Here is a 72,089-nt window from a genome sequence, read left to right on the forward strand (position 1 = left end):
AAACGTATTAAGTGCCGCACGCATCCAAGACACAAGTCCACAGTATGCGGAATGCTTAGAAAGTCGTGCGCTTTCGGCTTGCGTCAAAAAACGCAATTTTTCAACCGTAAAATCCCTTTTAGCTAGTTATCGCACCCAAGTTTTTCCCTGGTCTCACTTAATTTCACGGTACTAAGCGATTAAATTTATTTATTTTTGTCATGGAGGCTTTTGCATGCGAACATATTCACACGCAGACAATACTTCCGGTGTCGTCCACAAGTTCGTGCCTAGATTTATATTTTTAAAACCAAATTGAAAGAAGCTGGTTCGTATATATATATAACAAAATTGGGTAAGGTGAAAAAATTTTCAATTTTAAGCAGCCCAAGAGATGTTAGATTTCGTTGGCAACAGTGATCTGATTGTGTTGGCTAAACAGTGTTTTTGAAATGTACATAACTGTTAATAGGTATAGTCCGTTCATTTAGAGAAATGTACACAATGACAGATCGATGTGCGCGGACTGTGTATATGTGCGTAACTGTTAGAAGTTATTTACAGCGTCAGAGGCCTACAGTTGGGCTTTGGCCGGTAAACAACCGCTCATATTCCGGCCATCGACTACCACCGATATTGAATGTGCGCATCACCCACGCTGTACCTTTCTCTCAGTGAACGGACTATATACGCTACCGAGGAGTCTACTATAGTAGAATTATGATTTGGGCTATAGGATCGTGCTCTAATTAATGAACTTTTTCTGCAGATTAAGATACTGCTCTGATCTTTAGTCTTCTTGACTGGTTAAGTTATCCTATCAGTTTCTTATGTCACAATTTATCTAAAAACAAATATTGACATAAGGAATTGCTTTCAGGTGTGCTTTACTTTTTTGGTCTTCGTAAAAAAATTGTTATAAATAGTATAGTGTACCTGGCATTTTTTTTTTTGCTAAATTTTATGTGTTTCGAACGGATTTTTAATTAGAAAAGCATTCCCTCTGAATCGACTCAGTTACTTAGCATTGTAACATGAAAACATTACAATTTCCTTTAACGGCCTTTAAAAGACGATTGTAGAGGTGAAGCATGAAAAAGGAGCAAGACAATAAAACATGAAATAGAACAAGTACTAATTAAAGTTGTAACGTTGAAATAAAAAAGAAGTGAACGAGTTATTCTTCGGCGTAGCAGTGCACACGTTCAGCTGATACCGCGCCTTTTTTTCTCATGTTTAAAAGCTTTTAAATAACGCCATTCTCTTCTACGCTTCACATTACGTGCATGTACACTATATATACAATGTTACATGTACTTACCCGTATAATAATGCAAAGAAATAGGCGGTAATTTTCCATAAGCTTGTAAAACACCCCCTATATGAATTACAAACGATAATAATTTATACCTGCGTACATATTTTACGTTTCTACAGCATTTAATCGCCATTTTGATGTTCCAAACGTTATCTACATGTATCTATGCAACTTGTGACTTAAGCTAGTTCTTTTAAGACAAGTTGTACATTTATAGGACGAGTAGTACAATAATGGACTGTTTAGTCCACAGACAAGCTTCTATTTTCATCTAAAAACTTGTTACCTATTGGTTTTTACCGGTAAGATTAGAAAGTATTCTTATGGAATACTTTTTAATAGAAAATTCATTTAATTTTTATCTAGCTACTACAAATTATCTGAAATTAACGAGGAAAAATTGTTGCTGCTTTCACACCCTATTCTCTGACCATTAAGCTACGAAAGGTAACAGCAGCAACAACAACGAGACGTACTTTTAGTACATTGTTCGATGAATCTATAACCCAATTAGTAGTCATAGCATTGGTCCGTAAAGCCAAAGGTCCCAGGTTCGATTCCCAGCGAGGGTATGACAGCACCAACAACTTTTTCTCATTAATTTAAAGCAATTTGTGGTGGACAAGAATTAAACGCGTTTTCACATTAATATGAAAGTATTCTTATCTTGTGCATAAAGTTATTGTTAGTGCAATTTTCGAAACAGTGTCTTACAAGTTCAATATCTGCCACTGTCATTATAAAAACACTCGACGATCGCAACTTTAGTATTACCTAATAATGGCCCACGACGTCATAACCAGATATATATTTTACAGCGATAACGTATAAAAAACAATTTATGGTCCAATTTAGAGACACTCCGGGCAATATTTTCAACACTCTTTCCTTGCGTTAAAATGAGCGTTAATTTAATTAATAAATTCGAGGTTAAAAGGAGCAGAAATTGCTTTCTGTCATATATTATGGCATCTCGGTGACATTGTAGCCTCAGACATAATATCGTCTACATAGCATCTTTTCTATCGATCCCTCCTGAGATTAAATGTCTTTTAGTGGTAATGCCGTCTTTTACGTCTAACGTTTATGGCAGTTCCAATAAAGTTTGATGTAAGGGCATAAACTGGACGTAGAACCCAAACGACTAGACTCTCGGCAGATTTGATTATCAAAAAAAAAAAAAAAAGAAAAAAATTGACGAACAATACCAATCGTAGGAAAATAAGTACGTAAATATACCAGTATCGACCTCTAAATGTTATCACAAAATGCTTGTTGCTATCACTGAAGAACCGTTATGAATGAATGTACAAACTTTCAATCTAATTAAACTTCAATTTCCGTTGTGGCTACCCTGTATGTCAATCCCTATTTTTGGGTCGTTCGGCCGGACTTCAAACAAACTAATAATTAATCCTGAACGAACGAGGTTTTATTAAAATGTAAACAAAATATGTATTCAATTATCGTCGCTACTGCCCTGCGTTAAATAAACAGGGGCGGATCGTTTCATACAAATGTGAACGAAAGTAGTTCAACCCAGCAACCACAAACAGAAACTGAAAACACGATTTAATGAATAAAAATATGATAATATTAAAATCAAAATTCTGTATGAGGACGCTACATCCCTAAATCATACATGTAAATTTCATGCAAATACTGTGTAGAACTTTACGAAACCAAAAATCACTAGATGGCTGAACGTAGGTACTTTATGGATCGGGTTGGGTAGGGTTAGACTCAGTATCTCGATGACATCACGAATATGATCAAATTTAAGAGAAAGTAGAAATATGCTCATATGTAGTTATAGTACTAAATATATGCTACTATAAAATGCCGGCAAGAAGTTAGGTTAAATGTAAAATTTAGAAGGTCGAAGTCATCTTGAAAGGTAAGAAGATTTGGGAAAAGTCCTATAAAGGGTCGTCCATCCGTCGTTTAGACGGGGGAAGGAGGGTCGACGAAGTGTGACATTGCATGGGAGGGGTCCTAAATTTCGTAACGTCTTGTTTAAACGATCGTGTGACATCTGTGGTCTACGTTTTGCATCATGCACAAAGCCACTAACCAACACAAGAGGCAACAAAAAGTTTTGCCCATTGCAAAAATTCGTCCTCAAAGAATTGCTGCTAGATGTACCAGAGAAATTCTTTGTTTGGATGATGTGGATGATGCTATATGCTTGGATGAAAAAGATGTTGACACATCCAATGTTTCTCGCATTAATAACGCAAGCGAGAAGGAAGTGACTACTATGCCTGTTGATGAGATGATTAAGTTTTTATCGTCCATTAATATAATTAATAACTTAGTTTCGTTAATTTTTTCAAATGTTTGATTTGGTGTTGATTATATTAAAAAATAATTTAAATGGGAATAAAATTAATTTCGGAACTGCTGTTTTAATTTAATAATTTCTAGATTTAAAATTGCAAAATATGTGACTACTACACTAGGGAGGGCAGGGGTCTCACGAATGTCACCAACTGTGACAAGGACATGTGAAAAAATTTGAAATGATTGTATTATTTATTTTTTATCATTGCAAATTTCTTCTCAGCTTCAAGCTTCCAATACCATCTGAAGTTCCACAAATTATTCTAATTTCGATACCTACATTACCATATCTTCAGCAGTGATTCTACTGTGTCAGGACGTACTTATATTCATTTACTAACCATTTTATTTTTGTAAAGATCCTAATTGTATAATGGAATGAATGGTCTGTTGTAAGAGGATAATATTTTGTCGTGAGTCACTTCAGACCGATTTCGAGATCCATAAACTCCACAAATCATATTCCAACGAAAACAAAAACCAAAACAGCAAATGTGGGGCCTATTTGGAACGAACCAGTCGCCGTTTCGCCGAAACATGGCAAAAATCCAGATTCGATTTAACACTCGATTTGTTCACTTTAATTTACGATGATATTATAGCCTGCAATTTTGAAACAAAATGATAACGTCTGGTTCTTTGTACCGTTCTACTTGAATCCAGTCAACCGCAAAATTTTCCAACATCCTACCACTTAAATTTTTTACAACACAGAATAATGCAGAAAGATCTACAGAAATGTCAATCATCAGCTTTGACGTAAGCAGACATTCAATAATTTTAGACTCTTACACCCTCCCACACAAGCACAAATAGACAAGTTGTGACCCCCCCCCCCGAATAAAATAATTCGAAGTTGTGTGAATTCTGTCGAAACTGCCAGACACGGATCGCGATTTCGATCCTTTTGGATCTCGTCAGCGCGTCGCAGGCAGCTCCGACAGAACACAGACCAACCTTTACCTGCTGTCTTAACAGCGCGTTTTAGAAAATACCACAAATGGCGTGGTGAACGCCATCTGTAGTACGATGCTACACTTTAGGATTACGCATGCTCCAACAAGGTCCATTTAAAAATATGGATATCTACTTGCTGAAATGAATCCCGGCGTAGCCCACCTTCGAATTATTTTATTCGATTATGGTAACGTGCCTATCACGTTGAGGTGAGCTACGCCGGGATTCGTTTCAGCAAGTAGATATCCATATTTTTAAATGGAGCATGCGTAATCCTAAAGTGTAGCATCGTACTACAGATGGCGTTCACCACGCCATTTGTGGTATATTCTTGTGACCCCCCCCCCCCCAAATATTAATTAGTTTGTTATCTTTCTATTTCATTTATCTATTTCACTTAAAATTCATCTTTTGACTCGATCTTTTAATAATTTCTCCTCAAAGCACACCTAGCAGTATAAATTTGTAGTACTGTACCACCCCTATTCGTAATGGTCATTGATAAATTGTCATCCATATTAGAATAATGATTTATTTATAACATCCCCCGCTATCACTGTCAACAAATGAGACAAAACGTTGAACTACCCCTTCAATCTGCTTATGCAATACTTCATACACCATGGCGATATTCCAACAAATGTGTTCATTATGGTGTTTGCTAATAATAATAAATTAGATGCAATCAACAGAGTTCGGAATTGAACAATCCAGAAACAAAAACAGGATCGTCTTGATCTGAAAACCACCACCAACCGACTACTCCATTGTTCTCATTGTCTCAACACCGGGATTCGATGGGAGACTTGCCAACCGGCTTTTGCAAATCGATAGCGTAATTACAACTTCCTTGATATTCGCGGTTTTCCAAGCCAGGTAGTTCGGTCGACAGGGCCAAGTAGGATCCCATTGCGGTGTGGCAATAAGGAGACCGGTGTGAGGAGGGAAGCAGCCACCGTATCTATCGATAGAGAAAGCGACTCATATAACAGTTCGGGAATGAGAGCGAGGGCGGGGGGGGGAAGGGGAAGTAGTAGAAGTGTCTCACCGGTGGGCGGTAGCAATCGTGCAGAAGATATCTGGACTCGAATGCAAAGATCGGAATTTACATATTGGCGCCCGATTCTATCAGTGCAATGCATCTTTATCAGCTGTGCGTTTCCCACTTGGTATCTTCCCGCCGACGGATGATTAAAGTGGAAATTGTATTGCTTTCGGCAAGAGCTCATCTTCTCCGCGAAATTACTTTCGTTGGGAACTGTCGACCTGGATGCCGTGCCGCCGAGATCGATCTTTGCTCTCGCCGACACTGCGATACAACAACTAGAAAGGAGACAATCGCACACAAACCTCTAACATATCACGATCAAATACCCACTAAAGAACACGTTCCCTTTAAAATCAATCAAATAATCTCTACTGTAGGTATGAAACAAACGTTTCCTTGGAACTTATGTGGACATCGAAAGTGGGTCGAATTAATTAGAAACCATCAAACTGATGCATACTACTGTACAACCGGAATTAATTTTTTGTAGATCAAACAGTAAACAATTTTCAGGAAGACCATTATAAAATTCGAAAATAACAAATCCGGAAGCTAGCCTTCAAATTCCGTCAAGTTTACTGCCTACTTTTTACAAACTTCGGATTTAAAAAGTGATTCACGTTATATAATTGGTGAGGTGATTCTGGGTGATTTAAGCAATATCATATCAATGACTTGCACGTGGAAAGCCGATTTAAGAGAACGTTGCAAACACATTATTGCAACTTTGTTGTATTGCAGCAGGTAGGTTCTTAACCTCAAAATACTTATATCGTATCATTAGAATTGTGTTAAATCAATTACACAGGAATAAATAATTTCTCACTTTATAATTTTAGTATGATTCTCGTTTCAAATATGAAGGTTGTGGCTGATGGTAAATACTTGCTGAAATATAATCATGTGCATTAAAATGACGTGAACAAATTTTTATTCCGGAATTCGCTTCTTTGATACCTACTGCTTTCATCCAAGCTTCTATTAGTTTACTTTTTTCTCTAATTTTCCGAATATATTTTTTACATTTATAAAACGGTGAGTTTTTATTGGAACGTAGTTAATGTAGGTGAAGAGTGAAGATCTATGTCTGAAGTGCTAATGCAGCTTTTCACTGAACATATTAACTTTTTATTTGATTTAACATCATCAAAAAAATTTTTACTTTTTTAACGTGTTTTATTATTTTAATAAACAATTTTACAATTTGCGTGCACAGTTCCTATGTAAATTTTTCCCTTATTCGAGTTATAAATTTTGCCACCAGATGGTGTATGTCTATTTGACGGATCCCATTAAATATAAACAAGTATTCCTATAAGTAACATACATAGTTAGGTGCAGATTTTCGAGATTGATTTTTCATTAGAATATATATATATAATCTGATACTGTTAGGGATGTTTTGTAATTAGTAAAGTTTTGAGTTAGTGCAGGTACCTACAATAAAGTTTTCATTTCCCAAAATTTAAACTTTGGTCAGCTTATACGTAAATCCCTGAACGCATTTGATACTTCATCACGTCGAACGAACCAAATAGAAAGGGATTTAATTAAACCTCGGCTTCGGCAGCCACGTACACATATGATATCGTCCGTAAGCGTTTCAGGAATTGGGACCTTTGTCCCTAGTGAACGTGAAAGTCAGGTAGCGGAAACGAAAAGGAAACTTCGATATTTCTCTTCAATAACTTCGGCACTTATGATAAAACATTTAACGTTACGTTCTACAAATACAAAAATGAAATCCATAAAAGTATAGCAAACCGTAGACGTCACTAAGTTAAATAAACAAAAACAAAATGAGATCGGCCAAATGTGAAATCGATTACCATAAATAACACTGATAATATCAGGTATACATAAATAGAATCCGACGTCAAATTATAGTTTTGTAAAAAACATTAGTAAATAGAATAATATTAAATAGGTTCACCCTTAAACCACAAACACAAAGTCTTGCGTCAATAATGCCCACATTCAATTTGGGCGAAATATCATCATCATCATCATCATAATGACGCCGTCAGTCTTAAGACTGACTGGACACGCACTTTTACTGCTTCCAGTCCTTAGCTAATCTTCGCATCTCCCTAAAACTAGGACATCCCACATCCTTAACTATTTGCCAACAGTAATCTAATCTAGATCTACCTCTACTCCTCTTAACTCCTGTTTCTTGTACTGTCTTTAATGATGTTGATCGCGTCTTCGATATAAAGATTAAAAAGTAGCGGTGACAGTGTGCATGACTCCCTTATTCCTAAGATTTACTTCTCTACGCTGCTGCTCAAGCCCTATAACTCTGTTGCTCTTTATGCAAACTAAATATCACTCTTCTAGCTCTGTAACTCATCCCTACATTTTTAAGTATGTATATTTAACATTTTGTCCCATTTAGCATTAGCAATAGCTTTTTCTAAATTCCATTTCCTTTTTCTATCGTTTTCTCTGTTGTTACCCGTAAAGCCAGAATGACTTCCAGTTTTCTTCTATTTCTTCTAAACCCAAATTGATCTTCCCCTAATAGTTCTTCCACCTTTTTTCCATCCTTCTCTGTAGAATTCTAGTATGTAAGTAAGTATGTGGTATATAGAAGTGAATCTTTTTGATATTACAACGCTGTAGCTTTGAAGAAACCATCTAACTAGAGGCGAAACGTGGGTGCTGATTTCACAACCAAAAATATTTAACAATACCTTTTTCTGGTTCAGGATTGTCGTGCTTATTCATTACCATCACGCAGAGTTGTGGATAATTTTTCTAGCTTGATCCCAAGAAAATTTTCTAAAAACGATGAGAAAGGTGCGTCGTGAATATTCGGAGAGGGTTTATTCTTGTTCGTTCAACAATCGGGTTGATTTGGAAAAAATGGAGAACATCATTATGGACCCTCTCGATTCGAAGGCATTACCTGAACAGGCAGCAATCAAGTGAAGTTATACTACACTACTATGTGCTTCGGAGCGAGCATCAGTCCTTGATAGGCTGCCAGTAATTATTCCGGAAAAATATTCCAGGAACATTTCCGTTCCGTTCGTTCATCGATCCCCTAACAACCCCATTTGCGGCGTGCGCGCAATTACCCCCTCCCGGACTTCCTTAAGTGCTCTCTCTTAAGAGGCAATCCATATCGAGTGATTATCACGGGTGAATTTCGAGCCATCAAGGTCCCCCTATTATTCTTTCTTGCGTCCTATTCTTTTTTATTCGTCAACGTTCTTCACCTTTCATTTCTTAATACATACGTAAGGGCACACATATTTTCCGAGAAGATGCACTATTGGCAACAATTCACTCGATATAAGGGGCAAGTTGTAAAATGTCAAGGACTTCTGCTTCGGCAACATGCATGTATGAGTCAATGAGGGCAACGTCTAACGACAAGTGTCAGGTATCGATCTTCAAGGAACTTGAGCGAAACAATGAACTAAACGGGTAAACAGCAGCATTATATTCTTTAATGATTCATTCCACTAATCCATACAACGGAAACTGAGGCGACGTAAAATAATAATCTTGGAGAGCTAATCCGCCTTTAATTTATCATTGGAGGATTTGGAACCCGAAAAAGTATTCAAGTGGGAAAAATGCTATATAGAGTATTATTACATTAAAACAAAACTTACAACAAAATTTTGGAACATAAGGGAAAATGGAACCGATTCTTTTCACTTCCACCCTTGCACTACTATTACTCCTCCCTACTTCCAAACATTCCTTAATATTGTGGAAGATCTCCACCCTCCCGCACCCCTTTCCCTTTTCGGCCGACGGTCTGCTCATGTAGACATTCACCGATATTTTCTCGTTGGATTATCACCCGCCTTATAACTTTTGGACTGTTTCCTAATGTTCAAACAAAATCAAAAACAGGGTTAGCAACCCGAACTTCCGAATCGGCTCCTTGGAGAAAATAGAAGAGGGACCTTAATTCGCACCCCCTCGACTACACCATCCGTTCTCCCGTTTTTTCGTGAGTTGGCGTCAGGGGCGGCGGAAATAAAATGCCGCCCGAATAGAAAATCGATCGCAGATAATGCAGGAGAGCAGCTGCTGCCACGGAGAGTGATGTGAGGGCAGGGAACGGGACGTGAAGACGGAAGGGGATCGAGTGTGTATGGAGGAGTGAATGGTGAGTGCATAATTCTCGTTCTCCACGACAACCATCCTATCGTCTGCTGGACTTTTATAACGACGATAGACAAAAGAACTTATCCAGCAATGTTTGTAGGAATGATAAGGATCGATGATAACAGAATGCTAATTATAATACCGCATGCAACGGTTTCGTTGGTGTAGATTTCAGGCTATTTCCAATTACCCAAATGTAACCAACCACTTAAGTTGACACTTCTATCTTTCGATAAATTAATCTCGTTGCTATGACGATAATAGTGTATCTTTTGCATTGGCATGTCAAGGCTTTGACCGTGGAGTATTTTGTGTAAGTATTTAAATGGACAAGTTGACCATCAAATCTCTTCAGTAAATAGAGACAGCATGTGAACTGTAGAACATTGCTACTTATTGTGGGGTTCAAACAAAGAAGTTCAAAATTCTGTCGAAATAGCCAGGAAAGTGTTTCCTCAAAACTATAAAACGTATGAATTCGGACATTTCTAATCGTTCTTGAGGTACTTAACTACCCATCTGTTTACTTCTCACTGTATCCTCCTGACGGTTAAGAAGTTTTATTAATAATCGCTTTTAATTCCGTGAAAACAATTGAATGTTGGAATTTGAAGCTCTTGGGTTGTTCTCGTACTGCTTATTGTATTAATTTGTTACTAATTTGAAAGCTCCAGTACTAAAATGTATTTACTAATCTCTTCATTTCGCATTATTATTTTACGCTTATAATGCAGAAACGGGCAAGCGAAGAAGGTGGTGTTTAAACGGCAGCCGACTGTAAGCTGTTCGTTATGAAACAAATTATTTTCCATTATTCAAATGACAGTGTACGTCGTCGTGTTTCGATGCTCTTGTTGTTGAGAGAGGGTTGAGACGGTGCTTGGAAGCACTCAGCTCTTTCTAATAAAATTCGCGCGGGCATGTACAATCCCAACGGCGTATACACATTATCGATCACCCCCTTCTCGCCCATCCCCTTCGCGTCCTGCTTCATCACTTCGTCCTCCTGTTTCTCATTCTGTTGCCGTTGCTAACGCTGCACTCTTACACAATGTTTCTTTTCGCTCGTTCACACTAACCTAAATTTATCCATTATTTCAACTTCATTTCTAACGAAACCCACGAAAAAAATTCTTTACATTTACGGGATTGTTGACATTAGTTGCCAGAAAACAACCGAGTCTAATCAAGATGATGGAAATAATGGAACGAATCTTAAAAATCGATCACCGAAATTTATTCATATACATACATCTATCTGCCATGAAGGGTTGGTTAGAGATATATTACAAGCAGAAACAGGAGCTTTACTTTCTGTATCGATGTGACCTTCAGTTTGATCGGTGCAATGTAAAAAAGAACAGCACTAGGCCAGAAGAGGAAGGAGACAACTCTAGGCCAAACAGGTGAGGAGCGTATAATTCGTACAGTACTGCACGGAAAATTGACCATTTTATCCACTACAATTGCATTACTCAAATGTGCTGTTATTGGTACCAATTACTACTGAAAATATCAACGAGATGTTTATTTATATTTGAAGATATATTAAATGCTTTAACGTTTGTTTTCGACTCGCACTACTATTCATGATTGAACAAAACTTTTTTCTCTGTACCTACGATTTTGCCAGCGCGCATCCAAGATATTGGAAGGGAAGAAAAAGTAAATGAAGTATAGACCTAGATTTGCAAATAGTTAAAGATACAGTTTGCTTCAGTTTTCGAGCAATGCGAAGGTTAGTTGAAGATGGGAAGAAGTAGAGGTTATTGGATAGAAGGTATAACTTAACTGTTGTGGTTTCCATTTTATCAAAACGTTTTGATTAAGTAAAATAAAAAAGCGATAGTGCCGTATAGAATTAACTGGAGCTGAATGAAACAGGGATTGTTCGTTAAAAGTGATGCTCTCCTGAATCCGAGCAAAGTGTTTTAACAGAATGTGTCTCTCGAAAGTTTCCTTATTAACCGGCCTCCATCCACCCTTTCCATGTTGGCACAAGAACAAATACGTCGGGTCCGTCTAAAACTTGTTTGAAAACTTTTAAGGTGCTTTTGCTTAATTGAATTAATTTAAAAGAAGTTTGCCTGGCAGACGGGCTGATAATTTAAGCTGGATGAAAGTTGTCCCAAAGTCTTTGCTTCGCTGACAAGATGGCTTCAGTTTCGTATTACAAGTTTAGATTAAGGTCCTGAATGTACGGTGTCGTTTCACTGTATAATAACACGATGGTCTCTCTTTAAACAAATTACATTCCCATCAGGAGCACAAAGTGAAAGAGTAACTGCGCTAACTGAAACTCTAGGTCATTCGTAGATAACTAAAACTTCAAAGGAAACCATTCAAACTGTAAATAGAATCTCTAGGAAATACCCGATTTCATTTTTCAATAAAATTGGTTAATTTTAGAGAAAAATGGGCTGATCATAAATCATACCACAGTTTTACACAATAATGAACTTTAATTTGTTTGTTAGCCAAAGACTATGGGCGGAAGAACTATTAAGGGAAGATCAATTTGGGTTTAGAAGAAATACAGGAACATGAGAGGTCATTCCAGATTTACGTGTAACAATGGAGAAAACGATAGAAAAAGGAAAGAGGGCGTATATAGGATTTGTAGATATAGAAGAAACTTTTGACAATGTTAATGGGACAAGATGTTAAATATACATAAAGATGTAGGGATGAAGTATAGAAATAGAAAAGTGGTACTAGGTTTGTATAAAGAGCAACAGGCAGTTATAGGGCTGGAGCAGAAACGTAGAGAAATAAACATTAGGAAGGAAGTCAGGCAAGGATGCACACTGTCACCTATACTTTTTAATTTATATATCGAAGACGCAATCAACATCATTAAAAACAATAAGATAAAGATAGGTATACAAGGGCGAAAGATTAGTATGCTTAGATTATAGATGATATAACAGTATAAGCATCTAGCAAGGAGGACTTAGAGATAACTTTCAATAAAATAAAAGCGGTATTGACAAAACAGTAGTGATGCGTGTCCACCCAGTCTTAGGACCTACGACCTTATGATGATGATGAAGCCGTTTACCAAAACCACCAGATGCGAATTACGGTTAGGACTTATTATCAGTACCATCGACAAACAGTTCTCTTTAGTCGCCGAAGGAGGGAACCTTCTCACCGAAAAGTATTGTACTTCGAACGCTTGATGCCATGTTTTGGCATTGAACTATTTAGAGTTTTCTTCAGTCAGTTTGGTTTAAGTTGGATAGATATAAAAACTTTTCGCTCAATAATGTACAACACATTGTTATTAAACTATTTCTATTTCTAATGGGATTCTAAATTAAAGAATTAATATGTCGACCAATATTATTAGTATTCAGGAACACATACTGGCGTTCACTTAGTGACGACCTGATGAAAGAAGTTTTTTTAAGAAAGCGCCATTTAGTCCCCCTGCTTTATAGATGATAAATTATATAGGTGACACTTTGAAGGTTCGCAAAATTTGCAATAACGCTTGTAGACTAAGGGAAGTTCTGGGAGTTCGTGAGGAAACGGGCGCTACCAGGTTTACGGAGTTTTGCTACACTCCTAATTTTCATGCAAAGCTGTGATGAACACAGCAGAAGTAATAAAAAAATATAAGCAACAGAAAACAACAAAATATGTATCGCGATAACTTATTAGTAATATATATAAGTATAGGTAGTTTAGAATGATATGGACCACCAGATACATTTTGAAAACATTGACTCGGTTGTTATTCTATTGATTCTAACCATGTGACTTGGTGTAGAACTAGGGATGGAGATGGAGATAGAGTTCCAGATAAGCTACAATGCTAATGTTTTTAGGAGCTAGGGATGTAGAAATCACTGCGTAACTCAAAACCAAGATTCATGGTATTCTAAATTACTTCAACCATAGATAGATAAAGTTAAGCAATGCTAAATTACTACATCACTTTTACAATTGTCAAGCCGAATGTACGACGTATTCTATAATTCACGAAAGATTGCGTATAGGTCAATTATTCATTGACATACGCCACGTATTCTCTTTCATATTACAACAGGATGTACTGGAGGATATGTTACAAGTATATCTAGTTCGTCATGACCTACGTTCACTCTACTTAACGGCTGAGAAAACAATGTAACCTACAATTTTCGGATGTAGCCTATATCGTACTTGATAAACACATGTGAACTTCAGTCAATATCGATCGGATTGTTTCGTACAGACTAAGTTAATTACGCACACGCAATCTTTAATCAGGGGTAACGGATTAGTTCCTTATAAAACATCGTAGATTTAGTTTGGCAATAACAGAGAGTTACTTCTGTAGGGTCTAGCCAACATTATGAAATATTACAGCTATCAGCTTGTATTTGCAGGTGGCGATATTCTATAACTTACACGATATAATCCACATGATAAAGTACGAAAGTCTCGACAATATTTCGCCTATTCGGACGGATTGTTCTCGGATTTTAAAAAAGTTCCCGTCGAAAAATATATTTTCTAAAATATAACCATCCGGGAAAGTTCCAAGTCTAACGTGACAACTTTTGCACGGCAAGCACTGAGCAAGGGCGGAAAATTTGAATAAGAAGTTTCGTTTTCTCCGTACAAACGTGAACATAATAAAAATTCGGTACTTTCTTTCTTTTCACGTCTGTACGTGATCAGCACACGGAGAAGCGACCAAAGTTATCTGGGTCTTCTCTCCTTATTCTTCTGCTCGTCAACGATGCGATGGGGGACGCCCCCTCCCCGCACCTACGGATCCCCAAGACCCTCATCCCGATGATGGTAGTAGTAGCAGTAGTCATCCATCCCCCTTTTCGACTTGTTTCAAAAGTAAATCAATATCGCCTGGCTATTTGTGTGTCATCCAAAACTTTTTGTGCACATGCCAAGTTCTTAGCATAAAACAAACATAACATTCTAGTCGTCTTGGTCGAAGTCGCAGTCAGCGGTAGACCGACAAATATCGAGGTTTCTAACCTAACTTGCCGCAAAGAGAAGACCGTGGCACCTTCCGCTCTTCAAGTCGTAACTTATATACAAGGAAAATACGTGCCAACATGTAACGACAAATACTACCGAAAGAAAATATAATGTGAACGGAACGTTTACGTTATTATTATCGTATCGTTTTACAGAGAAATAAATTGCTGCCTTTTAAAAAACGATAAATTTATCCTACGGACTCGACGGAAGAGGGACTTACTAGCCAAAAAGTCGATGAATTGGAACTAATGCAAGTTTGCCATTTTCGAACACGATTACCCCAGAGCAACAGGGATGGGTCTTACGATCTAGGGCAGTCATTACAAGTTTGAATAATCAACAAAACCAAGTGAAAAACAACGTGTTCTATTTTAAATGGTTTTATGTAATACGAAGATCAGTACCCTAGACAAAAATTTTCAGTCTCTCTCCTTACTCTCACAGTCTTTCACAGTCTCTCAGTTATTCCCTAGGTGTTTTTATGGATCTCTCAGTCTCTGTATGAGAGACTGAAACGATAAAATTGTTAATTCAGAGATTCGAGTCTCTCACAGAGAGGCTGAATGAATAAAACTGAGAAATTGAGAGACTCGAGTCTCTCTTAGAAAGACTGGTATCTCTGAAATATGTTGAACTTGGAAAACTGGATACGAAATGAGAATCTCTCTATGAGCGACTCGAGTCTCTCGTTCAGAGAGTTAGTTGTTTTGACAGTCTCTCAACAGTCTCTCTCAGCGGAACCAAAGAGACTCGAGTCTCGCTTTCAGAGACTCTGAGAGACTGAACATTTTTATATCGGGTAGATACAAAAATATATTGTCCAACTCTCTTTATAATATTTACATCTCTACGATGTTGTTTAAATTTTATTACCACCTGTTGCTCTTTATTTAAACTATTTTAAACATCTTCATCTATCTTCTTAAACTCTTAATTTAATCCCTTCGATCCCTAAATCTCATCCGCATAACCTTAACTATTATTTTAAACATCTCCCATTTAACTTTGTCAATAGCCTTTCCTAAATCCCTTACTAATAATAGAGTAAGTCTTGGGTCTTGTGCGTCAACTTTGTTTCTGGATGTTTAACAATAAACAAAAACTTTAAAACAAAACTTAATAAATCTTAATCTCAGAATAAATTTTTATTTCGGCCAATTACCATTCTATTGTTGAGTTCGTAATAAGATCTTCAAATCCTTCGAGTGTAAATTTTTAATGGGTACTTACATAGGAAGGCATATCGCAGGTACGCGTCGTATTCGTGAAAGCATATTGTAGATAACAATACAGACTGGCAAGCCATTGAAAGCAAAACTATGCAGTCAAGAAAACCTTAACGTTTCTGTTTTCCGTCTGGCCCTTAAAACCGGAACGTAGAGATCGAGAAGAAGTAGGTTTTAAATTTATTTTATCTCGTCTAGAAAAGCTCCACGGGATTTAAAATTCAATTAGTTCCTAATGGCTGTTCCGTTTAGACAACTGTTTATCGCATGTTAATTTAATTAGTAGCTATTCGTTCAATTAAAGTTAGAGAGCTTCAGTGTTTCGTTCAAAGTTTTCCCGAACTTGGGGTTGCTTACTGCAGATAACCCTTACAGGTCTCCATGTACCTACCTACATAAAGGTATGTTTGTAAGTAAAGTAGACGCATGTATTGAATAGAGGTGCTTAAAAGTTTATTACATCAGTTAAAAATTCAGACAAAACTCTGCGGTTTCAAACGTCTTAAATATACCGGCGCAGCGGTTATGACTTTATGACAAAATCCAATTTCACTCCGACTCTTAAAACAGGCGCAATAATGGTAAAGTCCAACGGTTATATTGAAAATATAAAACTATTTTATATACACTTAGAGTTTTAGTAATGCATTCCATTTACAACGGCTTCTATCAAGTGGATTTTTGAGAATTTAATTTGTACTCCAGAATAATTATTTTAACGTTAACGTTAGGTTAACTGTAATAAAGAAAACATCAGAACTGTGCAATGAAACGAAATTATGCTGCAACATCTTATCATCATCATAAGGTCGTCAACAAGGTTCATCTTCCTTTGGAATTTATGCTTTATGCTAACGAAAATTTTACGCTGATGGTCATCAGAATCATCATCATCATCACAAAAACATCAGTTCTAAGACTTTCCTATCCTGAGTTAATCTTCGCATTTCCCTAAAACATCCCACATCTTTAACTATTTGCGAAGAGTAATCTTATATAGGACCACCTCAACTCATGTTTCTGCCTCTAATATGTCTCTGACTAGACACTTCATACCTAAAAAGGTGTCCTACTAACCTACTTTGCCTATTTCTTATTGACTTCCATAGAGTCCTCTGTTCACCTATTCTTTCTAATACCTCTTCATTTCTAACCTTCTCTATCCACGGTATCCTCATCATTCGNCTCTAATATGTCTCTGACTAGACACTTCATACCTAAAAAGGTGTCCTACTAACCTACTTTGCCTATTTCTTATTGACTTCCATAGAGTCCTCTGTTCACCTATTCTTTCTAATACCTCTTCATTTCTAACCTTCTCTATCCACGGTATCCTCATCATTCGCCTGTAACACCACATTTCGAACGCTTCTAACTTTTTCTTTTCCGCCGCGCCCCCCGTCCATGTTTCGCACCCGTACAGCGTCGTACTCCAAACACACACCTTTAACAATCTTTTCGAATTTCTAAATTAACCGTTCGCGAATATGAAGTGACTTCTTTTTATTAAAGGTGACTCGACATTGCGCTACCCTTTGCTGCAACGTCTACACAAAAATTCATTTAATAACCTTAATAATTGCTCAAAGGGAGCATTTTGTGTCGTTATAGAGAGTTAGTTAATAAATATGTTAAATAGTAAACCGATTAAGATTAAGTAGTGGCTGCATCCCATCAAGTTATTCGTTATAAAACGTTTACGTCATAGGTATCTATGTATAAAACTAGTTGAACGCGTCCAAACTTAGGATACCGGTATCAATGATGGTGGCAATCATCATTGGATTTTTGGCTTGTATTGCTAGACCGAGGCAAATTTCCCCAGACCTAGAGAAAAATGGGGATTTTTATTTAATGTATCATACAATTTAATTTTTGTGCCAAATTCATTCATGTTGTTTAAACATTACTTGCACTTTGAAGATTTAGATAAATTCTTGAGAAAATAACAAAAGAAAAAAAAAAGAAGATGTTAATTCTATGCTCGCGAACTGTTAATTTAGAAATCCAAAAACGATTGTTAAAAGTGTATGTCTAAAATAAAAGGTTAGAAGCGTTCGAAATCTGGTGCTATTACAGACGATTGATGAAGATACCGTGGATAGAGAAGGTTAAAATTAAGAGGTACTAAAAAGAATAGAACAGAGGATTCTATAGAAGTCAATAAAAAATAGGCGAGATAGATTAGTGAGACACCTTCTCAGGCATGAAGGTCTAGTCACAGACATATTAGAGGCAGGAACGGGAGTTAGGAGGGGTAAAGGTAAACCTAGATTAGATTACTGCTCGCAAATAGTGAAAGACGTGGGATGTTCTAGTTTTAGAGAAATGCGAAAATAAGTCCAGGGTAGGAATAAGTGGAGGTGCGTGTCCAACCAGTCTTAGGACTGACGACCTTGTAATGATGATGATGATCCTTTTTTTCGCCATAAGAATCTCCGAGGAATTTTCGGTATAAAGCTGAATCATGAATTATCGCGTTTGCGACATAAAACGAAATAATTCTGACAAAAAAATGTGTAATTTCTCTGTTCGGTGAACATTTTATCTGTATATTGAAACATAAAAGGATACCACGCATCCTGCCTTAAGGACCGTGGGCACACTTCACTCCGCTTTTTTATACCTACAATCGTGCCCGTTGTACAGACTGACACATGACAACAAGAATAAGGTAATGTAACACCGATGGTCCTTGTATTCAAACCCATGTCTGTTATTGTCTTGTATAACACACGTGTACCGTGGCCGGAACTGAAAATGCACTTCCGCACTCCAGAAACAGCTGCCTTCCGGATTTTAAGGATAAACTGCCTTGCGCCAACAAGTGTTTCAGATGTGTTGTTTTAAGTGGATAATGATAATACCGCGAAAAAGATTAGGAATGACAAGATATTGGAAACGATAAAAAAGCGAATGTCATCGAAATCACTAAGGAAACGAGAGGGATGATAGGACGTCTTCTTTGAGTCACAAAGGATAGTTTAAAGCAGGAATAGGAGTAACGAAGGGTAAAGGAAGAGATAGATTAAACTAGAGATGGACAGGACAGTGATTTTGCCGGGAAATGTAGCAACAGACCTCTGCTTCGGCTTCCGCAATTACGAAAGTTCCGCATAAATTTTCACATCTGCTTCGACATCTGATATCCGCATTTTTATAACGGAAACTTATCGGAACTTAACAAAATCTTATTTCTTATCTTTTTGAAAATCAACATATCGAAATAGTAAAACAAGTCGTAAAAATTTATTACTTTTATCTGTTGCCTGAATTTGGCCGTTTTCAAAATACAATTTAAATNCAATGATGGTGGCAATCATCATTGGATTTTTGGCTTGTATTGCTAGACCGAGGCAAATTTCCCCAGACCTAGAGAAAAATGGGGATTTTTATTTAATGTATTATATAGTTTAATTTTAGTGACAAATAAATTCTTGTTGTTTAAAAGGTGATTTCACTCTGAAAATGCTCTGAATAACTAAAACAAGTTCCTTTATTGCGCCATAAAAATCACCAGGAAAATATAAGAAAACTTTGGTAAAAAAAAGAAGAAAACAAAAAGATTTTTGCTGGTTAGTTCCTTGCTCCTTTACGATAAAATTCTTTTAATTCTTTAACTAGGAACCGGGATGTGCTTAATTAGAATTGCCGCCGGTGGAGATATGTAAATAAATAGTTAATTCAGTTACCAAATTTAGAACGAGGTACCAACCTCAAAGAGTTTTCATGTTCCCGTGTGATATACCGTGAATCTTTTCCCACCCTTACAACAAGTAACTTCGTAACTTTGTTCATGACCCTCTTCGCTAAACGAAATCGCTTTTTAACGTGCTCCTTCAAAAATTGAACTGCTCATCATTGCGATTAAGACAGTAAACCGTTTTGATGTCATTTTTCCAACTTTCGATAAAAGCCCAAAGCCATAAATTTCTCCTAATGGGGACATGAATATCGAAGCAGCCGTTCAATGGTGAAATATTTACGAGGGCAGACATACGAACGCGACGATTACACGTTAGCTAAAAAGATAATACAAAGTTGCAAGTTGTCGCGAGACGTTCGCCTGCTGTATAACAGTTACAACAGTAAAGGTCATAAACTGTAAGAAATGTCGCAACCATTATTCCGTTTCACTCATAAAGACATTGTTCTCTGACACATAGCGTTGTTAATACAAAATTTGATCAGTAACAACCATACTTTGCTGAATATTCCACAATTCGATTTGAAAATTTAAAAAACAATACCTTTCACTCGTGCCCTGATGATACCTTTGCTTTAAATACAAAATCTCAACCAGCAGTGGCGCTGTCTAAACACACACCTATACTTCGTTTACTTTCTGTAGCGATGTGACCTTCAGTTTGACCGGCGCAAAGTAGAATAGAACAGCACTAGGCCAGAAAAGGAAGGAGACAACTCTCGGCCAAACTCTTAACCGGTGAGGAGCGTATAATCCGTACAGTACTGCACGGAAAAATTGACCATTTTATCCACTACAATTGCATTGCTCAAATGTGGTGTTATTGCTACCATTTACTACTGATAATATCAACGAGATTGTTCAGTGCTTATCATGGTGTCAGTGACTTGTATATTTACCTGGTTGTGGAGTATTCGTACACAAAAGGACAATAGAACCCACCCCATTAAAAGTACATTTGGAAGTACCGATAATTAAATGTACCATCGGTAGTTAAGTTTACATATGTATATAGTTCTTTATATCAATAACTTAGGTATTTGTTACCGGCTGTATTTCCATTGTTAAAATTGTAGTTGGTAGGGAAATCAGAGGTGTAATTATTATCCTTTTAATATTAAGAATTCAGTGCAACAATCTCCCTGAAAGCAACGAGTTATAATTGTAAATATTCATGGTTCTTTCTTGTAAAATACACTTTTAAAGTTTCAAGGTGTTTAAATTATTCACATAGGAGAAAAAATTGATGAAAGTGATTATTCGAAAATAATTGACTTCATCCAACAGAGATGTTTATTTATATTTGAAGACAATAATGAACAAGAGTCGAGAGTATAATGAGCTTTTTACTGCCTACCTATGATTTTGCGAGCAACAACATTTTATCCTTAAGGGTTGATCTTTAAAAATTGCCATGACTTATCGGGATGCTAATCTCTTTCCGTTTCCAATACCTTTGTTGCGTTTCATTTACCGTTAATAGTGCGATATTATGTGACGAATAAAATATGCAAGTCATTCCTGACACAATTTCCTATCGAAACAGTTTAATTGAAAATGTTAGAAGACACTAATGCCCCAGTGAACCTTTTACCTATCACAACAAGGCAGCTAGCAAAAAATAAATCCACGACCTCGATAATAAAAAAGAGGAGCCGACAACGAGAAGATAACGCGACGACTTTCGATGCTCCTGCTGCCTGGTGCTTTGCCGCTGTTTTCTCCACTCTCAACAATGGAAGCTAAAAGGAAGAAGGCGGAGGACGGTACGATGATTACGGCAGCAGCATCATCAAGACATCGGCCGAGGGTGAATCCCCGCAGTGCGTCACATAGCGCGTCGCCTACAACCGGCGGCGACGTCTTGCGACACGCGTGCACGCAAGAAAGATAACATACAAGTAAAACGAATGTGCTTTCGCCTCTACTTCTACTTCTTCTTCTTCTCCTTCTTCCTTTCCCGGTTCGCTTATTCTTCTTTAACGTTCGTGGGGGGAACGAATATCCGAATAGAAGCCTACTATCATATTTCACTTCATTCTTCTTTATCCGGAGGCGATATAAGGAATATAAGCACTGCGTCAGTTCGGGCAATTAAAATAGGGACGAACAAGGGCCCGCACGAAATAAAGGCATCGTACGCGCCACTCCTTTCTCTCCCCCCATCTCCCTTTACAACCCACCGACGTAACTATATAGAAAAATCTTACACCGTCAAAGAGATGTGATTAAAGGATACAGCGGGCGCTCTTCCGTCGAATCCTTTGTGGAACATCAAACGTTAATCGATTTGTGCGTGTAATACCACTTACTCCAACACTGCTGCTGCACCTGAATGAAACAAGTCGAACAGCGCATTATGTGAACTGTTATATTTGTTACCATCCTACCGATCAAGTTTAAACCATATGGACTTCAACAACAGTATAAATTAAAAAGAAAAATAAAAATCTACCAATTTTACGTTACCTTCTCATTATTATTATAAGGTGGTCAGTCCTAAGACTGGTTGGATACACATTTCCTCCTTCGTATCACAAAAATTTAAAATATGTAAAGTAAAACAGAAATACTGGTGTCCAAGGGAAGAAAAAGGAGGGAATGAGTGAATATATAAAGATAGGAAACGAAAAGTTAAAGGAAGTGACTGATTTTCGGTATATCTACGACGTCAGATAATTCAGAGTGAAGGAGCAGTAAGAAAATAGAACAGAGGATAGCGCAGTGTCGAGTCGTCTTATACTTCTGTGCTCGCGGACGGTTAATTTAGAAATTCGAAAAAGATTAATAAAGGTGTATGTTTGGATCGGGTGCGAAACATGGACGGGAGCGCGGCGGAAAAGAAAAAGTTTGAAGCGTTCGAAATATGGTGTTTCGAGCAAAGGATGAGGATGCCGTGGATGGAGACCATTAGAAATGAGAAAGTATTGGAAGGAGTAGGAGTACAGAGAGCACTATGAAAGTCAATAAGCAATGGGTGAGATAGGTTGGCAAGATACCCTCTCGGGCATAAAGGGCTAATTAGAGACATATTAGAAGCAGAAACAGGATTTATGAGGAATATGGGTAGACCTATCTTAGATTCCTGTTTACAATTAGTTAAGGATGTGGGATATTCTAGTTTTAGGGAAATGCGAAGATTAGCTCAGAATAGGAAAAAATAAAGGTGCATATCCAACCAACTGTAGGGTTAACAACCTTATGATGATGATGTTGAAATATGTACACCTAAAAGAATTACTACATGTCATGCGCTTTCTAATAACTATAATGTCTATAATCCATCAGTATAACACAAGTTTCAGTTATGCTATCGTCTCTATTATCTATCGCAATTGAATTTTGAGACATAAATTATAAATGATCTTTTTCAGTTGCCAGAAAACATGAAGGATAAAAACTTTTGCTGCAGCAGATTACCACGAAGATATAATGTGGTATAGTCTTCCACGTGGAATCATTACGAGTGTTTGAATCTCTTGCATGTTATCTTGACTGTTTTGTCAAATTTTTATGTTTATGTGTCTAAAGGAAGCTTTCTGCCATTAAGGAAACAGCTAAAGTGACTGAGACCATTACCACAAAATCACCATTGTGTAAGTGTTCTACTCGTAGAACCGCGTTAGTTTTATTACCGTTATTCAGCAGAAATGTGTTTTCCAATTTACTAAAGAATACATTAACTGCAATACATGATACTCAAAATAAAATTCTAACAAATGAATCAGCAATTGGTAATTCACATATTACAATGAAGAAAATAAAATTTTAAAGTTTGAGTGAAAGTACAGGGGAACATTCCCCATTGAGATGCTTCAAATATTGCAATTGCCTTAAACCGAAACTGTAAGAATTATGGTTCGGACTGAAAGGCCTAAGGTTCTAACTAAATAAACTGTTATGACCAGGCGTTTCGTCTGACATCTTCAGTGGTAGGTACTACGCTGATAACATGAGACAAGATTACACTCAGGAGGTTTGGTTTTTATTTGATATGGAGTGAATCGAAGGGATGATTGTATCCAGTTAAAACTGTTTAGTTTTGAAGCGTGACGTGTCAGGCGATTAAAAATTAGTTTTAGGCCCCGTGCCAAAGTTCGGCGATAAATAAAGTCACAGTTGCGTGCATTAAAACCAACTCGGATTGCTAGATCCAACAGGCCGTAAAAATAACAATCGGTTTCGTCGTCCGGAGGACACACACCTATGTACGTACCTAACCCGTGACGGTGGTAGATTTATGGGTACCGGGAACGCGGAAATCGCTCTCGAAAATATTGAAAACAGAAAACAATGGCCGGTTCGCGGACCGAGCGCAAAAGAGTGAAAGAGAAAAGAGACGACGTCGACAGGGAAAAAAAGAGCGAACGCCGGGCGAGGTATTATCTGGACGTCAGTCGCACACCCCCTGGCGGCGATTGCTATATACACAGCGCCGTATATCGTTGACGGCAGCCCTCGCTGTGCTGCCCAAACGAATGGTTCAAAACAACGCCGATAGCAATACAATGCCAATAACACGGACTACGCCGATTTTAATGAAATATATGGAAATCGAAGTTGACTCGTAAACTACAATTGCCTTTTGTATGTACATACGTACGTACAGTCATACCTAGATATCAGTTTTGGACAACGAGACGTGACGTGACGATTTGTAATCGTGTATGTTCACATTTTTGCCTTTTTTAGTGGCGGATGCTCTACTCAATCACAGAAGTATGCGATCATTCCTACCTTCTTTTTAGAAATGTAACAGATTTTGCTTCCTATTAATTTTGTTTGTTACAGGCGCATGATGAAGATACCGTGGATAGACACAGTTAGAAATGAAGAGGTATTAGAAAGAGTAAGAGAACAGAGGACTCTATGGAAGTCAATAAGAAATAGGCGAGATAGGTTGGTAGGACACTGTCTCAGGCATGAAGGTCTAGTCGGAGACATATTAGAGGCAGAAACGGAAGTTAGGAGGGGTAGAGGTAGACCTAGATTAGATAACTGATCGTAAATAGTTAAGGATATTAGTTGTTCTAGTTTTAGGGAATTGCGAAGTTTACCTCAGGATAGGATAGAGATAGAGATACGATAATATCATTAAAATTGTCTCTCTCTCTCTCTCTCTCTAAGAGAACGAGGGCATCTATTCAAAGATTCCTGGGATTTAAAATTCGTGGTATTACATTGAATACTATCAGAACTTCTTCGAATAGTACATTATTTTTAATGTTTCAATCGATGGACCAGTACAGATCGATTTTAGTCTACGAAGGTTATTGCTTTAAAGAAACAAATTAAAATCTCTCGTGGTGTATTGATATAATTTAACCGTCGCTAATTAAAATACAGTTCAAGTGATGAGGATACCGTGGATAGAGAAGGTTATAAATGAGGACGTATTAGAAAGAATAGGAGAACATAAGGCGCTATGGCCTAAGATTAATAAGTCGCCTTCTCAAACATGAAGGGCTACTTAGAGACATGTTGGAAAAAGAAACAGAAATTAAGAGGAGTAGAGGTGGACCTAGATTATATTACCATCTACAAATAGTTAAAGATGTGGGATGTTTAATGCGAACTGCAAAGATTAGCTCAGGATAGAGATGAGTGCATGGAGGTGCGTAACTAACCAGTCATGAGACTGACAACCCTATGATAATGATGATGTTAACGATGGGGTTGAATTAATGTACGTTTTAATAAAAAAGGTTTAGTATCCATTCAGATCTTTTATGGTAGGATTTCTTAGACGGAGCGTAAATTTAATAACCAAAACCGTTTCTTCTTCTTAAATCAATTTAAAAATCCGAACGGCTTAAACCCAATTACTCACAGTTCTAAGAACAATAAAAAAGTAGGCTAAAAGGACTTTAACATCAAAAGATTGGAATTTATTGAATCAGAATATGCCTTTTACTACTGCATGCAAGATTAATTAGGATAAGGAATGAGTTTTAGTAGTCGTAATAACTCGGTAATTTGTGAAACAATTCCTGCGGGGTCAAGAATAGAAACGTCAAACTTTTATTACTAAAACAACTCTATCGAACTTTTCAAATATTATTAACGTCAAAATATTCATAATGTTGATAAATTGCGTTAATGCTACATGAATTTCGATCGTTAACATTATTTTTAGATTGTACAGAACATTGGCAGCAAAATGCATGATTACAAACGATTTGTCGATAAGATAAGTCACACAATTCAATACATACTAATTTTATTGACGATGTCTACAAATAAATAAGGTGTAGTGTAGGGGTTGAAATTCGTTCATTTCATTATTACATTTAGTTACGATACGTGACATATTAGAGGTAGAAACAGGAGGGTAAAGGAGTAGAGGTAGACCTTGATTAAATTACTATTCGCAAATAGTTAAGGATGTGGGATGTTCCAGTTTTTAGAAAATTAGCTTAGAATAGGAAGGAGTGGAGATACGTGTCCAAACAGTCTTAGGACTAGCGACTTTATGATGATGATGTGAAACCAGAACTACTAAAGATCAGAAAGATTGTCTAATACCAAGGGTAGAGGTAGTTCAAAATCGTATGGGTCATGACCTTGGGTTTCGCAATGACAAAGCAAAATTTGTTCGTTGATTTATATTTCTTACTAAAAACGTAGGTCGTCTACCCATCATTAGTCACGGTTTTTCTGGAGATACCTCAAGTCAATGTTTTAGTAACGTCATTGTTCATTTCACGGCCCAAGACATTACAAAATACCTCCACAATTGGTTTAATATGTTACTATGAAAAGAATATAAAAGTATCACATCGCAGAAGAACTAAGAAATTTCATAACTAGGTTCTTAAATTGTATAAATTGGAAAAACCATTACATACATAACAAAACAAGAAGTGATACAGTGAACCAAATTTCACTTTCTGGTAGGTACTAATGGCCCTTTCTCATTCATACGCACTCTCGTACTTCCTTCTTACAGGATTAACGCTGTGGATTTAATTCGAACTTAATGGATGATAATTATTCATACACGCAAGTCTTGAATAATACCAGTTAAGGCCTCTACACTCTAGTTATCAGAGCGAGCATTTACCGTGTAGAGGCACCAACCCCTCACCTATCCTAGCGTTCCCGTTCGTTTCGCGCGAGACTCCACGGCCTCATGGTAGAGGGCTAAAAGTAACCCTGTCCCCCGTTTTAATATTTCAGGTGCACTTAAATATTAAGCACTGAACTACGTCGTATAGTCAAGCTGCTGTACTTGCGTCAAATCTCCCTACCAAATGATCACGAAATTGACATTGCGTTTCAAGGGAATTCGAATTCATTTTGTTATTATTCTATAAACTATCAACATATTTATAACAATTTCAGTAAATAATAGATCTTAAATTATTAAAACAATTGGGTCATAGTTAATTATTAAAATAATATAAACAATTGTTAATGAATAGATCAAATATTATTCTAATTCAGCATTTAACATCTTCTAAAACTCATTTTAGAGTTTTAGTCGTTAATTGGTTCTAAACTAAGTAAGAATAAGCATTGTATTATCAACTGTATTTCATGTAGGTTGCTTGAACCACATATTATGTTGATGTTTGGACAATCTATCACTTTAATTGTATTGAAAATTGTAGGTAATTATCCGTCTGATTAATAGCCCTTTCTGGGATTAGATGACGTCTAGCTAAAGGATTCTTCTTACTCCGTTATTCAGGATGTTGTCATTCGGCCCATAGCCTTATAAATACTAAATAGAATGGTAGTGGTCTAGACCAAATGATGACCGGTTACGGTAGGGAATGGTTTCCCTCATTGGCATTTGTAATGCGTTATGCATTAAGGGTTTATGTTAGGTTATGGCGGGCTAGGTTATGGTACGAACGGATTGTCATCAGTCCAAATTTTTAAAGGTTCAACTAGTATTAACGTAAATATGTAAAGTTTTGTAAAAAAAATAGTTTGATTGAATACGAAATCACTACCAGAATTTATATGGACATGAATTGATAGACATATATCATATGTGTATAAATTGTATAGATAACATGATGACTGAAAAGAGATATTAAAGTATGGGTAGTGATAAAGGGATAAACATGTAATGTATATGTATATTAATTTTGCGTGTGTAGATAGACGTTTTTAATGTTCGCGATGTGATAGTGATATACCAGCTATGTCTACGTGTATATATATGTACGGGAAGTACTAAAGATTTTATCTACACACACGAATTATAGTAAAAGCCAGCAATTTCCTCAAATTGCCCTTAATCCTCACGTTTGCTAGTTCAATACTGAAAGTTTGTAATACAACGTACACGCACAGATTTTCTGCTACGATAATGTAAAATAGAATTCTTCAAACAAAAGTATCGCATGACCGAACGCTCTGTTGTATTTACTTTCTCTAGCGATGGGCCCCTTCCAATGTTTTGGATGCGCACTGGCAAAATCGTAGGTAAGGACAAAAAGGCTCATTATACTTTCTACTCTTGGTCATTAAACATACTTTTTCATACAGTACCTGCCAAAAGTTTTGTTCAATCATGAATTGTAGTGCAAGTCGAAAACAAGCGTTAAAGCCTTTAATATGTCTTAAAATATAAATAAACATCTCGTTGATATTTTCAGTAGTAAATGGTACCAATAATTGCACATTTGAGCAATGCAATTGTAGTGGATAAAATGGTCAATTTTTCCGTTCAGTACTGTACGGATTATACGCTCCTCGCCGGTTAAGAGTTATCTCCTTTCTTTTCTGACCTAGTGCTGTTCTTTTCTACTTTGCGCCGGTCAAACTAAAGGTCACATCGCCACAGAAAGTAAACGAAGTATAACTACTAATAAATGCATCAGAAATTGGCAATTCACATATTACAATGAAGATTTCCTATTTACATAAAACTGCTTCACTCAAGTTCAGAGGATTTGAAACGCGAAACTGCCACTACACTGCTATAAAAAAATAATGGAATTTGTTATCACCTAAATAGAACAGGAAATCAATAATAACTGTACGAATTATCTAGGAGAATGTCCTCGGAGTAAGTGTCCATTGTTCCTATGTCTGGATAGCACATGGTTGAAATATAGAGACAAACTAATTTTCTATGGATACTTTTTTCCTTCTTTCAAGTACCTAATACAATTTTGTTCGCCAATAAGTCACTTTATGCATTGGAGTATATTATACTAATAACCTAACCTAACCTAGTAATATTAAGATCAATTTATGCGTTAGAGTGAGGGTAAGTTTTCGTAACTCTCAGTATTAGATTAAATGAGCAAGACCCAAGCTAAGCACGCAGGATCAAGACCAAGATGGTGATCGAGACTAAAAGTATTTCAGCAAGACCAAAACCAAGATAAAACCAAGACCAATACCAACACTGGGACAGTCTTGGTCTTGTTCTTCCTTTGCTAGTCACTAGAAGTGAATAATTGGTCCACACTTAATCTGTTATTGTTAATATTATTATACGAAGAAAGTTTTCTGTATCGTTTGTTGGTCGAAGTAGAGCAATAGTTAGAAACATGTAAAATGTAAATAAAATCCTCATTTAATGAATTTGTGAGTCTACGATCCTTTAATAAGTCCAGGATTTTAAAAGTACTTCCAAAAGTCTGTAAAATTTAATGGAAGAAGTGAGTAAGTAGGGCATAAATAAAGTTTTTATTTACGACCAACCTCATCCTCGTCAAAGTTTTTCAAGTAGTTATCATAAAAAAGAGGTTACAGAAAGTTTTTGGAACACCAAATGAGCACGATAGCATCGGTAAATGGTTTAATTAATCCCCTCGTTCCCACAATATCACAGGACGCGAAAAAGGACAAGGATTTCTTTTGATCATTCGGAATATAACACTTTTTTCTCTCTTCCAAGTCTCTATGTCGCGTTTAGCAGGTACAGAATTTTAATTGATTCACCTGCATAAACTCCATCAGAAAAGCTGACGCCAAAGTAAACTACATCGGGGGTTTTTGCAAGCGACGAATCAAAGGACGAGTCACAGGTATACGTTCACACACACATTCACACAAGTATGTATATATAGGACCTCCTTTCCAATCATAATTACAAAGAGCGCTTACACGTACAGGATATTTTGCTTTGCAAATGGAATTTTTTTGTGCAGTGAAAAGGTGCGCAAGACCATACCTGCCAGGGAACACCAAAGCTGAATGAGTATTTTTTAATCCCCGAAAATACAGCAACAGTGAAAAGCATTCGATTCGAAAATCGCTTAAAGCCCGAACAGAGTAATCCTTTGGGATAAATCATCATTTCCAGATAACAATAAGATGAATTTTCGAGATGAAAACAGGTCAATGCCTTTTGGGATGTTGTTTGTGGGATTCGAGAGAGATACAAACGTTCTAATTCAGTAGTTCATCAATGACCCAATTGCATTCATGTGACACAGTTTGTCGAGGAGAATGCAATTTCAACTTTTTTTAGTAGTTGCATCTTCACAATCATTTCAAAATAGGTCTCACAACTGTCAATTTTTAAACCATATAAGTACTAACAATTTTCAAAATCAAGAACAAAATTATATGACAAAATAAAGATAATAAGTAATATTTGAACACTAAAGTTTAATATTTATATAATAGTTGTTACTCAAGGTAAGAATTTTCCTAAAAACGGTAAGCAATCTTTAACATGGAACAGAAATGGAACAATAAGCTAATTCATTTTCAAAGTAAGTCATATTCATTAGTAGAAGTATAGAAAAGAAGGGATTTATCTTGGTAGGATGTGAAACGAGACATTAGGTCAATTTTATTCTGTTCCTTTCTTCCACAAGTTAATCTACAATAGTCCACATGAACCTTTGTTTTTGGAACTGAAAGTTTCCAAAACAACGATGGTTTTTCTTCAAGCATTTCGAGCTAATGAGTTTAACAAAAGTGATTATGTTGGTCATCAATAGACACGCTACATGTTACCAATTCAGAAAATAAAATTGGTTGAAAGAAATATTCATCCAGTATCGATGGCATTTTGAAATTGTTTTTGTTTTAAACATGGTGTGTCTCATGTATAAGTACGTATATTTACTTCCTTGTGAAAATAGTGTGTGAGAAGATTATCCTTTTATGAAACAAAAGAGTAGTAATTAGTCATCTGGTTTCTTTCACCGTTAGCAATTCTTGACTTGCAGAAGAGTATTATCATTTTTCAATGGATTACGATGTAAAGATAAGGAATGAGATGGAACAGTTATTGAAATGAGCACGTTCGTCTATTGGAGGAAAGTTCTTGGTGTGAAAGATTCGCTGCTGTTGGATATCCATTAATCAGTAGAAAGTTTTCAACAGAACACGAGAGAATTTATAGAGTTACTCGGGATTCTATTTCAACTTTTAATCCTTTCCACGAGAGTAACTTTGAAAGAACTGCACCGAGCGAGAAGGAGCATCGAACGCGCTGTCGGTCGGTCGGTCGGTCGGTGCATCAACTCCGCCGTCGTTCGTCGAACCTTACCTGTTGGGGTGTAAACGAGAGGCAACTCGTGGATGTCGTGGTGATCGTCTAGGAACGGACTCCAGAAGGGCCAAACCACATCGATCGGATCCACGTCAGTCGGATAAATAACGGACGCTTCCAGATCCACCGCGGCCAGATAGCGGCCTCACGGCCGTTCGTCAGAGCCACAACAACACCACCAAGAACAATGTTCACCTTCTCCTTTTCCTCTTTCTTTTGTTTATTGTTAAATATCGTTATTAGTGTTGGCGCCTTTGTTTATTTTCGACAGACGGACACGCGACCAACTGTACGCTCACGTGGCAAGCAGCGATCGTTCAAACGAGCACACGTCGGAGAAGTGACAGTAGCAGAGAGAGTTTGAAGAGTGTGAATAGTCACGAAAGGCGCGAAACGTTCTCGAGTCAGTCCGTTTGCTTGACCGCGACAATAACAACAAGGACGACAACAAAACAATAACAACGCCGATCATACGATTTTTTGGCCTTTTTGACTATCGACAGCGGCTCGTGCCTGAAGAAGCAGCGGCAATGCACTGACGTCAGATAAGAGCAGCCGGTACATAGGCGCTGTGGCCACGAGGGCAGGCGACGGCGACGCAGGCGTCGAAGGATAACGCGTGCGCTCTTATCGGTCGCAAAAACGCGCACATCGTCAACCCCGATGAACTCGTCATAAATCATTTTTGCGGCCGAAATTGCGTCGCAATCGTCACGAATCTACTAATTAGATGGAGCGGATTGTCAAATTTGAGTTCAACGCCATGTCTTGTTTTGGTTTAGGACGTCACTAAGATGATCCTTCATACGCATGTGTGCGTGCCAAAAAACGGATTGGTACATTGCACAATTTTTCTCAACCTTGAAATTACTTCGTCATTCCAAAAAATAACACCATCCTGGTGTCAAACGACAGCCATCAAACAAATTGTTGCGTCACCAGGATCCGAACCCGTAACTATAGATAATAATGTGCGTGTGGAGGTCTGTTACAGCTACAGCATCCCCCGCACACGACCAGCTGAACCTGGGGAACTTATAGGACCCTACTGTGACAGTTGTAAACCTGCCGACAGTCGCTGTTATCATATGACCCTCCACGATGACAAAAACTCCTCAAAAACAATACAAAAAAGAGTCCAAATAATCACTAACTGTTCGTGTTCCTCGTGTGACAGAATTGAAGCAAAGGATTGTGAAATTTCTGACGAAAACACATCGGAATTACCGTCAAACCTCTTTGCCCTTTTGCACCTTAACACCTCTACTGAAGATCAATCGAAATATTCGTTGCCAGAGCTTCCGGAATTGCTCCACATGAGTCTCTCTGAAGACGAGAATCATTCTGCCATTCACATCTCCGACATAACACCAGAGAAAAAGGAGTTGACGGAACCTTAGTTGTTTCACTGAAGAGTTCCGAAAATTCTTATGTAAAAAACCTATTGTTAAATAAAAACAATATAAAATAACAGTCATTCCAAAAAACTTCAGGCCCCTTGCGGAATTTTTACAGGACACCAGTCTGATAGTATCAAAAAGGAATCAAAGCTGTTCTAACTAAACCACCAATATAAACGAAGCCTGAGAAGACGCAGATAGTTATCTTGAAGACTCTTGAAGACGCTTAATAGAAAGCTTTATCTGTTTACAGGGTAGTTACCAAAATTTGTGTTTCGATAAAATTTGCATCATTCTGTTCTGTTTTTACTCAACTTCGTTGGGTGTTCTCAATTACAGTAGGTCCCCGATAATCCGAACCCCCGCTTATCCGAACGCCTCTATAATCTATAATCCAAAGGACCCCTCCCTCTTGGTCACGCGGTCTTTTAAGGCGCTATTACCCACTGATTAAATGAATTCACAATACTGTGTCATTCACTTAAGCTACTACAACGAAGAAGTATTATAAGAATTGAAACCAATGGCAAGAATTTCACATACTCGAGTTGTGCAGTGGCGGATTTGCAGTCCTAGCCGCCCCTTTCTCAGCACCCATCATTATAGACTACATTCATAATTCATGAATTTGTTATCATCAGTGACTTTTTTTGGCACGATTTGCAGTCCTTAATATCTGGCCGCCCTAATAGTCCAGGACCTACTGAGCCTTAGGGAAAATCCTCCAATGGAGTTGTGTCTGCATTAAATGAGTGCCTAAAATACTTAATAATTGAAATTATTTCGTACCTTCAATTACAAACATCTATGATCTAAAAAAACGTTTCGAAATATCTAGTTACTGTATTCCGAACGCTCCACAGTATAAATTTTGGGTGTTTGAATTATCGGGGCCCTACTGTACCTACTCTTACTTTTGAATTATTATTGTTAGTCAGTCAATCTTTCTCTGCCTGCAATAGGTTGTAAGTTGACGTTTGTAATTGTCTTTTATCGGGAGTAGTTTACCTGAATCCCGCATTTTTTCCGGGTGCCATTTCTCAGAAAGAAGATCCATTTATGTCGCGATAGGCGTCACATGGCCATAAACATGTTTGTAGCCGCTAAGATCTTCTTCGCTTGCAGTGTCCGAGAACAAAATTTGCAGTTTCCCGGATAAGTAATGGCCGAGGCGTCAGCTGCAAACAAACGCTGATACAAATCATTTGTATTTATTGCAGATGCGCTCCTCGTTGACCACACGAGCTGTTCGTTCATCTCCCTCGGTTTCCACGAGCCGCCGCCACGATCACCTTCCTTCCCGTTGTCCGCCGCCGCACGGAAAAAGAAAGTTATGGACGGCGAATTTTTAGCGCCGCAGCACACTTTTCGCAGGTGTTTTTCTTTAACCCGTCGACCCTCACGTGCAAGAAGAACGAGCCAGATGCGACCCTAATTCTGCTTAAGAACTCAGTTTTCCTCCATTATGGCTCTCACGCTTGATTGATCACCGTCATTCTCCCAGCGGAGAAAATTAATCTTATTGTAAATACGCGAAACCGCCTCGAACAACTTGGACGTATTTGATGTTCTATTGATACACGCCGTTACTTTCGCTCGGTATCTTGCAATTTCGACATTTTCAATCTCTTTAAGTACAAAAGCGTTTAAAGGAAATCCGTGGTAAAGGTTTGGATTAGAAAGGTATATTAAACAATAAAGGGTTTTAAAAAATACTACAACTGGCGCAGTAAACGCCATCTGTAGCACGATGCTACATTTTAGGATTACGTATGCTCCAACAAGGTCCACTTGTGTGGATATCTACTTGCTGAAACGAATCCCGGCGTAGACACGTTACCATAATCGAATAAAATAATTCAAAGTGGTCTGTATTCTGTCGAAACCGCCAGACGCGGGTCGCGATTTCGATCTTTTTGGATCTCATCAGCGCGTCAGACCACTTCGAATTATTTTAATAAAGGGTTTTATTATTGTCTGCCAAAAAATAGGCAGTCTGTTAATCTAGAGTCTGTCTAAAGTGTATGTTTGAAAGTCAATAGGTAAAAGGCCAGATATGATGAAACATGGAGGGTTAGTTAGAGACATATAAGAAGCAGAAACAGGATTAAGGAAGTTCTAGTTTTCGGTAAATGCAGATTTGTTCATCAGGATAAAGATTGGAGATCCGTACGAATATGGTTAAATGCTTATGCCCAAAAAACTCAGTTTGAAAAGTTTTCTAGATGCGCACGTGTTTTTTAGCATCCTTTTCCGAGTCGCGCGTTTTATTGCTAGTCGAATGGCATTGTTTACTGACATTTCCCGATTTAATTCATTCCAAGGATAACGTGGAATCGTCGCCTGCCGATGACGCATCAGAAAGTACTGGCCTTCTTCTTATTATGTGGTCCTCTTTTTATCCGATCGATACCGTGCAGCCTTGCCAATTTATTTTTTATGCCTCAAGTGCGCCGCCGCTTTCACTATTTTTTTCATTCGACGCGGAATTGAATGGGAATCCTAGTCGTCTAACCATCGCCCATAAATCTCGAAGAGTTTCTGAACGGAAACGGGAATGGTCCATTTCAGATAAAAAAAAATGTCTCCTGTGAGCCGACGCCATAAACGCCGAAAGCAATAAAATGAATATTTGGGGAAACTTTGCAGAATACGAAAACGGAACCATCAGAGAATGTTTTGTCCGGTAAGTATAAATACAGCGCACCATTGCCAAATTTTATCGCCCTCGTCTTAGAGTTTACCGTAATTATTGAATACTGAGCTTAATTTTTTTTATTGTAATCCTAGGAATTGTATACAATTCCGAGGCAATGTGTAAAATATTGTTTCAAAGATTTTTTAATACACACATAACCTCGGACCGTATACGTTCCTAGGAATTGTATGAAATTCCGATATTGTACTAGGAAATATGTATAAAACCAATGCTTTCTGTCTTCTCCGACGGGCAGGAGTATTAAATAAACTCCAATCTGTCATAAATCTACCTAACCAAACATCTCCAAGCAGCCGGTCGTATTATTATCTATTTTATGTCATAGGCCACCAAATATTGTTTTTCAATGTTCGATAACTATGCTTCGTTATCATTTCCGCGCCCAACATATATAAGATCAGCATATTCACTTCTACAACATACTAAAAATATATATGCATTGGTGACGTCATTGTTTGGTTAGGTAGATTTATTTTATTGGCAGAAAGCATTAATTTCATACATTTCCTAGTACAATATTGAAATTTCATACAATTCCTAGGAAATGTATACATTTCCCAGGATATGTCTATTAAAAAACCTTTGAAAAATATTCTATTCATTTCCTAGGAATTGTATACAATTCCTAAATTTCCGGTAACATATATAAGTAATTAATTTCCATACCTGCAGTATCTCCACCGTTAAACGGAGAGATGGTTTAGTTTTGAGTGTGAAACTGTAATTTTGGTCGAAATCCTATAAATTTGTATAAGTTAAGCGTTAAATCGAATAGTAATGATTGACTAGGTCATGTGCATGGTAAAGTACGTACCTACGTGTATGTACGTCACCGACTGAAAGATGAAAATTGGATAAGTTTCGCGTCGTCAGGCAGGTCGTTAATAAAACTTTGCAAACAGCGTACATAGTAGTACATGGTGGATAGGTAGGTAGTTGTAGGTACGTGTGGATTATGCTACCCCCAGGGCGCCGTATCGTGTCAGGCTGCTGAACCTCGCCGGCAGGCCGTGTGCGGTCAGCCGTACCGTACCTCGTCGGATCGTGTCGCGTTACAGCGCGTCGACGCTCGTAGAAGCACATCTGTATACATGTGTACATGTATGTATGTATGTACAAATACAGTATCCACATATGTATGTCATTAGGTGCCATCCCATATACATATACAAATATTTCTTCCATTGCATATCAGAAAAGACAAATGACAGTTGAGAACTAAAGGAAAATTTTCAAGGATTCGAAAGCTTATTGGTTACTTTCTTGCGAAATATATTGATTGAGAATCCTGTGAAATTGTTTTACTTAAACATATTAATTTGATACTAGCGATAGAAATTTATTGAACATTACTTTAAAATTAACAGACAGAATTTTCCTTCATCAACATCATCATAAGGTCGTCAATGGTCTAAGACTAGTTGGACGCACACCTCCACTCCTTCCTATCCTGAGCTAATCTTCGCACTTCCTTAAAACTAGAACATCCCACTTCCTTAACTATTTGTGAACAATAATCTAATCTGGGTCTACCTCTACTCCTTCTAACTTCTGTTTGTTTTTGACTAGACCTTCATGCCTATTTCTTATTGACTTCCATAGAGTCCTCTGTTCTCCTTTTCCTTCTAGTAGTTCTTCATTTCTAATCTTCTCTATCCACGGTACCGTCATCATTCGCCTGTATTAACAGTACATTTCGAACGCTTCTAACCTTTTCTTTTCCGCCGCTCCCACTGTCCATGTTTCGCACCCGTACAACGCCGTGCTCCAAACATACACCTTTAACAATCTTTTTCGAATTTCTAAATTAACCGTTCGCGAGCATAGAAGTGACTTCTTTTTATTGAAGGCGACTCTACCCTGCATTATCCTCTGCTTTATATCCCTACTATTCCTTCCGTCCTGACTTATCTGACTTCCTGGATACTAAAATCAGCCACTTCTTCTTATCTTTCGTCTCCTATCTTTACATTCGCTCTTTCCCTACTTTTTGGATTCAGCTGATTAAGGAATAAATACTGATGTATGCGCAAACAAATTATAAGTAAGGTACTCGTCTTCAACTGGTACTAAAGACATGCTGTATGGACGTGTCACCAACAGAGAGTTCATCAATTGAACTAATAATAATAAAAAAATATCCCTGGTATATCCAATACTTTTCAATAGAGGCATCTCATAAATATTTCTGCCTACATCAAGATAGACAGTCTTTAGGTATTAGGTAATGTACATTGTAAAATAAACATTGATATCAATGGCATAAACATTTTACCAAAAAGATGACTTCTGACTAAATAACGTGTCGATGCTCCTCACCGAAGCATCCAAAATAAGAAAATGTTCCTGAATATGGTAACTTTTACCTTTGTGCATGCCGGTGTACTTATCCTTGAGGATGGTGAACTCATAAATTTTCCCGAATTCTTCAAACATAGGTCTGAGATCGTTCTCCTCTAGATGGCGCGGTATCTGTCCGACGAAGAGTTTGACGACGTCTTTACCACCAGATGAAGGGAGCGGAGGCGGAGGACAGCCAACTGGTAACGTAGTCGAGATGGGATACATTTTCCCCGACGGTGTCGGAATCAGCATGCTGGTCATCAGCGGCAGTCCCCCCTGACTCGCCTTCAACTAGCACGCACAAAAATCGATCACGAAACCCCTCTCTCCCCCTTTTTACGAAAGAAGTCGGACGCGAGCGGGGAAGAACGCGTTTCGAATTAAGCGTTGTTCAACTTTTTAAAGGGGACTGGATCCCTTATAAGTACACTCGAATCGTAGATTTTGTTCTTCACTCTTCCAACTTCCACAAGCATTTATTGATCGAGAAAAGTTTTTTTTGCAGATGCAAATGGCACCGGTAAGAACTTTGTCACTCTCAAAGTATAAAAATTAGACTCGTAAAAGATACGTACTACGATTACGATATCGAAAGACTGTATATTTTGGAAAACTATTTATCTAGGTACAACAATTTTTACTGTTGCTTTCGACTGTACATTTTCGCATAGTCATATACACGAAGAAGATGTTAGCGGGCAGGTAATTGGAGGAAATTGTTTTCCACTCGTAATACTGATTAATTCTCTGGCTTAGGGTAAAACAGATACCTGCATTAAGTTTGGCAGTTTTCCTAAAGTATGATATAATCGTTGACTAGATAAAGGGGTCGATAAAAAGGTAATCGAACATTGAAAATACGATCACACGCACGTTTGCCAAAATATAAATGAAGGAACATAAATTGAGCAATAGAATAGAATAGGTACGATAGGGTGTTTGGCAGGGTACTATGTATAACGTAGCAAGTGTCGACGACCACCTTGCGCGCAGGTGGCTGATACAATATTGCACCTTTTACCGATGGTACCTAACCTAACTACGACCACAGCACCTCACTAGCACAACACGAGACGAACACTGAACTGTTTTGCACGATATATATTTTTGGTCTTTGTGCAGTTGCAATAGTGCGATCCAAGCCAATCCACCCTTGCTCAATAAAGAGGTGAGGGGACGGACCCTCGCCCCAGCTGACTCATACGCGCCACGCTCCCCCGAGCCATTACGCGAACTTGCGTCAATGAAGGTGTACGCGTCTCTATGTTTGCGTATGTACACACGTACATTTGTATACGTGTGTGTAACTGGATTCGCATTGTTTTTACCCCTCGACAGAAGAAAACTTCTAAAGAAGGAGAGGAGAAAATACCATTGACCACTTTCCCATCGCGTGAGGGTACTTCTGGTGGTGTATTAGCGTTGAAAATGCGAACGCATCATCCTATCTGACTACACGAAACAACGAAAATTAAATCTGACGTTTCGAAATGTTTTTCGCGTAAAGTGTGCTACGGCAGCTAATCTTGATTAATGTTAAACTAAGGAAATTTATAACGTCATTTATCTTTGTTTCATTTTTTTTTTGTTTTTGGTGGAACACTGATGGAACATATATCTATACGAAAGGATAAGACGGAGAAATTTCAGCTTGCGTCCAAACAAGAACTATATAAACTCAAACATACTCGTAGCTACTCGTCAACGAATGTAAACCCTCAACAACCTCAATATATTGTACCTATTGTAGCGTGCACGAGTGCGTTTGTGTGCGATCGGGCACACGTGTGCGTGAACGGCTTATCGATTCGCCGACTAGCCGCGGGCTCCTTTCTTCATGTGCGTCGTATTTGTAAATGTGTGTATCGTTCTGGGAAAGCAATTAAACAGTTCAAAGAAAAAATAAACTATCCGAATGTTTCCAGAAGGTTGCAGAAAGTAAAGAAAAGGGTATTTAAAGGAAGAGTCGATCACCGAGAGGAGAAGAAATAAATTGACCGTTGCAGAAGTGAATCGAGAAATAAATTGACAGTGACAGCAGTGAAATAAATAGCGCAGTGAATAGTGATATATCAACAGTAGAGTAAATAATTTGAATAATTCATAACCTAAGTTTAGTAATAATTTAATAGTGTTTTTAAGTTCTTTAATAATCAGTGTAAATAAATGGTTTTTTTGTCGTTATCAGTCTAAGAAGATAATTTTGTTAAACCCATGAACATTACACTATATTATTATTCTCATTTGGCAGATTTGTTATTAGGCACAATTATAAATATTATACATTAATATAAGTACGCATGCACCTATTAATATTATTAAACATTTGGATTAATATTGGTTACAAATAATACACGTATCATTTATATATGTGACATTACATCCATTTGTCATTTTGTTATCAGGAACCAGGGCCGATAGATTTTCCCAAATTATGCGCTATTTTGTAGCGCGATAGAAATTCGTCTGTTCGGGAACAAGTGGTTTTACTGATAAATATAATTGCAGTCGGTACAGTAATTCCTAAACAGCTGTTATCGCCCGTGTCCTGAAAATCCCAGATTAGATACGCTAACACTCGTTGAATATTGTTCTACAATGTGCGACAAAACCCCTTGTTATGTTAATTTCCTCTCGGTTACTAATTACACAATATTCATTAGTGTAAATAAATAGCCCAAACCTACCAGTCGAAGTGGTTTTTTAAAATGGCAAATGAAATTTGCAAAAAAAAAATGTTAACGCAATTTACCTCTAGAATTACCAAAATTATTTACTACTAACAGCTCTCCGAAGCTATTAAAATGAGTCCTACTGGGTATATTCACTAGATGGCAGTAAGTAAGGAGGAGAGAGATGCCCACTAACACAATTTTTGTCAAATTACCCTAAACCTAAAGAATTTAGAACCAGCTTACGGAAAAGAACAGAAAATTCATAATTTAATTTTTATGTCAAATGAATTTTTTGTAATTTCGTTCAAAAAAGATTATTTTGACATATAATTATTTTAATTGTATCATTTGTGGGTGACATCGATCGATGTAACCATTTAGGTCTTCCATGTTCTCTCAGGAATGTGTTTATCAAGAGCCACAAAACTTGTAAATTGTTTCAAAGTGGTAAGGTTGCTTGAAGGACCAAGTCACCCCTATCGTATCCTCGAAGGACACAACAAGTTAGAAAACATCGAGATGGACTTGGCTGTCATCCTTTCGTTGTTGGTTTGTTCTCGGTTCGTGTCCTGCGCGGTCGCTGAACTTGGACGACATCGATATTTCTCCGCGAGAGACGCGCCGCGTCACAATTCTCGTTCAAAACGTATTAAATATCGTAAGAGACTTGCCATAAACTGACGGATTGCAGGTTGTTTGTTATAAAACTTTAACAATGTTCGAGAAGAACGAGAAATAATTTCTGAAAAGCGAAACGAGGACGTAACCAGCTTCAGATTTTTCCGTTTTAACGAGCACTTAGGCATATTATACTCATACGGAGAGACGGGACAGAAAAATGACTCCTAATGTGAACCAGTAAAAACGCACCTAGAGATATAGCTGTATTATGCTTTACGATAAGCCCGCAGTACTCAAATATCTATCTGTAACGACAATTCTTATTTGGTGGTAATTTTAACTAAGTACAATTCAAATTAACTGTAAATTGATATTCAGATATCTAATTAAAGTCACGAAACATTAGAATCTAAAAGCAAGTAACTTTAGCTGTACCTAATAACTGAAATCATTCCACAAACTAAGGAGCATTATGTATCACGTATGAGAACTTTGGTCGACTAATCATGGTAATAATAGACGAAGTTGTACTAGTTTTAATCCCCCCATTTTCACCCCTCGAAAGTTACCTAACTATTATATGTAGGTACGTACAAATGTTAATCCTTCCTTATACATTTTCCTCAAGAGAAATTATTATTTATGCTGGGACTGGGGTAACAAATTGACGCCGGCTGGTGTTATCAATCCTCAAGTTTATCAACTTCAGTAAAATAATATTCTGTTACTTAAAGTTAGAAATTATTAGATCACGCCGAGGAAGCATGTACATTCAATAGCCATTTGAACAGAGAATTAATTTAAAGGGTTGTAAAAACTATTTTCGGTATTCTATTACTGTTAGCAAACAATTAGGGATATGTTCCAATTTTAGAGAAATATGAAGATTAGTTCAGGATAGGAAAGAGTGAAGGTGCGTGTTCAACCAGTCTTAGGACTGACGATCTTATGTCGAAATAGAAATTTAAGCCCGATATATGCGAGGACCTAATAAGGCTGTCCAGTTTAAGGAATTCTCAGTGAGGTCCTAATGAGGATTAAATAATGATATCCGAAATAAGAATAAACTTGTCAGGACCAAATCAGGATGTCCACAGTTTATCCTATCAAAGTAAAAAATTGATGAAATCAAGTTTTCCACGCTAGGATATTATTAGGATTAGATCATTTCATGATTTACAGGGTAAATATAATTAAATTCTGATCAGGATTGAGTGTGGATAAACTTGATTGGCCGGATTTTAAATATCATCAGATGACTAGACTAGAAAATGGATTTTCCTTCTTGTTAAATGTCCTTACAATTTTACAAGTCGTTTTATACGATGTCAGAAAAATTTTTGGTTATTCTAGAAGTGGCTTATTTTAATATAATAAATTTGCAATCAGGTTTTGGTAGGGTTCTTTGAATTTCCCTATTAGGTCCTAACTTTTATTTCTTTATCAGGTCCTTCTTTAAAAAAAAAGCGCAACAGTCCTAGTCATATCGACACAGGGTGGTCCTTGTCAGGACCTTGTATGAATCGTGGTTATAACCTGTCAGGTCCAAGATCATAATTTCTAGTCGGGTTATACCGAAAATCTATGAAATCCTATAAATAACTTTTTTCTGGTGTAAGTTATTTCAGTGTCGCTTACGTGACAAATCCTACATGATTCGGGATAAGTTTAATGCAGCTGCAGATCAATAATAACTTCAAGTATTCTGTACCATTTTCTATATTTTGTATTTTCAAGTCTTCTTATTGTTTCATTAATTCAATTGACCATTCGCATCTTAACACAACACATGAAAAGAACTAATCTTGAGTTAAAGGATAAAAGTAAAATAGGAATCTAAAGTTGATTGCATCCTTTTCTTATCTAAAGAGAATAGAGGTCTCAACTGAAAGGCAGAAGCGGGTCACGGTAGGATTAATCAAGTTCATTGCATGCGGAAGACGTCCTTAGAAAGCAGGATTAAAGAAATCCTCTTCCCATTAACACAAAACAAAGGCCCAACCAACGGTCCAAAGAAGGAGCCCAACATCTTTCATAATTCTTTATTATTATCTTTTTCAAGCGATGATGCCGCAGTTCCTGTGTTGACAGATGCGCACCACAAGGATTAATTTAAGGAGAATGTTATTTATTTCTCGGCTGCAACTTTAACATTGCTTGAATTTATCGCCTGTTCCGACAAAAACGGATAAATTTAAGGAAGGATCGCCTCTTTTAAAAAATATAACTTATACCTTACACCGAGCTATGACACAATGACTGGACAAGTTTTGACCCTAATCCGGACTTGTAATTTATAGTTCGTGCTTTTTTGCTTAAAGTCTTAAGATGGCAAAGACAAATTACTATCCAGAAAAATACGAGTTTGACCTTATCTTTGAGACTCAGCAACGTAAACATTTTCATACTTTTCCCAAAAATTGGAACACGGCCCACAAATTAATATCCGTTCATGTTCTGCCTTTAATTATTCAGACTATCGAAATATTAACTTAGAACTCTACATGATTATAGGCTATCATTACAAATTAGTCAGTACGATATCAAGGGAGAATAGCTTCTTTTTGAAGGTGTATATTTATCCAACGTTCCTGTTACTTTGTCCCTATTTCCTTTCTCAGGTCTATCGACACGAAAACGTCGACATAAAAATTTCAAAAAGTCTTCGATGTATTCGTACACACAGTGGCATACGTATAATGACACATAAGATAAAAATTTCCTTTTTGAAAGAGTTTTATTAATCCAGCAACAATTTTTAAAGAAAATGGTTGAAAACTGTTTCTTAATTGTATTTTCTCAGAATTTAAACCTCCAAGTCGCTCACGTTTCAGTAGAATAAAATAATACCAATACAACATACAGGCTTTGCAAAAATTAATGCAAATTTAATTACTATAAAGTAAGAAAAAACCAATTTTTATTCATGTTTATCTTCAAGGATTGTGAACCCAAAAGTTAAAGCTCTGAATTTCCGAGTTTTCAAATATGTCCCCCAATTTATGCATCAGTGAAATAATTTTTGAAATAGCTTTACGCACTACAGATAACCTCAAATAAATAAGGAAAACAAAGGGTCCGGGTTCGATTCCCGGCGGAACAGTGACAACAGCAGTAATTTTTTTCTTATTAATTTGAGGTTATCTCTGTTAGATGAAGTTCATTTAAAAATTCATTCACTAACGTATTGTATTTGACACTACAGAAATTCAATTCCAGTTAAATTTTAAAAATGTAATGCCTCCTGCTTTAGGTCTATCACTAATGCCGTAATGGTGACGTCGACACTCAGCGTTCCGTTAGTTCTACATTAACTCGCTAATTGCTTCTTAATCATTTTTTGCCATTAACTTTAATTTTCTTACGACGCCACTGTTTTTGATTGTAAAAGTACATACATATATAGATTTACATACATAGATATAAATATATGCAAAAGTAACTTTCGATAGTTTGTCGTGGTGCCATTATTTATGCGTCGTCCAAACTTGGCCGCTGAATTATGTAGGAGCTTAGCATGCCGCCTTCGCTTCCCGTAATAACGTGGCCCTTTCAAAAATCCCTCTAATTATTCGGCGACCCGCCTTTTATTATTTATTATTGGTAATAACGCGAGAACGTTGTTAGATACCGATACGGGATTCAAGTAATGGACTAGAACGATAAGACAGCAGGAAAAATTCTCACAAGTGTCACCACCAACTTCTTAAAAAACTTACAAAATACGTAATAGATATCCAACAGACAAATGACAAAATAGTATGTAAGAATAATTTAATCTTTTTCTGTATGATCTACGTGTTATTACAAAGAGGTATCTAAAGTTTGGATACAAGACGTAAGACGAGAAAACTAGTGAACGTCAAAGCACCACTTTCTATATTGCTAGAATGGTGTTTTCTATATAACTATTTTCCTTATTTATTTTGAAAGAAATGCTAGAGATTATTAGAGTAATACTTCAGGGCCACACAATCAGGTTTACTTTTATGCAGAAATTCTGTATTTGATAAGTTGACACAATTTCAATGTAAGAGGGTCCCAAAATCGACTGTTTCAAAATACGTTACTAATTGTATCGATTTTAAACTTCAATCAGTGCCATGTCGACAATTTTCATTGGGACGTGTGACCTAGGTTCGCTATGCCTGTCCCATCTACATCTTCACCTTTGGCATGATTAATTACCGTTAGAAAGTGACGATAAGCATTTCTGTATCTGTATATACAGTAAAAGCTCTTTATTCGCGGGGTATACGTTCCATAAATAAAATCAATGTATTGATAAATTCGCAATTAAAATTAACCGTTATAATCAGCTTTAGGCAAGAGTTTAAAAAATTTAGTGATTTTTCTTGTTTTCAATTTTGAAATTAGTGTACTCGGTTACATCTTTTATAAAAATCGTCTCAGCACGACCTAATAGTACTCAAAAGTACGTTGAAAAATAACACCGAATCCTTTTCTATTCAAAGGATGCCGATATATTAAGAAAATTTAATGGTACACCCGCTATAGAGTAAAAACATGCTTATCGCTTCTAGATATCATAAGTTTAATATTTAAAACAGACATTTGAAGTTTTGTAGTAAGATAGAAAAAGCTTTGTTCTAAAGCTTGTCGAAAGGCATTTCTTAATTTTTTAATTTCTATTGAAAATACGTGTCCTACAAGAAGCATCAACTTTAAGCACTTGTTAAAGCTTTTAATGACCATATTATTGGAAACCAAAAACGTACCGAGTTAGCGTCAACCTTTGTCTGTTACCATAAAAAAAAATTAAATATTTATCTCGCAGCGTTAAATCACAATGTTCAGAACAGAAACCCATGTTTTCGAAAAAATTCACACTAGGCACGAGCGGTCAATTTTGGTGTCAATCCCCTTAATAAATGACACCGAATCCTTTTCTGTTTACCGATTGCAACCGCGAATAATGAAATTTTTAACCGCGAATTCAGGAACTCGGTTGCATTTTTTTTGCCCGCGAATAAGGAAACCGTGAATAAGGAACTTTAAGTTTATTTTAGTGTATAGGTAGGTATGTCTCATCAAATAACAAGCATGCTAAACAGATGAAGGAAATAAATCAGTCGCGTACTGTTGCCAGACGTCACAACAGACGTATCGTACCTACTATTCATGTATATCAGAACCGAAACATGGCATTATGGGCATTCGCAAATCAGAATCGATTTCGGTTAGTTTCTCAGTTGTAATTCCTTCGGGGACGGCAGGGAGAAGGACAGGGAAGTTATTATGTATTACGAAACGTTCCAACCAATTCTGCATACGTATATGTAGAGTACTATATGGATATAGTGTGAGTGCCAGTGGATTGATACTACTGTATTACATATTTTGAGATATAAAGTTAAATTACCAGACGCAAAGATGCAAACATGGAAGACCTATAAGTACATTACAGCAGTGGTTTTAAAAAAAAAAAAACATCTAATGGTGCAAGGCATTCCTACAATCTATACGAAGAGTGTTCTGAGGACGCAGGAAAAGACGCGAGATATAAGTGAATGTCGTACAACATTAATTATTTTGAAGCCGTTTCCTAATCTTAATTAATTTTGTATGTGATGAGGCCGGTTTAAGTACATTGACATCCCTAAACAAAAATTTTCAATTTCTCAGAGTCTTTCAGCGTCTCTGCGAGCGTCTGTCACAGTCTTTCACAGTCTCTCAGTTATTGCCTCGGTGTTTTTATGGATCTCTCACAGTCTCGAACGATAAAATTGTTAATTCAGAGATTCAAGTCTCCCACAGAGAGACTGAATGAATAAAAATAAAAAATTGAGAGACTCGAGTCTCTCGTAGAAAGACTGGGATCTCTGAAATATGTTGAACTTAGAAAATTTTAACCATGTCTATAGAGACACCACTTATAGAGAGATTCCAGTGTCTCGTTCAGAGACTGGATACTAAATGAGGATCTCTCTATGAGCGACTCGAGTCTCTCATTCAGAGACGCTAAACAGTTTTTTTGACAGTCTCTCTCAGCGACGCCAAGAGACTCGATGAGAGACGGAGACTCGAGTCTTGCTTTCAGACACTCTGAGAGACTGAACATTTTTATCTCGGGATAAAAACTCGATAATCGCTATATTTCCATCTGAGTCGATAAAATTTCCTCCAATCAGGATTATGTCATCCACTGCGATTAAATAATGTAATAATTTTACTCAAAACTCTCAGCGTGTCTTTTTATGTAACTCGGTTGATAAGGTGAGAATCTGACATGTAGTTGACGAGGAAATATTATAGATTAAGAGTAATCAATCGAAAATAATTGTCGATGTACTATCACAAGAGTAGTACACCCACCAGCACCATCACTATACCATTTCTACCGCGGCGTCGGCTGCTGCCGAGGTGTGAACAAATGGAAGTCCCTTCTCAATAACTCCAGACCATTAGTTCAACGTCAATCCAGAACGATTAATTATTCTACGCTAGATTGCATCAGACCTTAACGAGTTCTCTCGGATCTAGTTTGCTTGTCTAACATATATATGTCTATATAACATACAGGGTAGTCATAAAAGAACTACCCACGAGATGCCGTTACAATAATAGGAATACATCATCTAACTGTAATCGACTTTATTCTGTTATGGCTCGACCTGTACAAACCAATCATTTTATTGAATTGAATTGTACATTATAGAGAATTTATTGTAGGCTACATTGTTTTAAACGTAGTGTAAACGTAAGTCATAACCAACTGTGTACATACGTACAGTGCATAACATACGTTTCAGTAAGATGTATACGTAGTGATGTAAAGCTGGCCAAAATATTCATCCTTACGTATGCATTTTTGCGCTAAATAGTTGACCAAATAAATTAAGTAGGTATTTGGTCGAGCGTGTCGCCTTGTCCTTTAGGTATATTATTGAGCTGGGTCGCACAAAGCAGTTCTGCACACTGCCCTTCGCCGATCGCTATAATAAACCCGTAAACTTAGACGTATGATTATCATCTCGTGAGTCTGTAGTAACGTACCAAATACAGTAGAATCAGCTTATAATGACATTGAAGGTAAATGACAAACACGTCATACTAAGCGGGCGTCATACAAAGCAATGTCTTAGAAAATAAACAAATTTCTATTTTAGTTAGTTATTTAGTTTAATAGAGAGAGAAACTATAAATTGTACATATTTATTAACAGAAAAAGAAAAAGAACGATGAATTGTAACATCAATATACATAAGAAGGACCAGAAAAATGAGCGAAAATGTTATTATTAATCATTTGAGTCACTAATCAGTCATAATAAACGATTTGTCATTTTAAACGGAGTCATTATATCCAAAGTTTCCTATAGAGAATTTAATATGAAAACCAAACAACACTGTAATTTCTTCATATTGAACTGTTGGTCAATATAAGCGGAGTCATAATAAACGAATTCCACTGTACCAAAGGATGTTAAGTAATATTACTACTATATTAAGAAATTATTAATATAAACTGAGCTTCATAATTATTTATTAGTTTGATAACTTTAGGTTTAAGTTCGTTTGTTTGTCCACATGGTTTTTAGCTAGTCACTTAATTTATTATTTCATTTAAACCTGCTTTGTAAATTGTTCATCAACCTTGCAGCATCGTATAGTACCTAACTGACCTGATAACCTGGTAGGTCCAGAATCTTATTATTAGTTGCTTTTAATAATTGTAGCTTTTGAAGAAGCCTCCGTAATTTGAGGCGAAACGTTGGTGTGGTATCAATAAAAAAAACCTTCACCTCATTGGCTCTGATTCTTTATCTATCATTTAACCTAGGGGAAAGAAATTGGAATAAACAGAGCACTTCTTTGAGTGCACTGCTTCTGCCATTAGAAAGGCAGAAAATGTAGACAACAAAATTTTGTTTTTTCAAGATAACCTGTTACCTACAGTATTTAAAAGTATTCATGTAGGTTACCTTAAGCTATTTTTTGTTGTTGTTAGTGTTTTCCTTTGTTTTAAAATAATTTATCATGTTGAGAGAATATGCGTGTCCAATTATCTATTGGTAGGGTTCTTTGAATTTCCCTATTAGGTCCTAACTTTTATTTCTTTATCAGGTCCTTCTTTAAAAAAAAAGCGCAACAGTCCTAGTCATATCGACACAGGGTGGTCCTCGTCAGGACCTTGTATGAATCGAGGTTATACCATGTCAGGTCCACGATCATAATTTCTAGTCGGGTTATACCGAAAATCTATGAAATCCTATAAATAACTTTTTTCTGGTGTAAGTTATTTCAGTGTCGCTTACGTGACAAATCCTACATGATTCGGGATAAGTTTAATGCAGCTGCAGATCAATAATAACTTCAAGTATTCTGTNTAAGCTATTTTTTGTTGTTGTTAGTGTTTTCCTTTGTTTTAAAATAATTTATCATGTTGAGAGAATATGCGTGTCCAATTATCTATTTATGCAGAGAATTGTTAATGAAGTTTATGCTAAAATGGGCAACTGAAAGGCTTTTAATAAAGCCCAGATCCATTTGAATGGATTCAATTACATGATATATCTAAACAATAACATGCACATTACCATATTCGTTGTATCAGTTGTTTTATGTATTATTTGACTGACAAAACATAATGGAATTGAATCTAGTTTTCGGTCAATACGAATCGGTTACAAATATCACTCCATGTTTAACATAATACGTAAAACATCCGATTTAAGTAAAAATTTAGACACATATACATCTCTTTCGAGTTGTTTGCTTCCTATACAATAACAAAGATGACAAAAGCTGTTTTAAATAAGTGAAATTCGAAACTTGGGATCCTATTCTCTCCTCTATATCGGAGATTCTCTGTTACACAAGTTATTATTCTGCTGTTGTGGGAAGTCAGTATTCGCCTTAAAGCGTTCTTTGAAATCATATCGAGTTTTAAAAGAGAACGAAACCATAGACACAGTTAATTAGATTGCACTAATGAACTACATAACAGAGTAAACATGGTAAGTGTTATGTTTAGTACAGAAAAGTAATCAACCAACTAATCGAATAAAAAGTTCTCGTCTACTATTTCAATGTGATTTGTAATCGATTGGATTACTTTCTGTGAATTTTTGGAAACCTTACTAGGCATTAAAGCATTTAAAAACGATTAAAGTTATTATTTTGGGACTTACCTTAGCAGAAGCGTATTTAGGGTTGCAATCTGTGGAACCATCGTTGATTCGAACACAAATCTGAAGCACTACCCCGTTAAACTACTACGCGATTAATGTCCAATAAAATTAACCCGAATCCCTTTGGTTGCTTGATAGTGTCCTGCAAAAGAAATATGAAAAATAGTAATAATAAACACCAATGTTGCTTTAATATTTAAAAAAAAGGGTTAGTCGGAAAAAATACGCCACCCTAATTACACTGATTTAGCTGTATCCATGGATGCTCATTAAAAAGTTCTTGGGTTAATTCATCTTTTGACATTTTCTTATGTTTCGGTTAATAAATAAATATTTCTACAAAACTAGCAGCAACGTAGAGTAGTAAATATTAGGAACTGTAGGGATAGATATACAGGGTCAAAAGATTAGTAAGTAAGATATAGAAGTATTAGCATCTAGCAAGGAGAAGTTAGAGATAGCTTTAAACAAAATGGAAGCGGTATTGACGAAACAGTATTGTATGAAAATAAATAAAAGTAAACAAAAAAAAATGGTATGCAAGGGAATTAAAATTGGGGAAAAAGGGAATATAAACACTGCAAATGCTAAGTGTGTTATTCGACATACAGACACGTGTTACTGTAACTCACATGAACGTGTAACTTGTTCTTAGTGCGTTAAATTACTATAAATAAGCGTGTTCGTATGTTACTTCAACACATGTAATATTTAGAAATCTGTGTTGAATGTATAACACACTTTTCGAACTCCGTAAGAGCAACACACATATTTTAAGAAAACGTGCTACAGCGATACGTGTAATAGTATTTAACACACTTCAAAGTATTCCACGCGTTAGAAGATTATAAAATTCATAAAATAACACGTGTTGCACATGAAAAATCTAATTGCAATACACAGTAAATCTCATATGTATATATTATAATAGCTATTTTATAGGAGGGGTAATTGTAAAATATTCATACAAGTAAGATAGGTTTAAAACGATATAATTGAACTTGTACATTAAAAATACATATAAATAACCAAGTTTTCAAAACTAAATATATCATTAGTATAACTCTATTTGCTGATGATTCAGAAATGGTACATATTTAATGTCCATGTAATCAAAAAGATAATTCATGTGGGAAATTTAATGTTTCAACATCAATTACAGATTTTTCATTATTCAAAAATACTAATACTACTAATTTTATATGCATTTAATTTTGAATTACAATTTTCAGTTGTATACAATGAAACCAAAAGTAACTTTCCTAGACTAAAATTTTCAGTCTTTCAGCGCCTCTGAGAGCGTCTCTCACAGTCTTTCACAATCTCTCAGTTATTGCCTAGGTGTTTTTATGGATCTCTTACAGTCTCTGTATGAGAGACTCGAACGATAAAATTGTTAATTCAGAGATTCGAGTCTTTCACAGAGAGACTGAATGGCTAAAACTGAAAAATTGAGAGACTCGAGTCTTGTAGAAAGACTGGGAAATATGTTGAATGTCCAAATATTTCTATTACAGGATAGTTATATTTTTCTTTCCTAAAATCATTACCTTTTTTTACCTATATTATATGTGTATATTATTTGCACGTGTGTTAAGCGATTGTCGGCATCCGCTTTCAAGTATTGCGCCGCCTATAAAAACTTGTTTGTCGGTAGTAGCGGCCGACATTCGTAAAATGGATGAATCTACGTATAAGAATTTGTAAGACTTTTAGTCATTTGAATCTTCTGTTCCAACCAGTGTAGACGCTTTTGTTAAATAAAATACAGTCAAAAACAGCAGCACTTTTTAAACAATAAAAAGGAGCACGCACACATCCTATTGGACTTTTCTTATCATTTTGACGTTTTCTTAGTTTTTAAGGCTTACGTCTTAAGGAAAAATTTATTCATAGCAATAAACATCCGAATTTCCCATTATAAAACCTTTTCGCGACATGTGTTTTGACTTACCCAGAACAAAACTTTTAGTCCGAGTAAAAATGCATTCTGGGTACACATTAGTTCGTTTCGAATCTTCGTTCGAGAGTGTTGTGATCAAACAGTGTTTCTAGTTGTTACACAATGTCGAACAAATATGTTTTAATTTTTTGGCCTGGAACACAGGAAAGCTCTATCTAAAGAAGAGGATATTTGCGGAGAAAGGAACTTACGATGTGAATGATATTGTGGATGTTCTCTGGAAAGATAATAAAACTCATGAAGGAAGAATATTATGCTTAAGCGGTAAGTATTATTCAAATTGTTACTAAAACATTGTATAACATACTAATACATTGGAATATCGAATTTCAGAACCCTTCGACGAAAGGAAGTAAATCTGGTATTTTAACTACGTTAACATATTGGGAAATATATCTTTTTTAATTTTAATTTCAGGTAGAATTTATCAAAGGGTCTAATATTTGGATCTCATTGGCAGATCTTGAATTTATTACGGATTTGACGAGAAACGACCCAAATGAAATGGTCCGAAAACTTCTTAAGCATTTTATCGAAGAATAAGTTTTATCAAAATCGTGTAATAAATAAAGTAATAAATCGTCATATAATTTTATAAAATATTTTTTACAGACTGGACGAAAAATCAGGATCTTTCTATGAAAGACTCGAGTCTCTCGTTCAGAGACTGGACGCAGAATGAGGATCTCTCTATGAGCGACTCGAGTCTCTCGTTCAGAAACGCTAAAGTTTTTTTGACAGTCTCTCTCAGCGACACCAGAGAGACTCGAGTCTCGCTTTCAGAGACTCTGAGAGACTGAAAATTTTTATCTCGGGTTTCTATTATTATAAATATATATATTTTCAATTTCCCCGAACATTGGCATTATCATATTCATTGCATTCCAATAGTACTATGCTATTTGGTTGGTAGGATGTACCAAAAATTACAACCTTAGGTTTATAATTGAAAATTAATGAATACGTACTATTTTACAGTAATTTTTATTAATTTATATTTAAAGTAATTTTCCACGTTTTATAAAACGTGTTTCCTCAACACGTGTTATACGTGTCTGTACAAATTATAACACGCTTCCAAAGTTCCTATTTTATACCAAACACGTGTTAACAAAACACATTTACTGCGTGTTACATAATCACACTTTAGCGTGTTTTAAAATGTCACACCTTGAAGTGCGTTTAAAATGACTACATCGAAAAAACGCGTAAATGTGTGACAATGTAACACACTTAGCATTTGCAGTGAAGATAGGAGACGAAAGATTATAAGAAGTGGCTGATTTTAGGTATCTAGGAAGTCAGATAAATCAGGCCAGAAGGAGTAGCAGGGATATAAAGCAGAGGATTGCACAGGATCGAGTCGCCTTCAATAAAAGGAAGTCACTTCTATACTCGCGAACGGTTAATTTAGAAATTCGAAAAAGATTATTAGGGATGTATGTTTGGGTGCGAAAAATGAATGGTGTGCGCGGCGAAAATGAAAATGTTAGAAGCGTTCGAAATGTGGTGTTACAAACGAATGATGAGAATACCCTGAATAGAGAAGGTTAGAAATGAAGAGATAGAAAGAATAGGAGAACAGAGGGCTGTATGGTAGTCAATAAAAAACAGGCGAGATAGGTTGGTAGGACACCTTCTCAGACATGGAGGTCTAGTCAGAGATATATTGGAGGCAGAAACAGGAGTTAAGAGGAGTAGTGGTAGACCTGGATTAGATTACTGTTCGCAAATAGTTAAGGATGTCGGATGTTCTAGTTTTAGGGAAATGGAAAGATTACTCCAGGATAGGAAAGAGTGCAGGTGCGTGTTCAACCAGTCTTAGAACTGACGACCTTCAGATGATGACAAAGCTAGCAGAGATTTTATTACAATAAGTACCCACGTTTAGGTCTCTGGAATAATGTATGTGTTCGGCGGGGAACACAAGAGAATTATACAACCCAGCTGTTTCAAACAATTATGTCCCTTTGGCAACATTCATTTCTGTTTGCGTTACCCGAGAAGACAATAAATGTAGCTTTTGACTATTATCCTGATTAAAATTTCCACAGGAAATATACTACGCACGGTGGGTACGTGTTTGAACGAAAGGGGGTGCTAGCTAACGAAATAATTTAGTGGTAGACTTTCTTATTAGCGCTAACGGCCTAAGTTTATACCGATTCGGTTGAGTACAAAAATTACCGTTTATATCACTGGATAACTGCTTTGTAGTAAAAATATGGCTATTCTAGATCTTTTTATAGCTCTAAAAAAGACCATAAGGATATCTTTTAGAATTTAGACCATGGGGATACTCGCGAAATGTCTATTTCTTTTAGAAGGGAAAGTTACATTAACAGGCTACGTTTTGTATTAATTTCGTAATGAAATAATAACGTTTCCATAAAATCCCGACAAATAATTTAAAATAACATTTACCTTTTTATTCTAATTCGTCGTACTTATTAATTAATGTCATAATTATTAGTTACAAATTTGCTTATCGCATTTCGCTTACCTTTTGAGCCGAAATTACCATAATTATAAGAGTTATTTTTACTATTACACTTAACACATCTTAACCATTTATGCAACCGACACGTATTAAAGCTAATTTTAGACATGAGGTATGCGTGGCTGTGCTTGTTGCTAGCACATGCTCACAATCAACTTGCGCATATCTGACTATTACTCACTCTAAAAGCATACGAAATTATTACATATAGGCAACCCATTATACACGAAGAAGTGGTTGCCGAGATTACACCAGTATAACAATGGTTAGAATTCTCCCGAACCTACATTCTGGAATGGAATCTTTCTAGTACCCTTATAGGTAGTTACTGCTAGATCAGAAAGGTTAGGAGACGGTAAATTAAACAGAGTAAAAGAAGTTTTTATTACGTGACAATATCATCAAGTTTAAAGGATTAGGCGTTTATTTTACCACAAAAACAGCGAAAATGGAATATTTCTTTCATGGTTTAACAGTTGCGTGAAAGAATGTATTTATAATGAAAGTGACCCGATTTAATAGGAGCTCGTCTTTGTTATCAAAGAACGACGTATTTCGCGTAATCCAGCTGCCAATTCGTGTTCCCTTTTGTGCGACAGCGTATTCTAAAAAGTTCCAATTCTAAAATCGATTACCATCATACCGATAGAATGAGTCGAAATCTCTCTTCCGAACAAAATTGGCTTCACCTCAGCATGGAGGTGGATTTAGTTCCCCTATATTCTTCAAACGGAACAATATCCAACTCACATTTCAAAGAAAGGCAGCACAGCAGTTGTATCCAGGTTATTCCTACAAAAGTTTCGGTGTCGACTGGCGCTCTGATTGAGTTAGACCAAGGAAAAGTTGTCGGATGGACTTGAGCAGATCCTCATACATACATAACAGCGACAGCGGACCATTCCGTCCAGACACCATCCAACTTAACATCTACAACCCTCGTCCCACCAACCCCCGTCCCGCTCTCAATCCGGCCATTACTTCTAAACTTAGCTCGTAAACTTGTGGCATCGTAAAATACATTATTGCGTTTTCTCTTCATAAAATACCGTCGATGTGCCATTCTGTATCGCAACGCCTCCGTTGACCCAAATTTTAATTTAAGTTTCTCCATTTACCGATAATATTAAGTTAACTTAAGTTTTATTATATGATGATAGATCTGACGAAATAAGGAAGAAGGGGGAGGGGGTTAAAGAGCGGATTATGCGGTACTCTTAAAGTTTTATTGAACGATGTGTATGTATATATATAAGAAATGGGACGACCGTCGCGTATGTAATTTTCCTTAGGTCGTCCTTAATCCTTCAGACGTCGTAGAGGGCTTCCATAAAGTCCTTACATTCCTAACCCAAGTCTCCACTTCAGAAATATTTTCTTCTTACGCTTTCGCATGAGAGACGGGAGCTTTCTCACGCATTCTCCACAAGGGACAGCTCAAGAAAGTTCTTCGGCCAATCATTCCAATGGTATATCATGAAAACCAGAAACTTTTATCGCAATCTTTAATGCCAATTCCTTTAACTCAACACGACAAGAATAAAAGCGGTAGTCAAACACTTCTATCACATTCACCAGAAGTAAATGGGTAATGTTCGATGAAAAAAATGTATTCGTATGCTAAATAGTTATTTGTAGAGTCATGAGGTGTTCCTGATTATTTCCAGAAACTTCCCGTAGGTTTCTTTTATCACGGCTTTGGATATGTCGAGTGCGACTTATTAGCCTTGACGCCATTCTTTCGGCAGCTTCTTAAAATGGTACGGCCGAGCTGTACCGATCGCCGCCTGCGGCATTCGTCGATAAAGGTATTTTGCAACTATTTTTTCATACAAACAAAATTACAAAAGTATTTGCAGCAAACAGAGAATCAGTTGTTGATCTTTGCGTACTGAAGTGCTTAATTGGAACTAAATAACTCTCAATAATGTTACTATGAAGTGAACAAAAATGTTGATAAACGAATAACCTCAAATTTTTAATAATATTCCGACTGTTCTACTTGCTTACACTACCTTTCTTGCCTCTTGTTCAAGATTTATTTCAACATTTCATCGTAGCCGTGTCGTGGCATTTTTTAGATAGTTTTTACTTAGAAAGGAAAAAGAAAAAATCATATATACATAATGGATCCGTCTCAATCGACTTAAAAAAAAAACGCGTCGCCGTATTGTCCGCGATAAATAATTCAACACACTTACATATCTGTCGGGCGGTCTCCGGAGATCCAGAAAAAATATACGTCCCTTCGGAGAGCCGGATTCTTTTTTATGTAACGTTAATTTTAACATTGGCCCTTTGCGTATTCCGGAAGCACATCCCGAAAGGATCAAAAGAGACGAAAACAAGCAGGAGCAAGCAAGAACCACCCTAAACTGGTTTTTATCCGACAGGACGAATCGTAGCCGAGCAAGAAACGAGCACCAAAAAGCTACCTGTTCTGCGTTCTGTTGATAGTTGCCGTTTTATCTCCTAAAACTTGCAACGAGCATATGAGTAACTTCCCAGGAGTAAAACTGTTTCATTGGCAGAATGAGTTTTTACAGAATTGCCCAAATCTTCAATCAAAATTTTATGAAGTGTAAGTGTAATCTACCACTCATTGTCCTCTTACAGTAGTGGACAGTCTGATAATGTCTTTCTCAACAAGGTTCATCTTCCTATGATTCTCGGACAAAAATTGTCATCAGCATCATCATCACAGAATCATCAGTTCTAAGACTGTTTGGATACGCACCTTCACTTTTCCCTATCTTGAACTAATCTTCGTATTTTCCTAAGAAGAGAAGATCCCACATCCTTAAATATTTATGAACAGTAGGTAATGTAATCTAGCTTTGTCTCTACTACTGTTAACTCCTGTTTCTGTCTGAGAAATTGCCCTATCTTCCTATTCTTTCTAATACCCCTGCATTTATACCCTTCTCCATCCACGGTATCCTCATCATTCGCCTGTAACACCACATTTTGAACGCTTCTAACGTTTTCTTTTCCGCCCCGCGCACCGTCCATGTATCGCACTCGTACAGCGTCGCGCTCCAGCCTTATACCTTTAACAATCTTTTTCGAATTTCCGAATTATCCGTTGTGATGTCATTTAGTTGAAGGCGACTCAATTCTGCGCTATCCTATTGTTAGAATAGAAAATAGATATAGACTCAAACTTGCTTTATCGACATATCTCATCATCAGTAGGTACCACTATACCTTCAAAACATGATTCCGATATCTCTTAAACTCTTTATTTAAACTTCGAAAGAAGAGGGCGTTTTCCAATCGTTATTTTTGAATGTAACATTAACCTTCATATGACTCAATTACCTCCAGAAGACTTCTAACCTTTTAATTTCCAATCCACATTGCGCAGCCAAACAGCGCCTTGCTCAAAACATTGCACTTATGTAACAATAGTGGCCCAACAATGCTCATGGCATCGTATTTTATTTAGGCTCTCATACACCCCCATATACACTACATCTTCCACCGCTTCTTTTTCCTTTACAATTATGGCAATCCGTCAGTATGTAGCGGTGGTTATAGATCGTGGGCTATTTTAGCCACATTAAAAAGAGTCCAAAAGGTCACCAGCTGCATTAGAAAAAACTAGCATTCAAGATCTGTTGCCAGATCATTCTTAGTTGTACTAGTCTGATTACTTCTCTACCATATCTTCTATTGCATCACAAACAGTTAAAGTCATGATGACACGCCCTGTATCTAGAGGTTTCATTTGTCATAGCGCATTTTGACCCTCGACATAGGTAGTATTCTTACATACATGCTTGAATCTTGGTATATACACACGCTTAGTGGTTAGGAGGGTTGATATTAAAGTGGCGGGTAGGAGATGTTCACAAGGGATTTGGCTTATTCGTCCCACAACCCCTAATCCGAATCCTAACAAAGAAAGTTCCCGTGAAAAGCTTTCATTCGCGACGTCAAGAAAAGTACCTACCCGAGGAATGAACAGCAAAAGACGAAGAAGAAGAAAGCAGCAGGAGCAGTAGCTTCAGTCGCGGGCGGTAACGACGAATGTGGAAAAATGATTATGGGGAAGCTTTTCTTGCACCACTTTAACTACAAGAAACCGCGAATTGCATCTCCCCAATTTCGGCCGTTGACATTTCTTGGGAAACACACAAAAAGACAGTCATTTATTTAGTAAGAGGACCTGCGTTCCTCTTTTCGTCTTCCCTCTCAGACCATAAATCAACACGTTGCAATTTATCTCTTCGAAAGAATTTTTAAGCTTTATGTGGATTGTACGTCTATTTAGATTGTTGATTATTTCGAAGGATGCACTCTGCGATACTTGCCAACTTTTGGTCGAAATTGAACAAGTGTAACGGCACCAGTTAGTTTGTTCATTCGCTCAAATTTTGCCAAATATTTTACGATAATCGAAATGAATGTGAAATCTACAAGACAACTTTGCTCTTCTTATCCGATAGAATCACTTCTGTCTTCGATCTCTGTGTGATTTTATTAAGAAGCCATATACCTCATCATTACATCGCCAGTCTTAAGACTGGTTGGACACTCTTTCCTATCCTGAGATCATCTTTGCATTTCCCTAAAACTAGAACATCCCACATCCTTAACTATTTGCGAATAGTAATCTAATCTAAGTCCACGTCTAATCCTCTGAACTCCTACTTCTGCCTCTAATATGTCTCTAATTCACCCTTCCTACCCACTTATCTCGCCTATGTCTCATTGACAGTGGGCGCGGCAGAAAAGAAAATTTAAAAGCGTTCGAAATATGGTGTTATAGGCGGATGATGAGGATAACGTGGCTAGAAAAGGTTAGAAATGAAGAGATATTGAAAAGAATAGAAGAACAGAGGACTCTATTGAAGTCAATAAAAAATAGGCGAGATAGATTTGTAGAACATCTTCTCAGGCATGAAGGTCTAGTCAGATATATTAGAGGCAGAAACAGGAGTTAGGAGCGGTAGAGGTAGACCTAGATTAGATTACTGTTCGCAAATAGTTAAGGATGTGGGCTGTTCTAGTTTTAGGGAAATGCGAAGTTTAGTTCAGGATAGGAAAGAGTGGAGGTACGTGTCCAACCAGTCTTAGGACTGACGACCTTATGATGATGAGAGTCCTCAGTTCACCTACTCCTTCTAATACCTCTTCATTTCGAGCCTTTTTTTTATACAATATAGGTACTTATAATGTAATAATTTATGATTGTATAATGTGCAAAGACTTCAAGCAGGTGTGATCTTTATCTTATTCTTTTGTTTCATACAATATTATATGTATGTACATCTGTTGTTTAAAGAACGAATAAAAGTAAAAACTATTGGAGTTTTACATGTAATATTTTGACACTTGAGAACGAATGTTTCCAGAATGTTCTTCTACTTGACTTTATCTGAATATGAGAAACGGAAATTGAGAAATTTTGAAAAAATGAGCCATCATAACAAAAGCCTTGTACGAGCACATCAGAAATGCGACCCAGTTACCCTCTGCAAATACAGATAGTAAACTAATAAATCGTCTACCTATGGAAAATGCAAATTTAGTCTTTACTTTGTTGTTTACGATTCTCTGGGATTTGTCATCTACGAAAAAAGTTGTCTTTTTATGTCACCAGACAGATAATGACAAGCAAGATGTAAACGTGTGACAGTCGACAGGCATAAAACCCGTCATGAAAACGTGCGCGCCATCTATGTGTGAATAAAACTGCTTTGTGTTTGTATATGTGTGTAGATATTAACATCCTAGATAGACGTGGAGGTGTACGACAAATAATGAAAGGACGCAGCGGATCAACAATTTTACTGTCATGCATGCACCGACGACGTCGACGTCGCGTTGACAAGTTTTATCTAGGAGCATACGTACTAGATCCTCTCATGCTGCATAAATATTCTAGAGACGTTTACACATCAGTCGCCGAAGATGGCATACGAAATGCTATTCACGTTAAAATTATCACGGCGTTCTTGTTACAAGACGTTATAAACGAAAAAAAGGAAATAGGGGTAACTACAGACACCTAACACCATAATTAATTTCACGTACTTGGTTGGTTTATTTCACGCTCTAGAATTTTTAAAACGAAAACGAATTTTTAAACATTTGTCTTGATTATACTGAAAGTATCGTGCTACAGATGGCGTTTACTGCGCCATTTGTAGTATTTTCTAAAATATACTGAAAGTATTAATAAGATGGCATTGACAAAACTAAACTGGTTAAATGCTTACCTTAAAAAGTGCTTTTTCAAAGCTCAAATGTGGGATATCAAGGTGCTATTGGGAATTAAAATTTTCGTCTATCTGAGCAACTATTTGCGAAATATATATAACCTATAATTTCATTTTTTAAAGTAAAACAACTTATGCAACTCCTGGATGCCCATAATAGGTATAGGTCTTCCTTATGTTTCAGAACGTTAACAATAATCCCTTAATTGACTTCCACAAAGCCCATGGTTCTCCCACTCCTTCATATCTAACTAACTTTTCCTATTTAAGGTATTTTCATAACACAACACCTTTCACAGCTTAGCTTTCTTCCTATGTGTGGCAATCCAGCAGGATACACTGGCGCGATACTTGAAACGTTAAAGGTCATGCATCATGCGTCATGTTTTGGCACTATACGCTATTTTAGCCGTCATCAGCACACCTGTAGTCATCTGCGGCGGAGCTATACTCAAGGGGTCATACTTACACATTTATTTGTCAGCTACTGACCTTAAGACACTACTCAAAATTGTAGAATTATAAGGAATATCTATACAGTGTTTATGTTTAATACTAAATAAAAAGAAACTACTAATGACTTTGGCTTTGATGACGGCTAGGATTAGGAATCAGATATTACATTATTATCTACTATATTTTTTTGGTTCTACTGTTTGCCGACGCAACGTTTCGCTTCTTTACGATAAACTTTTAAAACAATCTGTATAAGTGAACTAATTGCAAGTATAACAATATAAGAAAGCAAACTGTTTGATGCAAACAAAGTTAATATTTACGAAATGATCCCATTTTTAATGAAGAAGGACAAGGATACTATTACTGCCACAAATGAATTTTTGATGCAGCGGCCAAATCTTTAAAGTCCTTTATTTTCCGATCAGAAAATGCATGAGCACGATGTACAAACAAATCCTGCTCTAAATCGGAATGAAATTCTTAACCAGTGTTTAAATGTACGTAGTAAACAAATGTAAACAAAACCATTTCTTTTATAAATACATTTATTTATCATAAAAACTTTGGGTAGTCTCTGGTGGAGCAGAACGTCGCCGCGACGGACCGCATCTAACCCAGGAAATTAAATAAAAGCGGATGCTTTAAACTCCGGGGAGGAAACCCCGCCAACAAACACACACACCAACATCAACACCTTTCCATATTTCACGCTTTATTTCCTGGTGGAAAAGAAGCACCGACGCGAAAAAGCGACACACAACTTTGCAACTGCATTCCCGTGTATAAGCCCAACTTATGGGATGCATGGAATATTCTCTAATATTTTCCAAGGTACAAAGAAAACCAACCGTGTACCAGTACAGATGTGTACGTATACATATATCTATGTGTGTAGGTGTACATTTATTTATCTAGCACAAGACTGAGAGCCATCTGGTCTGAAAGCATTCCCCCCAAGGAAGTTCTTCAAATGGAACTAAAATATAAACATAAGTGTGTTGAAGCTTATTTGTCGTAAAATATGTGTACTTATATTCCTACCCACGTATGTATGTGATAGAGCCGTGCCGTACGTGTAATAAGTGAAAAGGATCGTCGCCTGAAACGGCTTTCATAATAGAAAGTTATGGAAATATTGGAATTATTTAGCCGTACCAACTTTCTGAAAGAAAACTGTGAGGTGCTTCAATACAATCTATATTCACCGGGAAGTACTCGCTTCGATTTTGTGTTCATTTTCAAAAGTACATTACCAAATCCATTAATATATCTATACACCAATAATCTAGGAGTTGATAAAATCAGTTCTATCAAATTTTGCAGCACAATCGGGTTCGGTTTTAACACTTTATTCGTTTATGTTCTTTGATTCTTCCATTCAAAGTTCCACCACATTGTCCAGTTTATGTACTGCACCACGTTTTCTTTAGAATTTAATTGTTATATTCTGCATTTCTCCGTAATCAATTAATTTTTATTTTTAGTTAACTGATTATTTTAGCATTTCAATCATTAAACTTACGTTCTTATATATTATTTACATTTTCTAAGGCTAATGGACAAATAACGTTTGCAATTTGTAAGAATGGGTTAAGCTCCTGGTGAATAAGTTTTCGAAATTACAACACGTGGATAACGACTTATTTGGTTTCATCAGCACGTCATAGGCAACCCTGATAAATTTACAATTTGTTGGAGTTATTGTATTGAAAATGGAAGCAACCGTTATTGATTGCGAACGATTCAATTACAATTGATTATTTCTCTAAACGGTAGATTGTAAAATTAAGGAAAAAATTCTGTAAGAAACGTTTATTTCTCCTTCAGTACGAATACTGTAAGCAAATTTCTGTATTTCTGCAGTGGATTTAAAAGAAATTTAATATTCAAATTAGCTTTCCAGTTAAAAAAAGATGGAAACGGTTGAAAAACAAACGTCTTGCAGCTTATTTTTAATCGCATTGCTAAAGAAAATTTACATACGTTCTGTCCGAACAGCGGCAGTGCAACTAATTCGAATTCGCTTTTTTTGCCACTCCCGGTACTCTTTGTGTAAGACATGTTCAAACGAAGTTCATTCAGGATCCGAAAAACTAGGAAAATTCATTAAAAGTTCATCCATGAATATTTATAGGATGCAAATTAAAACACAAACTAACGTCAACAGTTAAACCATCCCTTAATAAGACTGCAAAATAACGAAACTTTTTCGACATCAACTTCTCCCTTTTACTAGGCGCACACTTAATGCATCACTGACGAAAGAATTTAAATAATTTATTGAGTAAATTTCGTCCGTATGCTTTAGCATTTCACAAAAAAAAAAAAACGAAAAAGATAACAGGTTTTCTAATTTTAATTTTTGTAATTCAACAGAAGACTACAACAACGATTCCTTTAAAACATACTTTTGATTTTAATTCAGCTATACAGGAAATTAATAATCATCCCGATTCTATAGTAGGTAAAGTACACATTTTTAAGGTTTCTACCAGAAATCATATGTGTTAATCTGTCACAGTCGACTGAAATTCTATAAAGAAAGTCCATCTCTCTTCAAGAAAACAATAGCAAAAACTAGTTTTTTTCATGATTTTCCTACACTGGGTCAGCTTCATTTTAAATTTTCAGATAGAACATTCAAGTCTCAACATGTCTTTTTTATTATTTTGTATCAATCACTGTACTTAGTAACAGTAATAAAAATATACCAAATCATCAAATGTTCAAAAGAAAATGAATTCGACATGATGTATTTCGTGAATGTTAATTCACCGCTGTCATTTTAGATGGTGACGTCTCTTAAGGCAGAATGCGTTTTATAGACAGGTCTTCTTGACGAAACGTATGACCGCTTTCGCGTTGTTAATTTAAACATAGGGTAACATACGGCTCGATTAGCATAATCCGCGCCACTGAAACGACCAGAAAATTGCACCAAAGCCAACTTAATTACATAGGGCTCGGGCTGGCGAAGACATAAATAGTACTTGTATTAACAAAAATGATTGCATATGTATCAGCAAGCCCGTATGCACTCATAATCCCAATAAACAGGCTAGACGCCGCAAACGGGAGAATGTATCGGGAATAGGGTGAGCGAGAGCGATAATGTGTTGCTTTTTATTTCCGGTTGCGCCTTTACCTCTCGTTCTCTCTGTCGCACTCGTTCGCTTGCTCGGACTGCTTTATTTTCACGTAAATGTGCTAATGGATGTAGTCGCGATTCGCAAACCTCTTTATCCGAGCAAATGGCCCAGCTTTAGTCTTAAAAGGTACCCGTTGCACCAGCGGCTTTCCATTGCTAACTAATAATGCACCGTTTGATCCAGAGTTCATTTTGGTTTATGAACCTTTCTGAAATTATAACATTATTGCCAATTACAGTAGGTATACTCCATTTACTTTCTCTAGCTATGTGTCCCTTCCAATGTCTTGGATGCGCGCTGGCAAAATCGTAGGTAGGGAGAAAAAAGCTCATTATACTCTCGACCCTTGTTCATTAAACATACTTTTTCATACAGTACCTGCCAAAAGTTTTGTTCAATTATGAATAGTAGTGCGAGTCGAAAACAAGCTTTAAAGCCTTTAATATGTCTTCAAATATAAATAAACATCTCGTTGATATTTTCAGTAGTAAATGGTACCAATAGCAGCACATTCGAGCAATGCAATTGTAGTGGATAAAATGGTCAATTTTTCCGTGCAGTACTGTACTGATTATATGCTCCTCACCGGTTAAAAGTTTGGCTGAGAGTTGTCTCCTTCTTTTTCTGGCCTAGTGCTATTCTTTTCTACTTTGCGCTGGTCAAATTGAAGTTCACGTCGCTACAGAAACTAAACGAAGTATAAGTAGGTACAATAAGAAAACAGATTACAAAACATACGCAAGGAATATTATGTTGGCAAAGCTTTCTTTCCTTGTCCATTTTCACAACACTTTAAATAATAAAGACAGTGAAGTGGTGGCCAATTAATTTCGCGATGACTCTCAAAATATACAGTGTCTGTAATTTTACATTTGCGGACAAAGCTTAGGGCAAAAACAACTCGGTTCGGGGACGACAGCATGTTCTCCACGTCCGAATGTTATTTTTCGTGGACTGGCTGACAATGTAGCTCGCGGCAATATTTTTCCGAGAGAGTTAATTTACCGAGAGGGTCGCGACCCCGCTCGTCCAATCGCAAAGCCCAACGCAGTCAAAAAACTCCACAGCGCGATATGTTCGTACTTTGTTCTCGTTTTTCTAAAACTGAACGTTACCAAACACGGACGACGCTATTTTAAAACGAAATCCGATTATTTCAACATAATTTTATATTTATGTATAAAGAATTTTCAAGAAATGATTCCTAAGTTTTGGCATATCAATAGCACACGATAAAATGTTCTCATATTAATTGAATAAACTAAGCGAGACAAATGTAAACTGGACAACTATATTTCATGTGCGTATTTGTAAAAGCATGAGCTTGGGCAGCCACTGACACTGTACCATTGAAATTTGTAATGTATTACGCGGAAATGTTATAGATGATATAATTAATAAACGTAAATTTTAATAAGGAAACCAAATGGAAGCCGTTAATCTAATTTAACAGTATTTTACAACCCGGACAAATATACCATGTGTGTATTAATGCCTGCACTGCAATATATTCATCTAGTGACCCAGTATGTAATACTGTAGTACCCTGTTAGTCAAAACAGTTGGTACAATGAAATAATTCCCTCGTTTATTAAATATATACCTATTGTAATTTTTATATTAAATTAGCGGTAATCTTTACCAATGTCAAGCGACTCAACCATCAATTTTAAGGTTAAAAGAGTTTAATATGTGGCGGATACAGAAAATACGGAATGAGAAGATATTGAAAACACCAGGTAAACAATAAAAAAAGTAAAAAAGGGATAGGCAGCAGTAAGAAATTGAAAGAGATCTAAATTACTGTTTGCAAATGGTTAGGGATTTGAAGTTGGAAGTAGGCTTAAATTCATCATCATCATCATAAGGTCGTCAGTCCTAAGACTGGTTGGACACGTACCTCCACTCTTTCCTATCCTGAGCTAAACTTCGCATTTCCCTAAAACTAGAACAGCCCACATCCTTAACTATTTGCGAACAGTAATCTAATCTAGGTCTACCTCTACCCCTCCTAACTCCCACTTCTGCCTCTAATATGTCTCTGGCTAGACCTTCATGCCTGAGAAGGTGTCCTACCAACCTATCTCGCCTATTTTTTATTGACTTCCATAGAGACCTTTGTTCTCGTATTATTTCCAATACCTCTTCATTTCTAATCTTTACTACCCACGTTATCCTCATCATCCGCCTATAACACCACATTTCGAACGCTTCTAACCTTTTCTTTTCCGCCGCGCCCACTGTCCATGTTTCGCACCCGTACAACGCCGTGCTCCAAACATACATCTTTAACAACCTTTTTCGAATTTCTAAATTAACCGTTTGCGAGCATAGAAGTGACTTCTTTTTATTGAAGGCGCCTTGACCTTACGCTATCCTCTGCTTTATATCCCTACTACTCCTTCCGTCCTGACTTATCTGACTTCGTAGGTATCTAAAATCAGCCACTTCTTCTAATTTTTCGTCTCCTATCTTTATAACCGCTCTTTCCCTACTTTTTCTTCCCTTGCATACCAGTATTTTAGTTTTACTGCTCGCAAAAGATTAAGGATATGAGATAATATAGCGCCAGGAAAATGTAAAATTGGCTTAGCATCTATAAGAGTGGAGCGGACTGATGACGCTATGAATCTGTTGTGTGTGTTAATGTTGCAAGCAGAATAACGTGAATGAATAGAAACACATTTTTCATTATATCCGGTGACCAAGGAACGCCCAGCTGCACTGCATAGATATACGAAGTAATTCCAGCAGCGTCGAGGCCTACAGCAACGACTCTTCTGTCGTCCGTCCTGTTTTCAATACCGAGCCCTGTTCCCGACAAATATTGATGGCTCTTCCCGTGACACGCGATAGCAGCGAGGCATTTCTAATAACACGTGCCCATAATCTCCCTCTCACGTCACCGTAGCAACAACGCGAGTGCAACATGACGAGTCCAATCCATCCAACCCACCCGTCCAATCCCGTCCATAGCCGCCTGACAAACTGGATGGCTCTTGTTATACAACGTCGTAATCGCAGGAAGCTGCTAGTTCGATACCTTTGACCTGGTCTGATATGCGGAACAATGTACACGGGGCATTATTAATTATCCATACCATCCCGTGCACCCACTGTCTAATACACGTTAACATATTCCAAATTCTAGTCCACACAAAGGAATACAAAAAGAACCCTGTAATATTTACATTAATAAGCACTAGTTCTTCCCCCCAACCAGTCACTGTGAGCTCAGTTAGCACCATTGCTTCGAGTGGTCGAAATTCACTTTCTTTGTGTTAAAAATTGTTTGAAAAAGGAATTGTTTGTAAATAGGTATGCAACACATCATACACCTCAGCATAAGAAATTGCTGATACTAACTACGTAATACTACTTTGCCCTGTGCTGACAACACTCATAATTTCTTTTATATATAATATTAAATAGCGCAAGTAAAACTGTTATTAACACACACCAAATTAATTAAACCTTAGTATTTTCCAAATAGCAAATGAAAATATTGAGAAGTACATTGAAGTAAAATGAAATAACGAACCAAAATCGTTTAAAAAAGAAAACCTATCGAATCATGCAAGTGAAAATTGATTGACGTTTTGGATCTTTTATCAGTCCTTTAGGGCTTAAAATACTTTTTTCCCAAGTTCTTTCCATTTGCTTCACCGAAACGAGGTTTAACCCAAATTAGTTTTCTGGATCCAAACCCATTCTCCAAGTCATGAAGAGATTATTAATTTGACAATCAAATTACATAATTTGTGTCTTTAAGAGAACTTATTATTCAAAAGATTCTAACTTATTAAGACGGAATACTGAAGATATTTTCATTTTTGATTCCATTCCATTCCATTTCCCTTACAGGAACGTATTTTTGATCAATTCTACGGGAGGAATATGAACAAAAAGGACAAGAAATACCCTACTATTATTCCACCTGAAAATGCTATAATATTTGCAGAATAATTATTGTGATTAATATGTGTATTACAAATACATATATGCATTGTTAATTAAACTTTGTGTCTAACTGCGTTTTCTTTTTAATGGAAACCAATTCCATAATATACAGTTCCGTGCCTTTCTATTAAACAATTCTTTTATTATGTTTCGTCTTTATTCTGCTTTAAACGAATATTTTACTCGTTTGGGAGACATTACAATTTTTATTCAAGAGAAAAAAAAAATGGACCGCTCTACTAAAAGTGTACCTACGTCTACATCTCCACTCGACTGCTGGTTGGCGCTCTTAATAGACAAGTGGAGAGTGACGAATGCGAGAATTTCTAAGTTTCCTTTAATTGGGGTTGTAATGGCATTTTTATGTTACATTCACGTTGAAAAGCCTCCTCCCGTACCTTTAATTCCTGTTTCCACGTTTCAAAACGAACATATTCCATTCGGACATTTTGTTTGCATAACCGGAAAATTATATGCCTAACATTTAAATCCTAAAGCAATTACACTCGCGAAAAGCTGGCTGCTCTTGCTCGTTTCCAGTTTTTATATTTAATTTTTGCGCAAACCCGGAGGTAACATTAATATTCATGAGTTACGAGGAAAAAAAGGCGCCTCTGTCGTCAAACTCGCGTTGTGGACCACTCGAATTTTTGTTTTCAGGTAGCGTCTACCTAAATTATGAACATTTTAGAAGCCTAAATTTTACATTTTGTAGATAAATGAACAAATGAAAATCAAAGTGAAGCTGAAGAAAATATTTACCTGTCATTTTACTCACACGATTTCCTATTTTCTTATTCTCCTTTTTCAGTATCAACAAAGGCTTAACGAGTGGCGTAGTATTTTACACGGTCGAAAAGTATTTTCTGGAAATTTGGAGGAAAAAGGTCTTCTGCAGCGAATGTAATTAAAGACAACTTGCATTTTCGACCAACATTGTCTTTAACTAGCAAGACCAAGGCCGAATGAACAAGACCAAGACTAAAACCAAGACCGAACAAACAAGACCATGATTATTACAAGTATTTGAGAAAGATCAAGACCGAATAAGCAAGACCAATACCAAGACTGAGACAGTCAATTAATACACCATCATCTGATAGATACATATGTACCTACATTCCTATTTAAATTCTGGCATCCCTTAAAAGATCTCATTTTACGTTTCCCCGTTAGGTTTCCCTAAAAGCATTCATTCATTCCTCTGGCAAATGATAACAAAGAACGAACATATATCTGACAAAGGTTTTTTTGTTTTTCCCTTATTGAAACCTTAATAAGAGACTCATTGGCATTCAAACAACTGGCGACACCCTCATCGTTCGAATTTATTTTATCAGTTGCATATATTAAGGGAGCCGATCGTCCCCAGTATTTATTGGGATACCAGGTCGACGATCGGTCGTTTTTTTATTGTTATTTTCTACAAGAATTTTATTGCGGCGTCGTCATAATTTCCGAGGTCGGCAACGTTTGTGGTGATGGTAGTCGTGGCGTAGGGTGAAATTTTCGTACGAATCTAAGGGTTGCCAGCGACCGACCGACCGACCGGCCGGCCGTTTTCGGGATGCGAAGATGAGAAGTTAGTGCTTGCTTAGGCCACGTCGCCCTGTCACAAATCAACTTTAATACTGGCGAAAATTGTGATGCCATCCCAGGGACTCAGTTTTATCGCTCGGCTAAGTAATACGAATAGCCGTCGTATCCCGAATGGTTCCAGAAAAACGCTGATATTTAGGAATATAACTAACGGATTAGACACTTCTTACTACTTAAAATTAGTTGATACTGGTGATATTAGCAAACTTGAATGAACAAACAAAATCCTTTTTCTTAAATTCACGGGCGGTTCCGCATTATGGTTTATACAGATCTTAGGTAATCCAAAAAATCAATAAAAACCCAAGAGAAAATTATGACAAACAGTATACAGGTTAACGTTAGATTTAAGGGAAATTTACCTGATCATGCATTTAACACAACTAAGAAATTTAGTGACCTTCCGCGTATTTACTATTACGTATGATCTACACCCCAAGTTGTTTATGTTTAACTTTTTATGAATTATTGCATAAATAAAACAATTAGAGTGAATTAAGGATCGCCTTTTCTCAATCATTAAACCTGAATGTCTAAAAATGCTATTCTAAACTTGCTTAACTTTAGCCTCAAATGGGGGTAGGTATAAGTGGTTGGCGTGGCACTTGGCCTAATTTTTTTTAATTTTTGTTATTCTTCCTTGTTCCTGTTTCGGCGTATCACCAGTGATCGACGATACTCAGCTAAATGTGACCGGGCAACGCAAATAGGAAGTAACGTGCTGGTATTACCGGCAAAAATCGTAAATCTCGATCCAAATCAATCTTGTAAATGGGTTGTAACTGGTTCTCGGGGGCTACAAGTGGCGCGTAACCGCATTCGAGACGCGCATGTATTCTGAAAAATGGCCACTTTGCACCGTGGTGCAATTTAATATGTTTAAGTGAAAACCGCTGTAAACTACGAGAGTGAACGACCATCTTATACACACCTACAACAGTGCGTGGTCATATGCAAACTCCTCCAGCACCTATTTCTTTTTTTTTAGATAAGGTCATAAATGAAAAGCACCCGGCAACAAAGCTAATGAAAGTACTACAACAAGGTAGCTACAGTTAGGATTATCTATATCCAAATAGGAAAAGTGTACAATTCGAGTGTGCAGTTTCGACAGAATAGTAACGATCATGAACTTCTTTAAAATAATTCGAAGTGGTCTGTATTCTGTCGAAACTGCCAGACGCGGATGGCGATTTCGATCTCTTTGGATCTCATCAGCGCGTCGCAGACAGCTCCGACAGAACACAGACCAACTTTTACCTGCTGTCTTAACAGTGCGTTTTAGAAAATACTACAAATGGCGCAGTAAACGCCATCTGTAGCACGATGCTACATTTTAGGATTACGTATGCTCCAACAAGGATCAATTGTGTGGATATCTACTTGCTGAAAACGAATCCTGGCGTAGCCAACCTCAACGTGATAGGCACGTTAGCTTAATCGAATGAAATAATTCGAAGTGGTCTGTATTCTGTCGAAACTGTCAGACGCGGATCTCGATTTCGATCTTTTTGGATCTCATCAGCGCGTCGCAGACATGAACTTCTTTGTTCAATTTGGTTATATGCCTACCACGTACGGTAAGCTACGCCGTGAATTCAGCTCAAAAGGTAGATATCCATCAACGTAAATGGACTTTATTCCAATAAATGTAACATTGTACTACAGGTAACGTTCACCACACCGTTTGTAGTAGTACTTCATAAAATGCTGTCTCTAGACACCAAGTAGAGTTATCTGTCGAATCTCTGTGCCCGCTCCTCAACTGGTTTCGAAAATGGAAACATAACATTAACGATACGAAAGTCGGAAGCTATCTTCTTCTCCCACAGGATCAGAAAGCCTCCTTACATCATCGCATTGACATGACGAAAACACATCTTTGCCACCCTTGTCAAGGCCTTAGGCGCCTTTCCCTTCCTCAAACCTTTCTTCCAAAACAGCTCAATCTCACATCAAACAAAAATCTGTCCGTTCAACGCAATTATCAGAAGTATTTTCTCTTACGCCATTCCCATCTGGGGCTGCACCGACCCCCGTCGCCTGTAAATACTTACATGCAGATTCTTCGTTCCGCACTCAACTACCCATGGTTCATCAGAAACACCCAAATTCTGAAGGAAATTGGTCTACCTTCACCC

General features: G+C 36.9%; 1 protein-coding gene across 1 annotated transcript; it reads left to right on the plus strand.

The window, feature by feature from the left end:
* The first annotated feature begins 31,973 nt into the window (after positions 1 to 31,973).
* LOC108734941 lies at positions 31,974 to 41,165 on the plus strand. Its single transcript, XM_018466713.1, has 4 exons — positions 31,974 to 32,578; positions 38,764 to 38,912; positions 40,780 to 40,847; positions 41,067 to 41,165. The coding sequence occupies exons 1-4, from the start codon at positions 31,974 to 31,976 to the stop codon at positions 41,163 to 41,165; spliced, it is 921 nt and encodes a 306-aa protein (XP_018322215.1).
* The last annotated feature ends 30,924 nt before the right edge of the window (positions 41,166 to 72,089 follow it).

This window comes from Agrilus planipennis, unplaced genomic scaffold, assembly GCF_000699045.2.
Source record: "Agrilus planipennis isolate EAB-ADULT unplaced genomic scaffold, Apla_2.0 scaffold92, whole genome shotgun sequence".
Lineage (NCBI taxonomy): Eukaryota > Metazoa > Arthropoda > Insecta > Coleoptera > Buprestidae > Agrilus > Agrilus planipennis.

Excerpts from the sequence above, each read along its gene's own strand:
- LOC108734941 (XM_018466713.1), top strand. The coding sequence starts at position 31,974 with ATGATCCTTCATACGCATGTGTGCGTGCCAAAAAACGGATTGGTACAT. Across the intron at positions 32,579-38,763 it reads AAGGAGTTGACGGAACCTTA|TTGCAATAGTGCGATCCAAG; the intron begins GTTGTTTCACTG and ends GTCTTTGTGCAG. Across the intron at positions 38,913-40,779 it reads GTACGCGTCTCTATGTTTGC|GACCAAGTCACCCCTATCGT; the intron begins GTATGTACACAC and ends GGTTGCTTGAAG.